The 53,446-nt window shown below is 41.0% G+C and overlaps 2 protein-coding genes across 2 annotated transcripts; one reads left to right on the top strand and one right to left on the bottom strand.

Annotated features, from left to right (window-relative positions):
- Positions 1 to 19,823: 19,823 nt before the first annotated feature.
- On the bottom strand, positions 19,824 to 32,176 carry LOC103370897 (G protein-activated inward rectifier potassium channel 1-like). The gene is made up of 3 exons (XM_008300086.1): positions 31,508 to 32,176; positions 20,917 to 21,133; positions 19,824 to 20,494 (listed from the first exon to the last, which is right to left on the bottom strand). Exons 1-3 carry the CDS (start codon positions 32,174 to 32,176, stop codon positions 19,824 to 19,826), a joined length of 1,557 nt encoding a protein of 518 aa, XP_008298308.1.
- A 6,591-nt stretch (positions 32,177 to 38,767) lies between these two features.
- On the top strand, positions 38,768 to 46,272 carry znf281b (zinc finger protein 281b). The gene is made up of 7 exons (XM_008300087.1): positions 38,768 to 38,892; positions 41,169 to 41,693; positions 41,833 to 41,946; positions 42,072 to 42,195; positions 43,012 to 43,095; positions 43,191 to 43,309; positions 43,678 to 46,272. The coding sequence occupies exons 2-7, from the start codon at positions 41,241 to 41,243 to the stop codon at positions 45,298 to 45,300; spliced, it is 2,517 nt and encodes an 838-aa protein (XP_008298309.1). The 5' UTR covers positions 38,768 to 38,892; positions 41,169 to 41,240; the 3' UTR covers positions 45,301 to 46,272.
- Positions 46,273 to 53,446: the final 7,174 nt, after the last annotated feature.

A 53,446-nucleotide genomic window follows, 5' to 3' on the forward strand; every position in this document is an offset into this window, starting at 1 on the left:
ATAGCTACAGATATTCCTGTCTGATGCAGTCATTAATGTTGAGTGAATCTGTTGTTGTCTCTTGCACTACATGTCATAACATGGTCCTGAAGACATGCAATTTCTTCCTAAAGTGTATTTCATACACGGCCGAGATGACCATAAAAAGAAAACGGCACCATAAAATGAAATCAGCACCTCTGTGACACTGTCAGGAACAATTGAACATCTTAATCTTGACAAACACAGGACTTATTGTTTTTACACCACATAAGAGAGCTCACCAGAATCACATACCAGGTGTGGTGACCCCTGGCTCTTGTAAATTCAATATAGACTTTTAAAATTACTTATTCTATCTATTTTAGCGTCTTCATATCTTATCCGGGTTTGCCCTGTCCCTGTCCATCAAACCGGCTTTTCTCAAGGATGTCACAAGGTCTGTGTGCTCACCGGTGTAGCGATTAAGATATTAGCATGCTGCAGCATATTGGTGTAACTCATGGGAAATGAATAGTGGACAGAAATCACCAACTGTCTACAGGCCTAGGGGAAGAATCACGACCTTTCATTCTTTTAGCTGAACCAGGGGATTTTTACCTTGAAACAATAACAGAGATATGCTATGTGAGCACCTCTAGAAGGTCAGCTGAGGCACAATTTCACTGCAGGCAAAAATCTGAAAATTTCCCCAGACAATCAGCACACTGTGGTTTTATTTAGAAGGGACTGTTTTAAAAAAAGAAAACAAAATTAGACAGCAAGGAAACACCTGGGGAAATCAGAAAAGATACCGATGAGGTTGGGCAGTATCTTCACATAATACATATACAAAAGGACGTTGCTAAGTTTAATGAATGTTACGTTGCTAAATATATGACACTGCATAACTTCCAGACATAAAAACAACAGAAGAAGGGCCACATAGATCTGGCTGTGATGAAACAAGAAGAAAGTGGTCCCTATTCACAGACAGGGAAAATTCTGTCAGCAGGAAAAGGAATGAATGAATTACCACAGTAAAAACAAAAGAAGTACAGACACCTTAAGGATTGTGGCTATGTCATTACAGTTGTGAGTGACTCGTTGATCATGTTCAACCTTGAAGTCCAGTGCTTGAATGAGTCACCCTGAAACAGTGTGCCTTTTATTTTTACAAAGAATGTATTCCTTTTCTTGTAAAAAATGACTTTTCAGACTGACCTTAGAGTCCGACATTATTGTACTGTATTTATTTGGTGTCTCCAACTCCCATTTTTCTTGGGTTGTGACTTGGTTTGACCTGTTCTCATGTCTCTGTTATACCAATAAACTGGTCAAAAGAATGTTACAGCAGAAAAAAAATATATCTGAACAAAAGGGGAAATTGCAAACAACTGTCCTCATTTGAACTGTTCAATTCTGTTAAAATTTCATTATCACTGAATGTAGTTTGTCCCTTTGTGGCTCTTGGGAGTGATGTTGGTCAGTCAGTGAACCACTTCGGCCGAAATTTAATAGCAATCAATCGAAAAGTTGTTGATAAATTTGTTGTTGTTATCAACAACTTTTCGATTGATTGCTATTAAATTTTGTACAAACATTCAGGGCAATCAGATAATCAACCCTTTTGTTTGCCTAGTACCAAGATGAGGTTATCGTTTTGAGTGAAATGTCTCGACAACTAGTCTGTGAAGATTCTCAGTCATCCAGGTCATGGTTGTTCTCGTACTTTAATCTTGAAAACGTTTCACCTCTCATTCAAGAGGCTTCATCAGTTCTGACTGACTAGTTGGGAGTTCCAGATACTTATATCTTTAAGGAGCCATTAACACCTGAGTTTCAGTTTCAGTTGGGGGTTGTTGCCCCCCCCCCCCTCGTTGTGTGCGTCGTTAGTGCTCCCCCTGCCACAATGGAGTTCGTTAGGGTCTTTTGTGGCTAGGTAAGTCTGGACAACTATTAAATAGATTGATGGGACTTTGGTAAAGCTTCTTCATACTAGCATTATAGTATGTCCAAATTGTCCGCATGCTGCATCTAGCAGTACGTACTTTAAGTGTAAAGAAGTATGTGATTTGGAACTCAGCCTCAAGGTGGATGATGGTTCCATGTTAGTGTCTGTTTGCGTTGCTCTCTGCGCTCAGCAGCACGTTGCCCCCCTCAGTGATGACGCTGTGCGCACAGCGAATGCTGATAGGTTAAAAAAGTTGAATGAAAACAGAAAGGGTAAAGGGTCTTTTCAGTATGATTAGCAGTGAATATACTTTATAGCACTACTTGTGGCTGGTGATGCAACAGTAATGCTGTCTGACATCGATTCAATATTTTTAGCGTTCGGTTTCCCTCCACTACACTCCACTGACTTTTGTCTTTTCTGTGGCGGCGGCTAAAGCGAAACAACCAACAACAGCACAGACATGAAGAAGAGTAGCTTACATTTCCGGTTGTCCCACATATTTCTGGTGCTGTCCCCAAGTGTTAGCAGACAGCTACAACAAGCAGATGTGAGTCTGTGAGTCAGTGGCGTATTGGAGCCTATAGATGAATCATTTTTCTCTTTTGACTTTGGACCTGAGAGATTTGTTTTTGATGTGCTTTCAGTATGTGCTTCTATATTAGAGTGGCATCGTTGCAGGCAATGTCTTCGTTCTGTACATGATTCCCATGTGGTCCTCGACTGATCTGATCTGATCTGATCAAATAAAGATGCCGTTTTCATGTCTTCTAAAGCTCACTGTGCACAATGTTGCAGAGTTAAAGTCATGATACTAACCATAAGGCTACTTGTGAGCGCACACTTTGCCTCCAGAAATAAAGATACAGAGTTGTGCTGATTATATCTGGGATCATTTCATGTTCTTTGCCAGTCACATACAAGAAATGATTCCTGGGAGTAAGCTGCACATGATGCACTCTTCTCTGACAAACACCAGATGTTACACACATGAGAACAAGAACAGGAAAACACATTACCACAGACCAACAGTGAATAAGTTATGGTTAAAGCTGCATTTGAAGGTTATATTCAGGTAGAAAACAAGTGTGTTTATACCTGTGTGTGTTACGTCCATGAACACTTTACGGTCCCCTCTAAAATCTCCTGAGGACAAAAAAATCAACAACAATCAAATTATCCCACTCATGAAAACATCCTTGAATCTTGTTGCTGCTTTTCAGTGTTTACGGGTATTTCACTGTCAGAGAATTTCATTGAAGTTCTTCTGATAAATATTTGATCATTCGTAGTTTAATCAAATATTAAACAAAAAAAAATCTATGTTTACAGATTTTAAGAATAAATATGAATTATGAAAAGGGAAAAGTCATGTAAGTTTTGTAGCTTTTGTGCTGCAAACATTTATAAATTTTTGATCACATTCATACGGATCTACTATTAATACGTTTTTTATCTGTTACCTGCCCAAATCAAGGACAGTCTCTACAAGCTGTGCCAGTTTCTTAGTAGTTACTTTGTTGATTAAATCACAATAATCAAATCAATCAAGTAATCAAATCTGAAAATTTCCCCAACTGATGGAGCACAAGGTTGTACAAGAAACCACAGGCCTCCGCAGAACACGCAATCCGATTAAGTCCCTCCCAAACGCAATTTGTCCGCTGTTAATGAAAATGAATGTAACCTGCCTCCACACACTGTTTCAGCAGGAGGAAAGTGAGGATCCACAGCAGCGTGGTTAGTCCAATCACTTTTACTTCAATGTAAACACATATCCCCGCTCTTAATGAAGTGTTTAAGTGTCAGTATCACCTCATTTGCGTGTTTGTCTTGTAGGCTCGTTTGGCACACACTGAGCTCGGCGCTTATGTACAGATCCGCTGGTTGTTGTAGGGATATATGAGGCTCTGTGGTATAATACCTTCAGACACTCATGCTTCACCTTAAAAATGTTGTCGTTCCTCTGACGTGTCTGTCACCAAAGGCATCAGCCCGACAGCAGCTGCAACAAGATTCATCCTAAAAAGCTGAAACGAGACGACGTGTGCGTGTCACTGACTGACGTACTTGTCATAATGTTGATGACACACTTGCCATTCACAGGTAATGACACCGCAGGAAGAAGTCAGCCAGCAAAACTCCCGGGTCTCGACTGTCACAGATTTTACTGACACTCTGCTGAGCTCTGAAGGAGCCTTTGACACGAGGGATTTACCTCACCGAGTTGTGAAAGATGCCCTGAAACACGAGGTGAGAACTCAGGCAAATAAGAAACATGATACTCATTGTACGGCTTTTAATACAACTACGACTCTCTGGGAAGCAACATTTTCACGTACTTATCAGTGTGAGAGGGTAGCTGCTGGCTTATTTAATGTATTTAGTGTGCACATTTCTGTAGTGGGTTTAAGCAAGCTATGGATTGTCATAAAAAGGGCAGTGAATCCATAATGGGGAAGGAATGATTTATTATTTTATTAGACCCCATGCCTCGTATAAAATCACCAGCATGCACCCAGTAAAACAACACAAAAACAGTCCTGTATTCTTCTCTAAATCTTATACACATTGCAGCATTTCTGGAATTCAACACTCACTCAAGGCCGTGTAAACTTTCACCAGTGTAATTAAAAACCTCATTTCTCTGTGCAGCCTTGAAGCCATTCAGTAGTTCTAACCGACTAGGTTTCACACCTTTTTGTTAACAACAGTTCAAAAGGTCACTAAAAAAAAGAATCGAACAACCAACTTTTTAGTGGAATATTGATTCGTCATGGGAATGATATTCTGAGGAGCAATTTCATCTGCCTGTTTCCCCTCTATGGTAAATTAGAGCGTGGCAAGTCTTATCAAGTGCATTTCAGGACAAGGGACTCTCTGTGAATACTGATGAGGCAGAAGGAGGTGCAACATCTCCACCCCAAAACTGGAGTTAAGTCCGTTAAAGGATAAATCCACTCAATAGAGGAAATCATTTCTAATGAAATGTAGTCAGAGCTCGCTCAGTGTGGTCGGTTATTGATGTTTATTGTATCCCGTCTGAGCCATCATAATGTCATATTTCTAGTTTTATTGCTTTGCATTTGTTAGCTCTATCCACAGCCAATTTAAAATTTTAACTAGATAATCATGCATTCATTCAATTCAAATAACTTTATTTATCCCCTCTGGGAAATAATAAAAATGCCCTTGCTATAAATATGTTCCCTTCAACAACCCGACATTACGGGGCGTGTTTGTCCACAGACTTGACTGCAGAAGTGAAAATCCAGGAGCTGCAAACATCTGCAATGCAGGCAGTAGGTAAAGAGCAAGAGCTCATTTCTGCCAATTAGAAGCCTATCTGAGTAAAACGCAAAAAACCTTTGACTGTTAAGAGGGATTTCCGTGTAAGTAAATCAGTTGGGTAGCTTTTCCTGTCACCCAACTAGTTTCTTAAACAAGCAGCACTACACTAAACTCAACTTTACCTTCGTGCCTCCTGGACGATGGCACTATCTGGGAAACAACTGATTTAGTTCATAGAATTTCATTGTGTTTTATAACTTGCGCCTCGAATATGTCCACAGTTCGAGTCATCCAAGCCCTTTTCTGCCTGTGCCTTATTACACAAACTGCCTCCTTGACATAATTACCTCACAGTCCAGTGGAGCCAGAAGGCGAAGAACCGCTCTCTGAGAAAGCGTTTAGCATAAGAAAGATCTGTTTTAGCCTAATAACATGACGACTGCCGTATTGTCTTGTTATAAACTCACATGACTATGTAGTATGCGTGCCGTGTTTTTTCCTAAAGGGCATTTTACCATATGAGAGACCCTTTTCCTCTGCTGATAATTACCTTGACACGCTGCTGCGCACAAGACACAAGAAAGAGGAAGACTTTTGTCAAATCCTGGTGTGAACAGATCACTTGACCCACTTTACTGCTGCAAGATATCAGGCATTGTATTAGAAGGTCACGAAACCTCCCTCTATCTTTAATGCCCTTTTAAGTTTTATTAAGTCCCCTGTAATAGACTTCAGCAGCAGATATGGGGTGAGTGCGAGGGCACACATAGTAGCAGTCCCATCAGTGTTCTGTGCTTTATAGCTGTTATGTGCACGAGTGCTCTGTGATTAGTTTGTTTGGCATATATTTACCAAAACCATTAATTTTTCTAGTAACCGAGGTCTCCTCTGTTCTACTTCAAGTTCCATAAAAATAATATGTGAAAGCAAAATTGTTCGAAAGGCAAAAGCAATGTGTGGATATTGTGCACACAAGCAGTTTTGTCACAGATGTTTCTTACCGCCACAGGACTAGGAGCACTAAAGTTTGCTTGGTAATCACAGATGGCCATCTCGCTCACTAACTGGACACTAATGGTATTCCCCGAAGTACAAGCCTTGTCACTGCATTAGCTGCTTTAGCGTGGCCTCCCTCCCCCAACTGCTGCCAGTGTAGTCACAGATGGTCAGTGTGCAAAGTGTACAGGAGGATTATGTGAACAACAGAAGACAGGAATTACAAATTAATACAAATTACAGTATAATATGTTTTTTTACTTATCGATATGAACATAAATGGTTATTTTTGTTGTAGAGAAAAGGATGCAACCGCTCAACTGGACAGAGCGAGCAATTATAAATTGCATGTACCAAACAGGAATCATGTATTAGCCTGCAATCAGTTATCCTGCCAGTGCCGGGGAGTAGACGGGCGATGCAGTAATTGCTGTTGTCTGAGTGATTCCCGAAGGGACTTGCTGGGTAAATAATGCAAAGCTAATTGATTGGAACTACTCCCAATTGATTGGGATACTGAAGCCAGTGTAATAAACTAGAGAAGTCAGTGCCATTGTTGTATGAGATTGAGACGTGTGAAATGTCTTACATGTTTTTCTCTTTTGTAGAGCAGCAGCTCCTTTTTCCCCACATCCCTAATGTCATCTGTTTCTCCTTGTTTAACTTTAACCTGCACTGCTGGCCACATAAATATGATTCCCCTCCCCACTCCCCCCTCCCCAAAACCGGCTGGCTTTGCAATGTCACTGCTGTGCTGCCAGCTATTACCCTGAAAAGCAAATAATCTGCTTGTCAAGTAAGACGAGGAGGGAGAGGTCAGCGTCCACGGTGCAAATGACTCACTTTCCTGCCTTACCAATTTGTCCCCAAACCGTGCAGTGATTAACCTCACCCAGAGGCTGTAAATCAGCTTGGCAGGCACTGCATAAGAAAAAAGGCTGCAGGGCACATCCGTATGCAGCTTCTACACAACTTATGCCCTGGCTAGCGCTGCATCATTTTCCCAAAAGACAGGCTGGCATTGTGGCCAGTTTGGGACATGTGCGCTCAACATTGTGTGTTTGCCAGATTGGAGAGCTTGTTTGCTCAGCTGCTTTTTCTTTTTTTTTTTCCTTGAAACTGGCGAATGTGCGAGACAGCATTTTATTGGTCACTATTATGCTGCACTGATAGCAAATCTGTTCCCAGTTTGGCAGTCAAACACTTGTACTTGTGACAAGTACTGTGTCCAACAACCCTCGGAGATAACTAAGTGACCCAAATACCACTTTGCTGCTTGTTTTCATTTTCCTTACTTTCATACTCCTTCTGACAATTGCAATCCATATCAGTGTTTTTTAATCTTTTTGAGAGGGAAAGATTGAGTACTCGTACGTAATCCGACAGAATATAATTTATGATTTGATTTTTAAAATATGTTGACATTCTGTCAATATTAATGGATGCGTTTTTTATTTGCTGGTAGGGTTAAAGCTTCTGGGTGCAATATTCAGAACTACTGGATGCTGTTTGAACACAAGTATCTCAGACCAAAACAAATGCACATGTTGGCCACTTTTCAGCTCTTTCTTCACTTTCATTTATAACCAGACAAGTTGTGTACACAAGAGACCCCAGAAAATGATCCATCTCCAACCATTAGCCCATGCTAGCATTGTAAAATGCATTGAATACCCATAGCAAGTTGCTCAGCAGTCTCTTCTTCTTTGCTCTTGTGACTGTCCCACTCCATGTGTGCCTGTTTCCACAATCTGTTGGACTGGAGTGAACTCACTGACCAACCAGGTCCATTTGTGGAGGAACTGGAGCAGATCAATATGTCGAAACAGACATAAACAGACTGGACTTTTGTGTGTAGGCACAGAAAGGGCCAACAGTTTCAAAGGGAGGGACTCACGTGCACCAACAGGTATGTGCTACCAGCTTGACTGCCAAAACATAGAATAAAGAAGTTCAGGACACACACAGAGACTTCAGTCTCTGCAAAAGACAAGCTTACTCCACTATATCTGTACATAGCAGATTGCTTGTTGCTTACGGTTATGTTTATGTTCATTTGTCTTACATATTGCACCTTTAAGTGATGGACAAATGGTTGAAATAAGTAAAAGTAATGGATAAAAAGCTGGCAGATGGCTTAAAGTATAAATACTTGAAACAGAAGTGATGAAAGTTGACTAAAATGTCCCAAAGTAACTGTTGAAATTAGCCAAAAAGAACAGATTAGTACATGAAAGGGCTCAAAGTAATGGACTAAGTTCTTATTAGCTTTAAGTAAATAATAGATGGTTGAAATACCGTAAACTAAGAGATAAAAATAGATGTTTCAAATGATTTAAAAAAAAAAAAAAGCAGCACCTAAGGGTTTGGACTGGATACTCCAACCAGCTGACAGTTCAACTGCTGTATCATTAATGGTTAAATACTGGGTTAAAAATTCACTCAAATAAACACATCCGGAACATGACGGATGTTGTTGAGGAAGCCATTCATCTGACAGGACTGTGGAGGCATCAAGTTGGAACCACTGACCTCTAACTATTTCTCTACATTACATGAATTTTGAATGAAAAGGTGCTATTCCTGCCTTTAAACAGAACTGGGGTCGAAACATACATGTTACTATTCACTTCCTTAAGGAAACGCTTAGTTGCAGCCTGCCCAGTTTGGAGACCAGCAGCCACCGTTCCCACTCTGGGAATTGCTTCCCAGCATCTGGATATAATAAAACCTTAAATTATTTATCAAATTTAATGTACATTAAACATCCACCACTTACTCAGCTGTCATATCACAGCGCCGAATAAGACTGTGTGCTCAGTTAATCTGATTTATTTGTATTGGCAGCAATTGAATTTGACAGGATACACCTGGATAAAGCTCGGAAATACTGCCTGGGTGGGGAGCATTAAAGCCAGCATGCTGTTTGCTGATAAAACTGAGGGGGATGGAAGTTTAGAGACAGAAGTTTGAAAAGAAAACAACAGTATTTCTCGTAGCATCTTCGTTATTTTAAATTCTTTTTAATTAGCAGACAGAGTTTGCACAGGAGTATTACACATTTAGCCTTTCAACTGAAAAACACAATGATTAGCTGACATCTCATGTGTCACAGTCTAGACAAAACTCCAAAAGTTGTGAGGATGATGGAAATCAAGAAGAGGAGCTGAGACATCTTGGTGTCCCAGAAAATATGTAAATTTTCTGAAAATATGTAAATTTTCTGGGACATGAACAAGTCTTCTTTCTCAAGCCTCGCTTTGAAGATTACTAAATTATCCCACATGGTATTTACTGAATGTGTTACTTAGGTAATCCAGTGGGGGGAGATCAATTAATATGATGAAGACTGCAAATTGTGTGAGCAATGGAAGGCCTTTTGGAAGATCAAAGGTTTTAGTGTTACTTGGCTAAGGAGCCGTTATTTCTTTCCACATATCAAAGACAAAGGCGACAGGGAAGGATGTCTTTGTCACTCACTCAAGGTCTCATCTGCATCGAGGCTCGTAGCAGGACCAGTGTGTGGGAGACGCACAGAAAAGAGTTCCGTTTATTTGAATAAAAGTAGAACAATATCCACCTTGAAATAAACTGTTTACAGCTTCGTAGGGATCAAAAACAGACATCTTTTCAGTAGCCAAATCCTTATGTTTGTCTCAGAAAACATAAAAACCTTTAATCTTTACATCTCTGCAACTTGTAATAACGTGGTGCTAAGCCAGAACATTCAACCTATAATATTTAGGTCATCTTTGTTGCCTTGGGTTCCTCATAGCCAGATGAAATCACACATTTACGCAGGAACGTCTTCCCCAAGCAGTGCTTCTCACTTATTAAAAGATCAATCAAATATTTATTAGACAAGCACGCTTTTCACAAGAGAGTCGAACATGTTCATAAATTTTCAGTCTTGTAGCAATTTGACTCAGACCATAAATGATTGTCTCTGCTTCACTAACTCTTCGCTAAAAGTCTTAAACAATTCAGTATTCCTTCCATTTAAGCAAAGAAAAACCCTGTGAAGAGAATTACTCATTCCAAGCAGCGTTTGCTCCCGAGGTGCATCATCTGCTAATGTGCGCTGAGTGATTTTGTATTCACAGTGGTAGGGTTGTAATTCGGGGGGTTCGAAAAAGTCTTGGTGGGAAAACCCAATTAGGATGCCAAGACGGGGCATGTAATCAGATTCTGTCACTCTGTAATGGAGTGACAGGGCTGGTAATAAGGTGGGCACATCATGGTGAGCTCTCACTCTGAACAGATTTCAATCAGGTTCACCCTGGGAGGCATGACTTGTTTCGAAGAGGTTGCAATGCCCTCCCCTACTGGTTTAGTAATTGTGAAACCCACACCACCTTTTTTTTTTTTTTTAACACATATGCCTCCACAACACATGGACAATATTTTCAGTAAGATGTCAATATATGATTGACTGAAATTCAGCTACATTCTTCTTGCACCCTTCGAGAGCTGCATTCTAAGACTGATTGCATCACAACGGCATAGTGAAGGCTGTCTTATTTAGTAGTCTCCTTCAAACACAGCCAGGAGAGGCATCCTTTCCCTGGCTATGAAGGATCACCCAGTGGAACCTTGTGATCCAACCTTTTCCATTTTTTTTTTCTGGATGTTGGTGATTGTCGGATTTTTCTGATAGACTCAGTAAGTGGATCTGTGGTGGCCGAAGATTACACTTTTAAATGGAAGTATTGGGTCATCTCCATTTCCTCCTATATATGATAAACAAACAAACAAACAAAAATCGATGTTTACAGCTGTCATGTTGACAAGATGGAGCTTTGGCTGTCAAGATGGTTGGCAACCTTTTGGGCTGTCAAGGTTGCTAGGTGCTAGGACACAAGGGTTAAGGTAGGAACAGCTGATGATGCAACTAGGAAGTCCTCCGCAGGTCGTCTCATTTAACAACCTATTTGCATCCTTTGAAAGTGTGATCTTTGTAGGCCACCTCCCTCGAATGTTTAGGCGTGCTGACATGTGATGGGTATGAAGTAGAGGGAGCTACCTGAGGGCTTACATCCTATAGAGATATTGCACTTGCAATAGGCGCTATAAATATTCTTTTTCCAAGTTGTGATGTCACTTCTCTGTGCACCAATCACAGTTTTGCAACACTTGAGTAAAAATCTGACATTTGTGGAGTTGTTCACTCATGTTGCCATTCAGCTGTCTACCAAATCTGATCAATCTACAACCACAAAGTCCAGATAAAGCAGATTCACTGGGCTTTTGACTGCTAGATAATTAATAATTACTAATGGGTTGAGTTTTTTTTTTATTTTTTTCAGTTCTTGAACTTGATGGTTGTTTGTTGTTTGTGTCTTTGTCTTAGCCCTCTGTTGGACCGGTGATCTGTCCATGTTGTACCCCAAAGTCAGCTGAATGAAGCTCCGGACCCCCCTGCATCCCAACGCAGGATAAAGCAGGTATAGCTAAACAGATGGATGAAACTTGATCGTTGCTTTAGACAGCCAGCGTGGGAACTTTTGTCTCCCCCTTGTGGCAGTGAACGTAATTACACAAACACTCCTTCCTGGTATTTGCCCCCAGTAGCTGCTGGAACTACTCCATTTTCATCAGTCTGGCTGTTTGCCTCTTTATTGCTGGTTGACATAAAACATTGCTGGGGAGAATTTCACATCAGACACCAGATTTAAGACTCTGATGTCCTGCCAGACACAGAGAAATTTACCTGGCACTGATAGGCTGAGTTACCATTGTGTGACCTTGTTTGGCTTGAATGTAACAAATGTCCTTTTATGTTAAAGTCCTGCATTCTGCCTGGGCTGAAAACCAAAATAATAAACTCTCCATTGACCTGGAAAACTTTAGAGTCAACATGTTTAGCTCTGAAAATATGAGCAGCCTCTTTCCTACATGCTGTAGTCATGTGATCTATTTATAGTATAATACTGACTGTAGCAGCTTTATTGTTGCCAACAAAGAAAAAAAACTTTGTGTGAAACCAAGTTTTATAGGCTTTTCAAAATAATAGAGTTGTTTCCGAGACAAACTTTTTATAAATATTAAAATTTCCATAAAGAAAATGGATTTAGCCACAACTTTCCAATCTCACTCTTTGGTTTCTCAGCAAAAAGCAATACTCTTATGATGTATTAACTCTATGCGGTATGATTCAGAACTAGATTTAAGTTTGCTGCGAGGCTGCAGCTTAGAAAAGATTTTATTTTGTTAATAACTTTTCCTCAAAGGTTTTCTCACAATACAAGTCAATGATGAAAAAGGATCCCTAAGCCTGCATTGTATTGCATTGTATTGTATTCTGTGCAATTTTTTGCAATGAAGGTGAAAAGCTGAGAGAAAAATGGTCGTCAAATAGCTATTTTTTCAGATGAAGAACGTTTTCCGTATCGAGTTACCGAAACGAATTCTTACAATCCTCAGTTTGGAATTTCATCTGAAAGAACACCACTGCAATAAAAAGCACTTGAATTGATGTATGGTGACTCATGGAGAAAGCAAAGAAAGGAAAGCAATTGAGATTCTGCAGGAGAGAGCTGAGCACTATTTACCTATGATGCCCAGAGCGAGCCTGTGGGCACGACGCACAGATGACACCACGAATAAATGATGCCTCATGGAAATGTTTTATAATCTGGTTGATTCTCTCATGACCATTTGGATGCTTTCTGTTGAATTAAACATCACGCAGGAGTGGAAAGTTTTTTATTTAGACATTTTAAATGCCCAAATTAAGAGATTCCTAAACTTTTTTAACCTCTGATATTCCTTTGTCTGTTTTGAAACAGTTTTTGAAGCGAGTGTATCTGTTGTCCCATATTGCAGGAAATCCTCACTTCACTGTGTTTCATAGTTTTCATGTTCTCTTCACCAGTAACAGAAAACTCACTTCACACTCCTAAAGTGGTCTGACCTCCGAGATACAGATTTATTCATGAATGCTGCAGACCTGTAAATGACTGTATCCGTGTCAAGAGGTCAAAATCCAACTGAGCCGAATCCACACATCCCGGATGATCTCTCAATTCATAGGCTCGTCCGGCTCACAAAGCTAACAGTGGAGCAAAGAAGCGACAATTTTTGTGCTCATTGACTATGCATGAGCATCTGGTCCATGTGGATGTGTGATGTGCTCCTCCGGAGAGCGTCTCGCTGTGTTTTCCTATTCACAAGATAAACATGCCGACATGCAGAGCCCACAGAGTCACGCTCTGCACCCACATCTGCCTCTACGGCGGCATATGAATGCAACTTTAGACTGACATGACGATGATCCAAGCTGTTGTAAAACATGCAAGAGTTTGGAAACAGGACTTTAAAATGTAAACAGGGATCACTGATTATTCATGATTTTAGACTGTTTGTGAATAACTCTGTTTTAAGTGTGTTAAAATGAACATGAGACCATTACCGGACCACACCTGATGCCGGTGTATCCGACAGCACAGTCCTGGGAGAATACAAGCCTTGTACTTATTGGGATACAGCTGCATGTTTTTACATAAACCTTGTTTTTCCATAAAATGGTAAAATCTAGCCTTGAATATGATCCCTTGGGTATTGTTTAAAATATTCAGTGCTGGACAGTTACTGAGTGTGCTTCCTCGATCCCTGTACCCAGGAACAAAGTAAAAACAAGATATTGTACTTTTATTCCACTACATTTACATGGTCGCCACAAGCTACTTGGCAGGCAATGATTTCATATTTATGTACATGTTAAACATTAAAGTCTCAAGCATATATGAATGATTTAAAAAAGCTGTACCTCAACCATGTAAAGCATTAAAAATAAAGCTTACATGATAATCAAATCATTAAATAACAATCTAATGATATACAAATATGAGTATTAAAATGATGTTTCCTTTAATGAGGGCTTTGATTCTTTAGTTAAATACTTGTGAGAAGAATATGTAATTACTGCTAGTTGTTACTTGAAATTCCATAAAACTATTATCAGAAAATGTAATCAAATTACCAAAAGTGAAACAGCTCATTAGGTAGGCGGGGCTCTGTTTGTGTTGTCATATTAAAAAATGGTCAAATGACTGTCAACCCCCTCCAAAATACATTTAAAGTAAAACATCCAAATTAAAAACAAATGCAAAACCAACCTTGTAGACATTTTCTTGATATGTTTTGCATAGAAACACTGTTATTTTATTTATTCTATTGAAAGCGCTTTCAATAAACCGATAGACTTAAAAGTTCTGCAGTGGAACAGTTTTATTTTGCAGTCTTGGACTAAATTATCACAATCACCTTCAATAAAGTGTTCGGGATTGTTAAATAACACTAAAGTACACATCTCTGTTGATTCCAAAACGTGAAATTTATTCAGGTGAAAATGTATCAGATCAACCAATTATTCACAGATAATTATGCAAAGCCCTGCAGGTGGAACTGAAAGACCCCTTACCCTGTTGTATGCTGAATACAATGACACTAAAGGCCTTTGGTTATATTTTATTCCAAAAGCAAAAAAATGTGTAATAAAGCAGCCATTTGAGAATCGTGAGCTCCAGCAGCAAGACTGTGGTGACAACATGAGAGTCTTTAAGCAGACCTTATAGTCACATCATCTCATAGTTACCACAGATTTAGCTCATGTACCACCCAGAAACTCTTCCACTGCCACTGCAGGGCCAGCGGAGTTCAGACGGGCAACATGGCTGAAAAATTCAACCTCAAGATCTTTGTAGTCTCAAAAAAAGTAATGTTTAAAAAAAAAAAAAAAAAAAAAAAATCCACACAGTTTAAATGTGAAAGTAGGCACAAATATAAAACTAGGAAGATTTACCTTAAATGTACAAGGAAAGTCATTAACTTAGGAATATGGCAATAAACTTTTATATAAAGAGTTTTTCAATTATAGATAGTTATTGTCATTTTTCATACATTTGTCTTTAATTATCATTAAGAAGGCAGAAAAAATGCTGAATACATTGTAACATTTTTGTAAAACAAAGAAATGAAATAAATATGACATTATTGGCATTGTGTTGGGTTGTTAATTCATAGATAATGTCAGCAAATTTACAGGCGTTTATACAATTTAAGCAAACTACTTTATTTACGTGAGCTTTTTTTTAAACTCAGTACTTTTGGGTAGTTCAATTTACAATAAGCCATCATGTTTCGTACATTGGAGATTTAAAAAAAAAAAAAAGCATTAAAAAAACACTCCCTAAATGTTTCTCCACCCGTCATATGTTTATAAAAGCCGTCGCCACCACCATCCTCATCTGCCAGATGCTCCTCAAACGTTTCGTTTTCAATAAACAAATCATTTGCATCTCATTTGATGGTGTGGTTGAATTACCATTTGTACGATCTGAAAAGTAAGCCGTGGCAGTGAAATAAACGGGGGACACTAAAAGCTCTGTAGTGGTGTGAAAACGGAGAGCTGTGGATGTTTGAAGTAGCATAAAGAGGAAGTACTCAAGCAAGTTCCTCACAGTGCTTTAGTAAGTGGACTTGTCACTGCTAGAATTGTAGAGTCTCAGTTCTTGTGGTTGCGTAAGAAATTTACAAGCATAAAGTTCATTTAGAACTTCCAGGTCAGTTTGTGTCGGGGTGTTTGTCAGGTAGATTCATCACAGTTATTTTTATGTTGTCTCGACCTTCCACTCAGATGTTGAATGCAGCTTCGTACGACGTTCAAGGACGTTGAGCTCGTCTTCAGTCTGTAACATAGCATACATATTTACATTTCAATTACTTCCAAGGACTTTCTGCACTGATTGAATGTAATTCATCTATTATAGCAAAAATTCCGACGTGAAATGAGTCCATGCTTACAAATGCTGTATGCAGTTTTTATAGATGTAGCGACCTTCACTTCACCAAGGAAGTGCCATTGAATGTAAATTAGACTAATCCATTTAGCAAGAACAATTTAATGATAGAGGAACGAGCAAAGCAAGTCTCCTTTACAGTTGAATTCATCATTATACAACATTGCATCTGCATGAGGAATGGTTTGTGATTTATCCCCCCCCCCCTCCATCGTTTATCTGAGTTAATTTTATCTTAAGCTGGACGGAGGTCATTTGGTACCGTCAACGAGTTATATAATCAAATTAAATTTTTCTGCTGTTCTTTGCAGTATGACTAATTAGCTGAGGACGTCCTCGTATATGTAATGTCTGGAAAATCGTCTTCCTCCGCAGTACTTTGGTCTCGATGGCCTCGATTACAGCAGTGAGCCGCTGAACAGAGCTGGTAAACACTGTGACTTGTGTCAGCCTGAAGACAACTGACATGATTTGCTGAAGCTGCAGCCAGACGAAAAGGTTAAGAGCTTTGATTTCAAGTAAACAGAGGACGGAGTAAAGTCAGTTACCCTTCCAGCCAGGGGTTAGTTGCTGCTGGAGTTTACCCTGAACTCCTGCCCTTCCAAAATTTGTTCCAAAACAGATTCACACTCACACTTTAGCCTTTAATATTTGATGAATGTTGGTTCAACCATCGCAGCAGGTGACACATGAGCTACTGGTGCTCTCTGCAGGCTGGAATAGCTGTGGATGTTGAACGCAGTCAGCAAATACACAGAAAATACGATGCAGCATTTTCTACAAGGAAACAAAGAAACCCCATCAGTGCTCGCAGAAACTATTGTGTTTTCAAAGAATTTATTGTTTAGCAGTTGCAATATGAAGTTTAATCTTACCTTTATATTGGCAATAATACACATATCCCCTGATGTCAGCATCCCTGCATTCCCAGTTATTTGTTTTACATTTTAGTAAATCAGTTCGTGATGAAACACAGTCCGTAGTCCAAAATTGACCTGTGATTGCATGTGGTGTCCCATGCGCGACGGGCCGATGCAAACACTGCACCAAGAGGTAAAAAGAGTTAAAATCCGACAGTAGTAAACATACAACTCAGATGAGCATTCAAAGAAACAAATATTCAGTACAAGTGATAAATAAATATAGAATATCAACCTGAATAGTGTTTTGGAGATTTTATAATTTTTTTTTTTTTTTTTTTAACATTTTTTTGTGTTTCTTTTGTTGTTGTTGTTTTTTTTTTTAACAATTCAGGTTGATTGACCATGCACTAAACCCCGCCCTCCTTAGTTACTGCCTGCCAAGCTTCCATTGTCCTACGTTATATATGCAGTTCCTATAGACAGTGGTGGCACATTTACAACCCAAAATTCTTGATAATTTTCAGACTAACATGTCCTTGATTTCACAGTCAGAGGTAGACAAAAGCGGGTTTCTCATTTCTAGCTGATTTTCTTCATTGTACTTTAGCCAGCTAATTAAGCTAATGTTAGTGAGTTTCCTGAAAACTCAATCTGTGGTTGATTTGGCATATTTCCAGCTTTTTCTAATGATCTTTAAAAAAGGGTCTAAGTTTGCACACGGTGGCCACATAAAAGATACTGTGGTAAAAAGCTGAGGCTAAAAAGGATGAAAGGATGAAGTAGTTCATGCTTTTCATGCCTGAGTGTCCCCAAGACTGCACACATGGCTAACGCATGTGCCAGGAAAACGAATGGTGCTCAGAACAAATGCCTGTAGGAGATTCTCTGTCATCCACACCTTTATATTTCATCATTAAAAGAGTTGTAATTGAAGCAGTCACTGCTGGAATTTGGATGTGCTTTGAGTTGTAGCAACATGCTTTCCATTGACAGTGCCCAAACACAGTGGGACGTTCCAGATTGTCCATAAATCCAGTGCTATGTCCGCCCACTGGGCTTGGCACACTTCAGGAATAATCACTGATACAGTGCTACAGCTCAATCTGTAAGTAGCTGCTGTACCCTGTAGAAAGTGTGAAGTAATTGGTTTTATCATATTGCGTTGGTATCCAGTGCACCATAACCATATTGCTTCCAGTCATTTCTTTTCATTCCAATATATACATTTTTCTTTGTAAGTAATTCAGTTACTTATAATTTTCTTCTCTTTTCTAGCACATGGTAATTTTGTTTTTTCAAGTATTGTTTTCTTGTTCTTCCTCAACTAAAACCACATTTATTGTTTGTTTTTTGTTGTTGTTTTTTTTTTTTACACTTTTTTGACTTACGCTTTTGCTTATGACGCCTTCTGAAACACACACAGGAGCCATGTGTGTTCTTCTGTTTGATATGAGGATCAACGCAACATGCAAGCATCGTTGTAGGAATAGTACCACGTGTGTGTTTAACGTCAGCATCGGTCAGCCCACAGGGATGCAGTAACCATGAACTGGCCTTAAAGCTGATACGTTATATGTAGAAAGTCATCAACAAATGATGACGCAGGTAGAAAACATGGAAATAAATAAACAGGTTCTTGTTTTTGTGTGGCAGAGCAGAGCTAGTGAGTGTGCTAAAGAAAGATGTTCAATGCGAATATTATTTTGTTCCCCATCTGGCTGCTTATTGTGTAGTATTTTTTGTGACGTGAAGTGAGCGATTCTGGGGAAAGATTGTCGATAATTATAGCGCATGTCAGATTTTATGTAGAGCTTAAACGTGCATATAATGCCTCAGTAGTGATGTACTGATCGGTCTGAGCCACTTTATTTGTTTTCCATTTACTGAGCCAGTGCTTTGAACGAACACGAGCGAAAAGGTGTCAGATCATGAAGAATTATTTGCTGAATTTGACCAAAACTATACTGTATTAGAATCTCATTCTCCACCTTTGCCATTATAAGAAAATTTACTTGCAGGATGTGGTCGAGCCATTTTACTGCCAAATCTAACACTGTCTCAGGTGGCTTGGGCTGAAGCCAAAACAAACAACGAGCCAGATAGAGATGCTAACATTAGATAGATAGATAGATAGATAGATAGATAGATAGATAGATAGATAGATAGATAGATAGATAGATAGATAGATAGATAGATAGATAGATAGATAGACGGGGACGGACGGGGCTGTAAAACTAGTTTGTGATGTTCTCCTTTGCATTGGCCGAAGTAATGTTGGGCTCTTGCTGTAGGTAGTTAGTTAGCTGCACCTGCTACTGATTGTGACTTACATATACACAAACTTCTCCATCATTTTCTTACACTTTTGATCCTGTTTTTCATTTTGAAATGGCTAAAGAAAGTCACCACCTTGCACACTCTTTGCTGCACTTCAGCATGTGGACAAGTCCAAAGCTAGACAGGCTTGCCATGCATGGTTATCTTTGCTAAAGCGCTGACTGGACACTCACTGTTCTTGGGCGGGGGCGGGAGGGGGGCAGTTTAGCAGACGGTCAACGCAGGTCAGTCTTATTTATAACTGCCACTTTGGTGCTTGTTCAACTGAGAAACTTGTACAGTAGTTGGAGACAATTAGAAAGTCTTTGATGTGACTCTGAACAGAAATGAAAGAAACAAGCACAAGGACAGAAGTGTTCGAAGTCAGTGGGGGGGCACAGATGGTGATCTATCAAAACTGACTCACAGTATGAGCGGATGGATGGCTTATTGGTGTTGTCCTTCTATTTGTGGCAATGGACAACATAGTAGAGAGCCCATAAGTAAAAGTAAAATACTGGACAAAACCTGCAGAAAAAAAATAAAACTTATATCACAGTTGTCTTTATTTATATGCAATGCCCATCAAGCCTGATTGAGTTTTCAAAGTGTTTTTAGTCTTAAAGGTGGCTTCGACTGCAGAATTCAGCGGTCAGCATTCATTCTGCGCAGCTTGGGCGGCAGGTTGTCCTCCGGCCGACTCCCGACCAACGGGATCTGCACTGTTGGAGCTGGAGCAGCCATGGTGCTTATGGCTGCTGGCTGTCTATGTTTTTCCAGCTCGCTCTCCTCTGCTTCTCCATCCAGGGACAACAGCTGGACCTGCTCCTCCGGCTGTCCATGCCTCACAGCTGGGATGGAGCTGGACCTCAGCCTCTGAATACTAAGTGGCAGGTCCCCCGTGCTGGAGGCTTTCCCTCCAGGCAACGCTGGCCCGGTCTTCAGCCCCTTCCAGAGGTGCTCCTCCTTGGTGGAGCTCATGCGCTGGAGTTTGCTGGGCAGCCTGGAGGCTTGGTCCTCCACATGGTCTGCATAGTCGGCTGACAGGAGTCTTTCCCTGCGGCCTCCTCGACCACCGTTGCCCAGCAGAGGGGAGGAAGGAGTGGGTGCAACAGGTAGCGGGTTGGGCGATGTCAGTGAGGACTTCTCCTCTTGCTCTTTGACACTGTACGGAGGCGTAGGGACCTCGAAGGTGTTGTGGAACTGGGAGTAGTCGACTCTGAAAAAGCCCTCCTCCAGCGACATGACAGGCAGGAAACGATGGCCCCACAAGACTTCATCCTCGGTGTAAGATGTCCTGGCCTGGCATGTCATACCTATGATGGAAAGAAGAAAGAAAGTAGAGGAACATTTCCCATGCAGACAAGATAAAGATTTTTTTTTTAAAAAAAAGGAAATGACTAAAATCACTGTAAGGTTACTAAGAAAATTGTAGAAAGTGGACTATTAATTAAAGATGGACGTAGAGCCAGTCAGGAGGCAGAAATAAAAAGTGCTTCAGGGAAAAGAGAGACAGAGACATGAAAAAATACAACAGCGATGGATACAGCCGTACGCTGTTGAATAATTAAATACCATGAAATTAAACATTCTGTTAAATATTTTATTTCATATTACCGAGAAAGGCTGTATGCCACAGGCTGTACGATGATGAAACAAATGATTTAGGACAAGAACCCTTATCCAAAGTTATTTATAAAATAAATAAATACATTCAGATATAAGAATTTGCTCCAACCTGTGGTCTCTACGATGCCCTCCAGAATAACAACAATCTCAAACTGCTCGTTCATGAGCGAGCGCTGCGACAGATCGAAGAACGGGCTGTTGGTGTTGATCTCGTGGCAGATGGTTAGAGGCGACACCAAGAAGAGCTGGTCCGCCCCCGTCCCAAAACCTACGTCCAGCTCACACTGGTCCAGGGGCAGGAACTCTCCCTCTGGGGTCTGCCGGGACTGAAAACACGGATAATCAGAGCACATTACATTTACCTATTTACTGAAAAAAAGCAATGTTTCTAAATAATCTTTTAACTTTCTTTCTCCATGAGGTCAGTGCACGGGTTATGGAAGAAAGCAAGAATTATTTAAGTTTACTTCATCATGAAATGTAGCCAGTATTTGACTTTAAAAACCATCCATTATCTCCATTATCTATACACCGCTTAATCCTCTTTAAGGTCACGGAGGGGCTGGAGCCTCCCAGCTGACTCAGGGTGAAGGCAGGGGACACCCTGGACAAGTCACCAGTCTATCACAGGGCTACTTTGAAAACCTTTTGCGTAAATGTATGCAAAATCTTAAATTGAAAATCTTAACTTGTATTTTAAAGCTGAGCAGTTAAAAAAAAAAATTTAAAAATAAAAAAAGACCCTTTTTAGGATCCACAAATTCAGATTGAAACTGAAAGTTCTCAGAATTTAACAGAACCTAAGCAAAATTTTAAATATGTAAACTATTATGGGAAACTTTCAGTTTCTGATCGTTGGAAACATCCAGATTTAGAGAAATAAAAACACTGACACAGGTTACTGAAATGGGCATTTAACGTTATAAATTAAGATATCTGGTTAAATATTTCCATCTTGTGTTATTCAAACTTTTTTTTTTGTTTAAATTTTAGATTTTGAGGAATATTCTTATTTCTTTCAGAGAATTACATAAAAACATGAATACCTCTTTCATCTGTATGCTACAGAGGAAGTTACAGCCAGCAGCCAGCTAGCTTACAGCAACAAGACTGGAAACTTTCTTTGTCCAAAACCAACAAAATCTGCCTACTAGCATCGCTAAAGCCCATTGATTACATGGTAATTCTTGTTGGTTTAAACCAAACAAAACCGCAGTGTAAAAAAAACCTGCTGCCAATTCACAGTTTTATGACGATTTATGGTTTGGACTATTTCTTGGCTTGGACCAGTTGCCAGGCAACCAACAGAGACTTCAGGAAGTTGCTGGTCCCGGCTATGGCAACCGTCTCCAGCTTCATATTTACCGAGATGAGAGCGGTACCCATCTTCTCATCTTACTCCAGCTAAGAAAGCAAATAAGAGCATTTGAAACGCTCCCTTTAAGGACACAGTCAGTACAGCTGGACTAGCAGGGAACAAACCTGATGTACAAGAGAGTAGAAGTCCAGAATCCAATGCACTGCCTCACTGTTGTGCAGAAAATGCAAATGCCTTCATTCACAACATTATGGAGTTTTATGACCTTTTGGGTGGCTGGTGATCAGGATGCAAGACTCCTTTGCCAGGCAGCCAGACTTCCTGTTATCTCTGCTGGACAATTGGTACCACTTTGGTGGACATTTTTCACCCAGTATCCTTTACAACTACTGTAGGTGTGCATGGTATCCTATGAGATGGGGTGTTTGGGAGGATGTTGAAGTATTAAGGGAGTTGTTTCAGTGTTGAAAAGCAGGTTTGCCGAAGCCTGTAAACTAACGGTGATCGTAGCTGTTGAGGTAATGCTTCCATCATCCCTATTTTTAGAGGAAGGGGATGATAATAAAGAACATTATCTCTGATCTCAGGCTCAGTCATACTGGTGCTGCCTTGAAATGATGCCACTTGAATATACACCTCTGACACAGCTCCTAGTGCTCGTTTGCCTGAGAGACCTACATCTTTGTAAAGTGGGAAGAAGTGTAGCTTAATCCTCCTGATAATCTATGATGACAGTTTGTTGGATTAAGTTTTTATTTGTCTCAGAGTAGGAAGAGTGAACAAAAGATTTTTTTTTTTGGCAGATAAATTGATGGATTTTGACATATAAATACACAAAAAGGACTAGTTTGACATTGATACATCCACAAGAGGCCACACCGCTACTGTGATGTTGCAGTTTAAGTTAAATATAAAGGGGTTCTCTCATTTTCTCAAAATCTCTGTCAGACAACATTGGCAATGTTTATTTTGTAAGACACCTTGTACACACTTCCTCCTTGCCAGCACTTTAGAGTGCACTGAAACTCTGCAGCAGCCTGGCCCCAAAGACAAGTATCATTGGATTATGGAGAAGACACTCGTGCTTGCTCTTAATAAACCAAAGCTAATCAAAGTACTCTTTTAGGTGTTAAATTAATACATTTGACTAAGGAGGAAGCACAAGAAACCGAAGGAAAAGAAGCACAAAAGAAAAAGCCAAGGATGAAAACCGATAAAAGCCATCAACTCACATGAATTTAAAAAAAAATAATCCCAAAACTCAAATTAAACCTTCTATTTGCATAGATAAAATGTGTTACCTAAACTAAGTTGTATTCCGCTATGGCTCGATCCAAGAAGTTCTCCCAGTCGCCCTGTGCTAACTTGCATGCAGAAGAGTCTCCCTGGGCCTTTGAGTGAGGAGCCACTTGGTCCGCAGATGGCAAACAGACTGTCATTTGTATTCACAGTGATGTGGAGGACAGAGGGGTGTGACATTTCACAGGAAGATGTCTGTGCCCACAGATCCCTGGCTCGCCTTCGTGAGGGAAAAGTGTCACCCATCATGCTGCATCAGTGATGGGTGCTCCCGCAATACGCAGACAGGAAGCCTATGTTACATGTCCGCTGAATTTATATCAAAAAAGCAAGAAAGGCGGATGTTTCACATCACATTGTTTGGATGTCCAAACAGAAAAAAAAAAAATGAAGAGAAGAAACGCTGTTAAAAAGCTGTCGGTTCCTCCTATCTGTCAGTCCACGGGGTGTGTTCTTGGAATCAGTGAAATGATATAACTTGTCTTTGGTGTTTCTAAAAGGAAAAGATGTAAAACTGCAACAGTCGCTGTCTGGATTAGGCTTTGGATGGAGGTACAGCTGGGTTTCCAGCTGACACAGACTCAACTTTAGCTGCAACACAATGTCCTTCTCAATGATGCTGCGTTAATCGATCACATACAAGCACATATTGTGATAATTCTCCTGTTTTCCTTGTGTGATGCTTTCCAGAGTCATGATCTGTGAGTCAAACCAATGTGAAGTGTTTTGGCTACTGACAAGCTTTAAATGCATTAATCTGTTTACTCCCACTGGACTTCCTGGATAATATTTCTTTGACTGCAAACAACATGACCCCTTTTCTGTCTGAATCCCAGTTTATATATTACGTTGTTTGATATTTTGGGAAACTCTATTCAGTTTCTTGGTGAGAGTTGAATTTAATATCACTTTAAGTATAAATTTACATTCACAAACTGTATATTAAAAAGTAAGTAATAAAATAAAAACAACTGAAAAAATTTGAAAAAAAATCGAAATAAAAGAGTGTAAGGGACAGGACATCTCATACTGTGGCCATTTGCAACAGATAATATCAGACATGTTTTTTTCAGATACAGTCATGCTCAGGATGTCATATCCAGTTTGCAATTGTCAACGTGTGAGATGAGTAGCTGCCAGAACTTGTCAGTATAGATCCCACCAGAGTGGATCTGACTTTCTCTAGTTGTAAAAACTTCATTAGATCTCTAATCCAGTGAGTGTATGGTGTTTTTAATCTTTCCACTGACGAAAAAGTAGCCGTCTAGCAGTCAGAGATGTAGATGCACGAGTATTTAATGTATATTTTGATGTGCTAGCTTCTTTAGCAACCACCCCAAATACTGCTGTCAGTGGTGACGGATTGGTTGAAAGGAATCCTAGATACCTTTGAGAGAGTTTAGAATACATCTTGCCCCTACTTATAAAGTCCATCCAATAGTGTGGAGAGGAGTTCCTGTTTGATTTTTGCATCAAGGGCACAGACAGTTCACATCAGGGTGAAACGTCAATCAGATTTCTCTTCAGTATAGTGTTGGGTAAGGACGAACTGTCGGAATCCATGTCACTCGCATATTGATGAGGAATGAACCCTGTTATGAACTGAATTCCATGTTTACTTATCCAGTCGTAAATTTATATCCTCTTCCTGCAAGCCCTTAATTATAGATAAAAAGGGGCAATTCAGACGAGAAACTTCTTCATTTAACTGAGAAACTACATCGTTTCCAAGGAGTGGATTTTTGCCCAGAATGTTGTCTGACATAATTTTAATTGGAGGAATATCTTGGTATTTGGAAATCCGACATGACGAATGACCAGTGGATTTGAGCGAGAGGTCGAGGACACAATACACTGTGATACGGTAGCGACCTGTAAATTACAAAGGCAGCCGCGCCTTCAAAGATACACGACATTAGTATCTGTTTTTAACTAAGTGGGACCAACATTTACAAAGTGAACATCAAGCTGTATTCAAAAGTCTCTAACCTACTAATTTAGCGCATACACTCATGAAATGTTTAGTGAAGTCGCAAATCAAGTGAGAAGTAGTGAGTCATTTTCTCATATACTTCTATAGAATCTGACTTCTTTTTTCAACCACAGGAGTCGCCTGCTGCTTAGAAAGACTGCAGGTTTAAGACCCTAACCTGGCTGAGTCTAATGCCAACTAAATCCACCTACCAACACCTTTAAAGCTCACACCATAGCTTGTTTAAGAGATCCAAAAATGTATTTCCATCTTCAGATGGAGCCTGGCTAGCTGTTTCCAGTCTTTATGCTATGCTAAGCTAACAGGCAGCTGGTTGTAGCCTTATGTTTAACAAAACAGATAACAACGTGGTATCAACCTCCTGATCTGACGTCAAACAAATATTTCCTGAAATCTTCCCAAACAATTCCTTTAAATGCGCAATAAAGTCACTGTTTTTATTATGTCTTATGTGCATATGGGATAATATTGTTTTTATGAATAGATTAGCATATTGATGGTCCTTCAGGTAAATTTCCATTTGAAATTCACCAGTGCAGTGTTTCTACTTAAATCAGAATTAATCAGCTCCCTGCCTCCATCCCTCAGCAGCTTCTCTTAGGCATAAAGGTGTCAAAAACAGGCAAAACTTGTGATTTCATTACATTTAAATACAGGTCTAATACAATGATGGTGGCAATGCAATTAATTTTCCCATCTTACTGTTGAACTCTTCACTCCTGGAAATGCTTCCTCCATCTCCTATAGAGAAAGGAGGAGCATGTCAAAGCCCCTTCTAAAAGCCTGTCATATTTACAAGATGCTTTAGTTTATTTTTGTTCCCCCAATCATTGAGAAATAAATTGTAGGCTAAGTAAATTGTCTTTGACATAGTGCAGCCAGGTGTCCCATTTGTCAGCAAGGCTCGCACAAGTCAATAAGATTGGAAACCAATTTCCTGAGAAGTCACATCTGAAACGTTCTAGTTATGAAAGTGAAGCTGCTGATTTTAAGATACTGTTCACAGCTCCATTTACTAGCACCAAAGTGTGGCAGGAAAATTATAGCTCTACCAAGGAAGGGGAAACCTGCCTAACACTGAAAGGTTTTAACAAGGTGAAAGCCTTGTGTGTTCTCTTACTTCAGCTAAACAGTCAGGGCCACAAGGGGGGAATTAATGGCCCTTAGAAGAGGTCCTGATATAGCGGCGGTGCTTAATTTACCACCTGAGATCCAGGTTGAGTGAAAGCAGACCCTTTTCCTCGGTGACTCACTTCTTCCTCAGTGTGTGTGAGCGAGTGTGTATGTGTGTGTGTGTGTGGGAAAAATGCAAAGAAACCCAAACAGTGACAACGAAGGAGAACATGTACATGCATTTCTCTTTGTGTGTTTGCGTCATTCAAGTGTGTCAGCGCATATGTCCGGCCTGAACCTTTGAGCTTTGGCATCAAACGTAACACTCGCACAGATGTCACACCGGAGCTGCCATTTCCGATCTCCCCACAGCAGCATTAAAGCTAATTCAGCTGTCTCTCTTTCAGTCTCTTCTTTCTCCTGCTTTTTCTGTTCGGCCCCTCTGAGTTAAGCAGTGGGAGATACTGGGATGTCATGTTGACATCCACGCTGCATCCATGCCTGTCTATCTGCTGCGAGCTCTTATCGTTTATCTCCTGCTATAGACCAACCTAGTGAGACGAGCTTCTGTTGACACTGACGAGCACCGCCCAGCTGTCACTCTCTTCCGTCTGTATCACTGCTGCTGTTTACTGCTTCTGTTTCTTCGCAGTTTTTTTTCATGCTAGCATGAGCGCGTTACTTCCATGCACTGCTGGCAAACCACATGCAAACATGCTTTTCTTTTTTTTCAAAAATCATATTCCACTTGTGCTGCAAGGGTCAGTGCACCTCTGCATTCTATTGATTTATTAATGAACGCTGCATTAATATTTATGGAAATTCAAGGACTTTTATCTTTTTAGGTTAATATGCATTATGGATATAGAGTATGTCGTCCTGCCAGGGAATAGTTTTTCTGCTGATAATAACATTTGTTTCATGTGGGCGTAAGTTTAGTATCTCGTTAGATGAAAAACAATATCTAATGAAAAAAAATCACACTCAGACGACACGATTGTCCCGGTTCTTTGGGCTGTGGCTACATCTGAGTCAATTTTCCCTACAAGGGCCTTTAAATATTTCTCAATATTTCCTAGCGAGGACTTACAGAGTTGCAAAGTGAGAGGAGCTATTTGGGGCGTCCTCAATTCTGGACATTCATTTTCCCATAAAAAAAATCTGTAGGACAACTCCCAGCGTGCACTTTGGCGAAGGAACACTGAATAACAAATGTTATTAATAAAGGTCAAAGCTTTGCTATGTGTGCCACGGAACATGGGGGAAAACTGAAAATGATGCTGTTGAAATCAGTTGAGTTTTAGATTCATACGGATCCATTTTTTTGTGGCATAGCATGTTTGAATTTGCCAAGAACATGGCTTTGTACATTGCCTTTAATTACCACATCTATGTCTGAAGTGTGACAAGTCTGTCTTCCTTTTTTTTTTTTAGGTTGCTTTGCAGGGTAGTTACCCAATGCTGGAATAACAACTTTTACTGCCATTGAATCAGGCTGTCCACCATTTAAAGAGATGTGCTCGTGCATCTGCATTCTCTGAATAGACCTGTGCTTGGTTGAAGTCTCCTGTATTGGTTGAACTTTGTACAGCCTCAAAACAGAACCAAGAGGAGGTGCAGAAGTCTGGTTTCCTCTCAGAGCGCTTGAATCACAATATGCTGAAAGATTATTATGGAGTTTTTGCCCCCCAAAAAGTTGCCTAGCACAGCTTTAAGCAACACTGAGGACGTTTAAAAATGTGGAAACACCATGCACCGCCTGCCACTTCACAACTCTTTTTATGTTGTTTTAGTCGTCAAACCTTCAACTGGTAAAATGAATGTAGGCAAACTAACCCTCTCTCATATATACCTACTCAAACATATCACAGGAAAGTCCCACCAATTAGACTGCAGCAGCAGCATCTATTCGGATGCTGCAAGGTGATAAACTGATTACCAGCAGTCATCCATTGTGCTGAGTGCCTAGTTTTTTACTAAATATTTCCTAAAATGTTATTTAGGAGAACTTGAGCAGATCAAGGCCGACTCCAACGTTGATAGCCAGAAGACAGATGCAGGCAACGGGAATATTCTATCACTGTTTCCTGCATCATTATGTAAAACTGTGAGCAAAATAAAGTTGAAGAGTTCATATCCTGCACCAAAATGTGCGTCATCATAATGTGCTTACGTGAGGTACTTACTACATACAAACCAACTTCACCTTTTAACTGCAATCCAGAGTATCTAGGTCCCATTAGAATTTACAGCCCAGGCCAATCCCCGACTCTCCCAGTAATTGACTGCTACTGCCGTGTCACAGCGCGTTTACACAGTTCCATCATTAGGATTTACTGCAGCATGCCTCATTTCTCCAGTCAGCTTTGTGGGCAACCCGTCCGACAGTGACCTTGAGCTGTGTGTTACCTGAACACAAGCCAGGGCATTGTTTCCTCAGTGCAGGTGTAGTACTACGGGGTGATGTACAGTCAATTTAGTCCACAATACGCCACTGTGCAGTCTGACACCACAATGACGTAGCTTTATGGGCGCTTAAACAACAATGCAGCAACCCTGCACACAGTTTAAACAGCCCAGTTAGTCCAGAATCTCAAGAAAACAGAAGCTCCATCGTAAAATGTTACGATTTCCTGCATCTGTTTCGAGATGTTGTCCGCGAAGCTGCAGTGGATAAAAGCGAACGCAAAAAACACGTTGTGGCTGTTTACTGTTTGTCCTCTGGGCATAACTAATTGCACTGAGCATGATGCTTTTTAGCAGATGATGAAGATGTCCTGGATGTCTGACCTTCCACCAACATATAAATAGTTGTGGCTTGAAAAGATAATGTAGTGATCATTTAAAAAAATAAATAAATAAAAAATCATTATTTCCTGGCAGAATTCCCAGATCAGTATCATCACTGAAATCTAATTAACAGAAAGCCAAGAACTGATTAAAAGAAAATTACAGAAAAACAGATGGGTCAGAGCAAATCATATGACAAATGTTCGGAGTTTGTTTTGCAGTAATTATGTTGCACAAGTTCATCCCTTAAACCTGAGAGGTAAAGGCTGAGTAAGCTATCTGTGCTGTGAAAACACTGGATCTCAATCTGCAACAGAGCTGCAGCAGTTCCTGCGCTGCTTTACATGCTACAAATCAGAGCTGATGGTGTGATACATTTCAGCCCAGACTAGTTATACTCTGTGTTATGGTATCATGAACACACCATTATTCAAACTGCCAAAAGTTCCTCTTTAATAATAAACCTATAGAGGCTCCAGATGCCATTAGAGAGGCAATTCTAGCACTGCGTTATGTGTAATATCGGCATACTGGTTGCGGAGACGAATCTGACAGAGGTCAAACCATTACAGTATGCCCCAGGGGTGTTTATTACTGCTTTCATTCTCTTATTTCATACAGAGCTGAATGCATTAGAGACAACTATCACAGAGCTGTCTGAGTTTAACTACTGTCCTCTGTGGAAGGAAAAAAAACTTGATGATGCTGCCTTTCTTTATGACTGTTCCTCTGTGATGCTTTGTTGATTAAGTGCAATCAAGACACCATATTTCTCTTTGCCTCGCTTGCCTGTTAATTAAAGAACAAAAGATAACGTAATGAAATTTAAAAGCATCCTGAACAGAGCTGAACAGCGGCCATAATAAGTTATTTAATCGTGGCTTTTAATGTGTTGAGTGACTTTTAGTTCTCTAATGGATACCATTTCAGGTTTTCTTTTTTTGTTAACTGTGGTTTGAGCATAAAACATTAAATGATATGCCTGGTTAGGATTTGAGTGCAAATTAAAGCATTAAGCGCGCGCACTGATGCACTACGGGTAATAGTAACATACTGGTGGCTCTCCCTCAAGGTTCAGAAAGTAAACTGTCACTTGAGATCATCACGCTACTCCACACAGATGACAAAACCACGACTAACTCTGCCTGTCACAACAAAGCAGCGCTGCCCTTTAGACATCCAGGGTTTGAGCTGACTGGAGATCAGTCCTTTGTTGAACTAGTGCAAGACTCAAACAAAGTCCACACAATGTCGTGAATTGTAGGGACCTGAAAAACTTCACACATGTGCTGTCTAACTATCGCACATAAATCCTGCAGAGAACAAATAAAATATTGTTCAGAAGACTTGTGACAAACACATTTCCCTCACAAAGTGCAACCTAGAAAAAAAAAAGCTGTTTGACACTGCAGTTTTACATTCATTTGCAAAGTTGCACGACACAAAAATTTAGTTTTTTTCTCTTTTATCATAGCTGCCAGCAGCTGCCTCGGCTCTGCTTTCATCCTCGGGATGTTTTCGGCTCTGAAACCAGCATGTGCCCCATAAAAAGCAGCATCACTGTCAGCGCTCAGGGCTTCAGATTAGTAGCATTTTTATCTTCAGGAAAGAGTGGCCTTGGGAATTATTCAACTCATTGTGGCCCACTAACTATAAGAATTGGCTCAATTGATCTTTTAATCAATAGGTATAGTTCCCCACTTATACTGTCCCCCGGGGGCCCATTTATCTCATCCGTGGACAGCTGGAGCAGAGGGAGAACTTAGATATACAGCCCATTGACAGCCGTTCTGCTGACTGAGGGGGGACAGTCTGTGATGACCCTGACTGTATCAGACAACACACTCAGCAGCTGAGAAATGAAGAGGGAGGGGAGCACAAACACACAAGGTGAATCCAGCACTAAAAGTAGAGGCTTCAGGGGCTCAATGCAAAAATGGTCACTCATTAAAATACATGTTATGATGGAGTTACTAAAACCTCAGGGAATGCAGTCAATTCTGGAGATGAATGGAAACTGAATGCATGGCTTGAAACGCTCTCAGAAAACATAATGAGCAATTTCAGAGCAAATTAAGTGGCTGACAATTAGCCTTGATAATGACATTTTAACAGTTGGAATGGCGCAGTGGGTTCTTTTGGATAGCCCTTTGCGCTCCACAGCTGGGTGTCTAACCTGTAGCCTACCTTGATGAGTTTGCACCTGATCTGCGCGGACACCATGTGGCTGTTGCGCAGGTTCCCCACTCGGAACATGAGGCACAACTTTCCGTCCCGCTGCGAAATGACCGCGTCCTGGCTGAACATGAGCGTCTCGGCGCGCTTCTTGGGCTGCGACATCTTGATGAACATGCAGCCGATGAGAAAGGCGTCCACGATGGAGCCCAGCAGCGACTGGAACAGGAACAGGATGATGCCCTCCGGACACTTCTCCGTGATGTAGCGGTAGCCGTAGCCGATGGTCGCCTCCGTCTCGATGAAAAACAGGAACGCGGAGGGAAAGTTGTACACATTGGCGACGCACGGGGTGTAGGACGAGTCGTGGCCGCCGTGGCTCAGGTCGCCGCGAATGTAGGCGATCACCCACCACATGGAAGCCATGACCAGCCACGCAACTGTGTAAGTGAGGATGAAGATGAGCAGGTTCCATCGCCACTTGAGGTCCACCAGCGTGGTGAACAGATCGGAGATGTACCTGCTCGTCTCCCCGCCAAGGTTACCGTGCTGGACGTTGCAGCGACCGTTCTTCTCCACAAAGCGCTGCCTCTTCCTCTTCACCGGTGCGGAAAAAGTCATGCTCCGGTTGGTGTTCACCACCTGATAGTCCTCGCCAAATTTCCTCCGTAGTGCTGCCATTGTGTCAAATCACTCACTCGCCACCGACAATCGACACTTGTGCAGAATCAGGCTCTTTGCGCAAGTTTGGTACCCAAAACCACGCAACAACAATTCAGCGCGCCACTCGCATCCTGTGAGGTGGAGATGCTTCTCTCTCCTGTAAATTAGTCGTAAGTGAGCAGAGATTCTGCGCAATACATGATTCAGTCCCTTTACGCACGGAGTCTCCGCCAAGTGCCAACTTTTTCTGCAGGTCTCATTCATGCAGGTAAAAAACAATATCCCAAAAATAGAATTTAGAGCAAAATCTGTGTTTTGAAAGCTGGATTCAAAGCCTGTGTCCTTGATAGATCCGCTGTTGTGTTCGGTAAAGCAGCGTGTGAAGATCAGGACGCGGCGCGCACTCTTTCCTGAGGGAACACACTGTGGTAGGAGTGACTCCAGATTAAAGACTGTGGAGAAACTGCAGCACAGGGGGGCAAATTTCACTTCCACGGGAGGGGTGGAGCAGCTGATGTGAGGATACAGAAGGGGGGAAATGTTTCTTGGCTTAGACCCAATCAGGTGAAAGCATCAGCCAAGGAACACAGCAAAATCCCCCTTCATCTGCTTTTAAGTTTGTCATTTAGTTTTTTTCCTACAAATTTCTCACAGAGCAGTTTCTCATTACCCAATTACCAATCAGCCTATCAAGAGGGAAACACTTTCCTGTGAAACTGGGTTGTTATAAGGACTTCTGGCTGCCTATTGAAGGCTATTTAGTTCCCCCTAGTGTCACTGCAGTGGAAGTAAACCTGAGGCATTGCCAAAAAATGTGTGGAGTTTTGAAGAAATGGGGCTACAAATGTCCACTTGAAAATAGTCATTTATAGAGATAGTTGACTATATGATACCAAGTGGTTGTTAATTATTGGTTGTCAAAGCTACAACATTACTGGAGGTTGAAATCAGTCCTGTGGAGAGGAGATCTGATGTGATTTTTTTAGAGTACATCAGATGATAGATAGCACCTCTGGGAAAGCTGATAAAAGCACTTTAGTTTCAAGAGGAATATCAAGCTGGAGTGCTTTATTATTGTTAATTTATCATCTCTCACTCCTCAAACAGCCAACTTAGCTCACTATTTTAATTATCACAGAATAAAGCAGTGTGAGTCTGACAGAGAAAAATAAGGAAACATCCAGGCCAGCAGAAGATAAAGCACAACGCGTTAAAATCAGTAATTTAAACACTTTTACTGGCCAAAGGTTTAGTATTTGGACATAATAAAACTGTGATTTTTGCATGAAGACAGGAAATTGTCACTTTATTGCTAAATTCCTTACAAAAGATTACACCTTTTCATTACTGCTCTGTGATTCACACATCTCTCAACTGTCATTTCTTCAAATGCTAATCCACTTCCGGACATCGCTTTCATTTTTAACCCCCGTCCGTCCATGTCCCTGAAGAGCGAGGAGAGTCAGTGTCCGCACATAAAGATTTTTTCCAAGGCAACTGTATTTTATTGCATTCAATACAAGTATGAACTCAGTGTATATTTAACGACAGAAAATGACTCTTCAGGTGCAGACTTTTTTAACCTTTGCATGGTTAAGGGGACATGAAGAGGCTTTTCATTGCCATCAAAACAACTTGATTTATTTAATACAGACACACATAAAACAAGTCTGTATCTAGGAACATCAGACAGCAGGGAGGGATTTGGAAAGTCAGCCTAAATGGAGCAAACTAAGTAATTTGGCTGATAAATCATATTTTTATTGCGTTAAGCTCTTTAATATGCTGATACCAGACTGTTACAATTGAAAACCATCATTTATTCAGTGAACGATTAAAGATTTGTTAGCAGGTGTTTGCTCTTGACGGAAAAACACCTTAAGTATACAGTTGAACTGCAAACAACCCAAACAGTCTCTTGATTAATTTTTTTATACTTCAGAGACATCTACAAAGTTCTTCTCAGTTAGAAGAACCTGAACCAGTGGCGTAGAGATGATCCGTCGTGTCCCTTTACCCAAACACCAGCAACCCTACAGCGCCATTCACAGACCAGCCTCACCCAAAGGCACCACACCTGGAAGCACAACCAGGTCGTCCAGCAGCAGACTTTCTCTCCTGGTTTCTCAAATACCAGCATGAAATGTACCAAAAAGGGTCAAATGCAAGAAAAGAATCAAGCCTTCTGGGTGCAGTCTGGGAGAGGAAGATGAAGGTCAACACAGCTGATCATAACCTTACAACAGGCCCTGTTGGTCGTAGAGCTGGTGGTGCCGTAGTAGGATTCAGTCGTGTGAACACCAGAATTTGATCCAGGAACTAAAACGGAACAAATTGGCTGGAGAAGTTCCTTGTGTAGGGTGGTTGCAGCAGTTCTGTGGCCATGTACTTTGAAACAAGATGCCGCTGGTGAGGTCGGCTGCCGTCTACCTGCTCCAACCTTTTGTTTGTATATAGTTGTTTTACTTTTGTTGTTTAAATACATTTCACTGCACATTGTACCGTGTATGAATGTGTGTGTGACAAATAAAGCTCATCTTATCTTATTTTATCTTATCTTATCTTATGCGAACCACCAGGCCGCTGGACAGGATGGAAGTCCGGAACTGACTAAGGATACTGGCTGTTGTCGAAACAAAAAGGATAAGAACTGGGCGCCAAGTGGACCATCTGCCAGCATTAGTGGAAAAAGCAGCAGTGGGTTCACCTGGGATGCCACTGAGTCCTCGGGAGGTGTTCTGGGCCCATTAGCCAAACATCAAGGTAGGAGGATGCTCACCCAGTGCACTGAAAACCAACCATAGTCAGGTAAGGTTTGTTGTTTCTTACTGCTCATCTTTTCTCTCCCAACACTCTCCTCACTGTAACTGGTCCAGGCAGACATCAGCCCTCCCAGAGCCCCGTTCTGCTGGAGCTCCCTGTTAAAAGAGGCTTTTCCTTGGTCAAAGGGAATCATTTGTCAGCCTGTCTGTGATATTATAAGGTCATGACTTTAACATTTAAAGTGACCAACAGAAGTAAATGTACTATTTGCACTTTTCTACTTCTGTTAGTCGTGTAAATTTGTCATGTTGGTGTCTTATATCAAACAGAAAGCGCTTCGTGTGTTGTTTTAAATGTGCTACATGAACAATGGTTAAGCTTAAGGTGAAGCCTTCCTCTATGACTCCAGGGGTGATTGCTGATTTGTAATAGAGGATTGTAAAAACAAGCCCTTTGAGCTCAGCTATACTCTCAGATATTAAATGTCAAATGAAAAATGCATCAGTGGAAAAAGAAAAGCTCTCAAGAATCATTGTGCAATCAATCAAAATATCTAATTCTAACCAACCACAAATGTAGTGCTTCATAAAGGACACTCTCATTACGGTGATTCCATCACGCATCAACGCTTTTTGTTTGTTTGTTTAATATACGGAACATGATTTCAACATTCCACCAAGAGAGACTCACCGCCTTGTGCTGCAATAAAACTTAAACAGGTTATAAAAGGGTAAGAGTCACAGTCTGTACTTCATGTCTGGATTGTGTCACGGCTGGATCAACCACCACCTTTTATTTGGGAATGTGCACAATGTCAGGACAATACACTTTAAATAATTAAATGCAGCAATAAGTTCACATTACTGTCTTATTTCTTACAGCAGGTCCATCAGTCAAACCAAACATTCACTGCAACAATCAATGTGAATATTCAAGGACATTTCAAACTATGCTTCATCTATAAATAAATACCATTCCATCAGTTGCACCCATCCTCACAAGAAACATCAGCAAAGCAAGTGCGTCAACAAATTGCAACTCGAGAAAAAGAAATATTGTCTGACGCTATTAGAACGGTTTATTAGGTGGCCTTATGTTGCCTAACTTGGTAAACTTTTTCTTGAAGAGTTTACAGTCTGTGGAAGAGCCCCACTAAATGACAGAGTGTGACTGGCAGAAAACATCAATGATATAACATCCAATCTTGCTGTATACAACAGCAGGGAGTACACCCCTTCAAAATATAACCTAAGTCACGTGATTCAGCATTATATAACCTCAGAGTAATTGCATTACTTCTGCATTTGCTATTGTGTATAATAATATATATATGTATAATCAAAATACAGATTGTACAGTAGGAACTCAATGCAACAAAAGCCTGAACACCTTTTGTTACCGAGATTTAAATACTTTATTTTTTCTATCTCTCATATGCCCCTCCTTATTTTTGATGACAGACTCAGTCCTCCTCGGCGTGAAGGATTCCACATTTATAGAGAGTTTTTTTTTTTTGTTGGACATCATCCACAGAGGTTGATGATATGCCATGTCCTTCGCTTTATCTGAGCTGTCACAGAAACTCTGGTTCCTATTGATAACTGCTGTGCCAAGTCAGAAGCTCCTGCCCATGTGGGTTTTTTTTAGCTAGATTGCGGAATTAGTGCACTGATTGTTTCATCGTTTCAGGAGGATGGCTACTGCAGCTCAGATTAATGATACTATGGCTCATTCTATAACTCCTGATTAGTGTTACAACTGTGTTTCAGCTCATTTATAGTTTGTCGCTAATCTTTCTGTGTCCTTTAATCGTTGTGAGGCCTAACAGACACTTTTTTTTTCAGTTCTTCTTGCAATTCTTTTCCATGTGGAGCCAAGATGCAGACATGCTGATGGCACAGATCTTCAAAACTTAGGAAGTCCTGGTATTTACGAATGATTTTAGAACCGTGCTGATGCAGTTAGGCTGATTGGAAATTGCAGGTGTACTCAAAGTTTTTTCAGTGATTACAAAATGTCTAACTTGTGTGACAGTGACCACGAATGTATCACTTTAGTTGCTTTGGCTTTTGACTTTGGGGCCTCCATTTTCAATCTAGTTTTTTAGTATTTGTTATGAATTGGTTATAAGAGAGAAACGTGATCCCATAACACCAATGTCCCTCTACCGGCTTCCAAACTATTTCAGGACTGATTTCAACATTTTTTTGTTTTGTTTGTTTGTTTTTAAGGTTTTAAATGGATTGAGGCCATCTTATTTAGCATAACGCTTACATCATCGTACCCCAGTTAGAGCACTGAGGTCAACCAACCAGAGGTTCTCTGACGTTTGAGATCTCGGCATAAAAATAGAGACGAAGGAGCCTCTACAGAACTACTGAGACTTTTCAGTTGCTGCTGATCGCCCACCTCTTCTCTCCGGCATTTGATCCAAGTAGAGCTGGACATTAATCTTTTATTGTGTTGTATCTTTCACTTTTTAAAAATGTATTTGTTTTTTACGCAGTTTATGTTTTAGTATTAGGTTTTGCTATGTCTTATGGGTTGCTGTTTTAATTACACAACACATGCTTTAAGTGTGGCTCATTCCATCTCAGATCAGATTCTTAGTTCAGTTTCTGCTTGACCACCTCTGATTTGCCTGACATTTTTAAGCATAAACTATGGATATTTAAAACAGTATCTGTGAAATTTTAGATAGCTATATCAAGTACTTCTCAAGGATTAAAAAAAAAACAAAAACAGCCCATCCACACATTTTTAGCTTATTTTACACATTTTGAAATTTGGGGCTGTGTTTGAAAGACTCTCTGGACGCATCGAGGATACAAACCTCATAATATTTGAAAATGTGATCAAATACTCTGTGATGATGGGTGAACTGAAATATGAAATGTAAGTCATCATGAGAAGTCCCAGCTTTGAGCACTCATTAAAAAAAAATAATAATGCACAAGTCAACTGACCAACATTTTCTGAATCACATAAAGTTACATGTCACAATAATACAAACCAAAACATACAAAACACTTCTTAATATGAATACTACACAAAATGAAAGGTATTTTCTTTCATAACTGATTGAGCAGGTATGACCAGTTGCATCACAAATACAACAATACTGCTCGGTCCAAATAGAATAGAGTTTGAAAATGGTTTAGAAAATGTATTATACTGTAGTTTTTGTTCATATTTCCATTTCACTATAATCAGAGACTATTTAATGAACATGTCCAGTGTGGTGTATCTGAAATCAATGGCACGGTGAGAAACAGCAGTGAAAATTTAAAGTTTGTATCTTTAATAGTTCCTGAGATGTTGCCAACAAAACATAGCCTCGAAAGAAAAATGAGCTGAAAGTGGGTCGACCGGCTTTTATTTTTATTATTTTTAAAAGTATTTTATATACCAATCAAAAAATTCACAGATACTGTTTCAAAAATAACATTTTTGTAGAGAAAGTTTAGAGCAGAAGGCCGCTGCAATGTGAGCTGGAATAATCCATGTGCTTTATAAATAAATGTGACTTAATTTGAGTTTCAAAACTTTTGACATCGAAGTCATATTGCACAGGGGTCTGATCAGTTGTTTTGTATAGTTTATGTAGAAAATGCAGCCTAAATAATCAGCAGTGTTCAGTGTTTCTGATACCTGTCTGACAGTCTTAAAAGAAACAGAGAAGAGGAAAACTTTGTGGCAGGGCCCTGCTTCAATAGCCACGTTAATCTATCTATGTCCCTGAAGTGTATTTACTTTTGTGTGCCTGTGCAGTCCAGTAGGACCTCTCACACCTCTGCAGCCTTCGCCTGTCTCCTCTCACGACCCGTCCGCTACACCCACAATTCCCCGCGCCAGGACAAGATGGAAGAAAGCAGCGACCGCCGGAGAACAATGTTTTGGCAATAAAACCCCAAAGCGGCGAATACAGAGAGAATATAGGCACGTTTGAAACCTACTGCGGTCATGTGTAGGTGAGTGGAAAACTAAACAGACTTTTATTCGTGTCGAGTGCTCGGTCTTTGTCGAGATTTACGCGAACGATTGTGTGGCTCGGCGCAGACGGGAGATGCACTGAGAGGCAGCATCATTGTTTCTGTTGCACGGGCCGTAATGCGGGTTTTCAGTCGGGGCAGCTAGCAGCTAACTAGCTAGCTCGTGGCAGCCTGATTGTTATAAACACAGCTGCTTCAAAGCGTGCAGTTTTATTTAGCTCGGTCATTAGATATGAAGTCCGCGTGTGCCGCATTCGCCGAGGAATGTTTTGCTAGCTACATATCCCGGTAAGCATTATGCGGTAGTAATTACAGCTAAAGTTAGCTATCAATAAATAGAGCGCCAGCGTCGCTCGCAGCCAGACAGATTTGATTTCACGAGCGTCATCAAAGCCTGGGAACTGGAGAATGAGCAATTCGTGCTGCTGACCTCACTTCAAAGCAAATGTGCTGTTTAATTTCACCCTTTTGGCCGTTCTTGTATTTTTTCTTTGGCTAATACCTGCTACTCGATTATAGAATGCCCCCTTAAAGTATTGCCGTGTAAACCGTAAATATATGCCATCAAATCATGGGTCCTGTTTTAGCGTTAGCTAGCTTGATAGCATCTCAAGGTAACATGCGATTGCTTATAACGAATAGTTGGAAATAATTTACTACAAATGTGGTTATTTCAGGCATCTTAACGTCGAGTGTTGTTGTGACTGTGTTTGTGTGCCCGATTATGGTTTCTGTAGCCTCTTAAACGATTGTTTTGATTGAGGACGCAAAGATGCGTTGATTGTTTCATTGTGGCTAGCCAGTTAGCTAACTGTGCTAACTAGCTGGCTAACTATTATGCATCACAAAAGCTCATCCGCTCTGTGTTGAATGCAGCGTCGCGTAGCCAAATGGTCAGCTGGTCTAGACTAAACAATAAATTCTCACTCCGGTCGTCCTTCCCTCCGTACGTGTTTAGACACACGTCCCATTTAGTCACCCGACTGCGCCTGCTTAAAATCACTGAAATGTCTGGCTGGATTTGACCTAAATATCGTTTGTTTTAGGCAAGTGAACTGAACCGATTAATTTGCCAATATTGCATCCAATGCTCCCAGCTTTTGCGTTCACGCTGTGTTATTAGTCAAAGATGGCAAGTAGTGCGATCCAGCATGCATCAAAGTGAGAAAACAATGGGGATGTCTGTCTAAAAAGCTATCCAGCTACTACACAGATTTTTATTTTGGCTACAATCCAAGTCACATGTGGTGCTAAATGTAGAACAATGCGTGAGATGGATTAAATATTGCAGATGAAATCTTAGATGTTTTTTTTTTCTTCTTATATGGAAGATAATCTATTGAAACCTTTCAGTGCTAAAACTTGTACTTTGTTAGAGTGCAAAGCTTCACAATTTTTACTTTAAAGCCACTTCATTAAACCCTCATACAGCACTGAGCTTTGATGGTGTTCACCTTTAATCTATGTTTTCTGGTGCTTTTTATCAGATTTACCTAGACACACAATAAGTGCATTAATTTATCTTCTGTAATTTTATATTTGATGAATGTTGGATACTTTTATAATCATTCTCAGATGCCTATCTTAACTTTGTTCATTTTAGTTTGATGTGGGATTCACTCCATTGTAATGATTAGACCTTTTTTTTAGTATTTAAATCGTAGCTCACTGGCTAAGCTGTTATAATAAAGACTTAAAATGACCTGCACCTGATTTTGTTAGTAACATGCACAGTATATAGAGTATTATCACTTCTAAGGTACTCTTAAAGTTATGATACGGGAATACTATATATTAATAGGTAAACTTGCTGCACAACCGTTTGACTTTAATTTCACATAAAAGTGTTTTGCAATGTATTCATTAAGATACACAATAACTTGCTGTAGCCAGTTCAGTCGTCATTGTAGTGCACACAAGACAGTGAGAAGACTATGTTGTTGAAATGTGGGTGTTTTATTTATTTATTTAGTCCTCGATGACGCTAAACTTAATATTAGTTTGGATTGTGGGTCAGTGTATTTTCCGCACCTTTTTTGTCATTTTGTGGAAATAATCAAGAGATTAATGGAAATGATTGTCAGTTGGAGCCCTACTTTCTAGCTGTGATAGAGTTTACTTAACTGGGAAGGCTGATCACCGATGAGATGTTATAATGAAGACTCAGAACAAAATGTGGAAGTTTGATTTGTATGCTTTTTCATGTCTGTAATCATCAATGCATAACACAGCTTTCTGTCTGTCCTCTCTTTTAGGATATTCTGCTCCTGCATTCCTCTGTAGATTATTTACCCTCCTTCTCCCCTGCACAAAGCAAAATCACCACCATGAGTATTATCCAAGACAAGTTAGGCAATGAATTTTTGCGTAACGGAGGCATGGACCCCAATTTTGCACCAGGTATGCTTATGTTCAGCCACTTGCCCCCAGTCACCAGCTTTACACGGCTGGCCTCCCAGTCTGTTATGGGCGAGCTTCCCCAGGAGATGATCCTGAAGAAAGAGCGAGACTCGCCTCCAGAACACCAGGGCACTGCCGCTGCGAACACAGGGGGCTTCCTCCACAGCATGGGCATTAAGCAAGAGCGACTAAGTGAGCTGGATTACCGTATGCCCCTCTATGGCGGGGGTGGAGGAGTAGGGGTGAACTGTGCTGGAGGGGGCGCGGGGAAGAGTGGTACCGACATGACAGATATGTCTTTCGGCAACCACCACCAAAATCACCAGAACATGCTCCTGCATGACCTCAGCCTCAGCAATGTTCGTTCCCTCGGAGAACCGGTGAGAAGGGGCAGGCTTTTTTTTCTGATGAATTCATTTGCAGATTTACACCTATAGACCCTTTTATTTACACTTCTGTAAGTGATTGTTCCCTGTAAGTGCCATTTATTCATTGTGGCGTACTTATTTTTACCCTTAGATGCCTGTAAGACCAGGTAAAGAGCCAAAAGAGTCCTCAGGTAGAAGAGGCCGGAGGAGCAACGGCGATGGACAGGGAGGCAAAGCTCGAAGGAAACGCAATGATGCTGCAAAGGTAGATCCTTTACCATGTCCTCATCTCCTTCACTACACCAAGAATCAGTGTTTTGCACGTTAAGAATGGTCTTACACCGTCAGAATTGTACTTGTACTCTTGTACTCATGATTTTCTCCTTGTAGGCCATGATGTTGGATGCTGATGGGGCCTGCCTGTCCCCCAACTCGAAACCACATATCTGTGAGCACTGTAATGCTGCCTTCCGTAGCTCCTACCACCTGCGTAGACACGTGCTCATACACACAGGTAAAAGACTTTCACTGCTATGTTTTTCCCTCATAACTTCCTAAACTATTACATGTATGCCTCGCAGTTAAAACTTAATGCTCACTTTGATGAGATTAATTGTAAATGATAAAAATCAGGCCACATGAGATGCAGAGAGGGCATGTTTAATCAGCACAGGGAAAGCTAAATCAGGCAGTGTCTGTTTCTCTTTGCTTTGTAACATAATTGTGCTGACAAGTTTGAATGAAGTATGCAGACTCATATTCATTTCCAGAGAATCAATGTGCAGCTGGGTGTAAAGCTATGTTATCAAAGTTTGACAAAGCAATAGCAAAATAAGGTTTCTGTTGATGAACATTGCATTCTTATCCTCACTGAGTTCTCAGGATCTTATTTAAAACCAGACAATCACTGAAGCCAGGGATGACTCAATGGTTACTCATGTATTTCTGGATGTCTTAGTCATTCCCTTTGCTGGGAATTCCTCATTGGACTCTTTGAACCTGAACTCGTAAATGATTTAAAGGAAAATTCAGCTTTTTTTATAACCTCATCTTATTTTAAGTCATTTCCCTTGTTTTGTGCTCATTTTGTTTTCTGAATTAGAGCCTCTGCTGTTCTAAATGTAGAACGCAGAACAGTTTCTCCAGCATGCCTTTTAATATGGTTTAACTGGTTAGCAAGCCAGTTTAATGGGTGGGATTGTGACACATATTCATGCCCTCGGCAATATGCCACAGGCTCAGTGTCATTGTGACCATATCGTCATAGTTGGGGGACAGGCTGGGCTTTTATTAATGTGGTGAGCGGATGGTTGTACTCTTGATTGCACAGGTGAGAGGCCTTTCCGGTGCAGTCAGTGTAACATGAGCTTCATTCAGAAGTACCTGCTACAGCGGCATGAAAAGATCCACAGTGGTGAGTTTCTGCACTTGAAAGTATAGTATAGAGAAGTATTAGTCTGTAAATGTGTGTGACAGAAGCCCTGACGCTGTCACTGCTGTCTTTTGCAGGAGAGAAGCCTTTCAGCTGTGACCAGTGTAACATGCGCTTTATCCAGAAGTACCATATGGAGCGGCACAAAAGGACACACAGTGGCGAGAAGCCATATCGCTGCGACACCTGCCAACAAGTAGGCACTTTGTAATCTGTTTACTAAGTTGTTTGCAACTGTTTCTTTTATATGTCATTTGCTCTTTTTCTTTGTATATATTTTCGTCGATCCTGTATTGAATACTAGGCATGAGTTACCAACATCATCAGTAGCATGTGGGCAATTCTAAATTTTGTCTGTACTTTCCACACTTAAGCCCCTTAAACTGCTCTGCCTCAATGGGATTAGTTGTGTCAGAAGAGGATAGGGAATAAAATGTCTTGTGAATTTCAGTGGCCATATAGAGTAGCAATATATCTTCTCTTTAAAAAAATGAAATATGATTTTGATTTTAAAACTGCTTCTGTCCATCCAGAGGATACTGAGCCCATTTTGTTCTGTTTTAGTTTTTCTCAAGAACAGACCGGTTACTGAAGCACAAACGGACTTGTGGAGAAGCCATAAAGAAGGGCCTAGACCCAAGCATGCTGGAGCTCAGCGAAGCGGAGCTAGGCCAGGGCAGCTATTCACTCACTCAGGGAAACTCTACCACCTCCGGACGCAAGAGGGCAAAGTCCAAAAACAGCGAAGGCAGTGAGCGCAAGAGGAAGAAGAATGCCTCTGGGGCAGCAACCTCATCTTCTGGGGGGATGGCCCGTGACCTGGGCCTGCAGGACTATGGCATGGAGCACCCCTCAGGCTCTGACCCCACCATGCAGGGACGTACCCCCAAATTGGTCTTTAAAAAAGCTGGCCGCAAGGGACTTGACAAGGGTCTTCTCTCTCTGGAAGATGGTGCCGATGGACAGAAGCTGTTGGGCCAGAAGCCTGGCTCCATGGATCATGTGGAGGCTTCTGGCCTTGATAATATGGCTCTACTCCAGGGACCAGGGGGCAACAAGCCGGGGCCCACCACCAGCAGCAACTATGACGATGCAATGCAGTTTGTCAAAAAGCGGCGCTACCTCCATGCGGTTAACAATGACTATGGAGCCAGCTCGCTGCACATGGCACCCCAGGGCAGCAGTGTAATCCAGGGCTCCCTGGGGCCTGAACCCACGCTGGCCATGCTGGACTCCTCGCCGCTGGAACTCAAGCACGATAAGTCGGGCATTCCAGATGAGGTACTGCAAAGCCTGTTAGATCATTATAGCCATAAGCCAGAGGGAACACACCACCATGATGTGACTTTCGACTTGTCAGACCACCCACACCACGTAGACCTCCAGCCAGCAGCTCCTGTTACCCCAGAGTTGGAGGATGACTCGCCCAATGGTGGTGACAAAACAGCAGTGATGAGCGAGTACTCAAAGTTCCTCCTGCAGGCCCTGGAACGCACCAGCCATAGTGGACCCTTCCCCAGTCTTGGCCCCACAGGTCCTTTCCCACTCCTGTCCAGCAGCTCCAGTCCCACAGGGCCCCTGTTCTCTGACAAACACGTGTACGCCGCGTCCCCCCTGGATTGTGGCTACCCTCCTGCGGTCTCCTCCCCGCTGCCCATTGTTGCCCCTTCATCAACCTCCTCTTCATCGTCCTCCAAGTCCCACTATGGCATGCTTGTTGGCTCCCCCTCCCAGACAGGCTACCACCTCAGCTTGGAATCTACTAGCCACCAGCAGCTGACTCCATCTCAGGAGCTGACTGAACAGTTGGAGAAGCAGCATTCCCCCGGCACCTTCAACCTACCTCCCCAGGAACTTACTGCCTCGGCAGAGGGCTCCAAGGGGCAGCAGCCCAAAGCTGGAGGGAGCGCTGCACCCACCAATGGCTCCACCTACCCCGACCTGTCCCCACTGAATCCCCCTAAAGAAACCACATACCAGATTGAGAACTTCGCCCAAGCCTTTGGCTCCCAGTTCAAGTCAGGTCGGCGGACCCCTCTGAGCTATGGCAATGATCCTGGGACAGAGGTCGACCACCGAATACGGACTCCAGTGTCAGAATTCTCAGGGTATACCAGTTTGTTAGCTGACGTCAGTGAGCCAGTGAGTACAGGATCAAAAACCCCGACAAGCCAAAGTTTCAGATAAGGGTCAAACGAGGTGAATCCAGTAGGGAGCTGTTCTGTTACTGTCCATACGGTCCCTATACCCATCCTAATTTTGTTCTTGTAGCAAAGTTTGTTTTTTAAACACTGCCATTAAATGTTAATACAAAAATGACCAGGGAGGGTCTTCCATGGCCTCAAATGCAATTTTTTAAAATATTCTCATTTTTATTATGTAGTCGCTTAATTTTTGTTTAAGAGTAGTGGTTTTGATATGAACGTACCGTAGATTTAAATGTAATTTAAAACATTTAGAGGGTAGCTATAAACTTGCTTGTTTTTTTTTTCATCTTTTTCTGTACCCTTGTGTTTTACCAATCATCATACCATTGTAAAGTAATAATGAATAATGTTGATGATTTCAATAATAACATTTGTGGCAGGGAAAGGCCCAGAATTCAAATGGCAAAAAAAAGTATATATTGTCTGTTACAAGAAACGTATTAACTCAGGAAAATAGGCAAAATTGTGTAATAAGACTTTGTATTATGAGATGCAATTAGCACAGTTTTTACAGGTGTACTTTGAGACTACAAAGCTTTGATTTTGTTTTTGTGTTTTTTTTTACTTGTCAGAACAACAAATTACAATACATGGTGTTTGGTTTCTACTGCGTGTAGCTTTGTCGAGATTATGGTACTGTTGTGTCAATGTGAAGACATCCACATTTCTTTTGAGAGCCACATGTACACGAGTTCGTGTGAATTGTAGCAGAGTTCAGCCCGTGGTGCTCGCACTGTACGCTCTTAAGTGAAGAGGAAGTTTAAGCGTTGCTGACCGTCGTTTTGTCAGTTGAGAAAATCTACATAACCGTGACCTCCTCTGCTTGTGTGCGCCAGTTTGGCCGTAGAAAAGACGCAGCTTAGACAAAATTCTACCCAGAAGTAACTGCGCATCGCTGTTGCGGCTGTCTGTTTCAGAATGCAATGAACGCCAGTCGGTGATCTTTTCATCACGCTGTTGCTGAAGTGATTTTTCATTTAAAGAAAAACAAAAAAAACAAGTCACCACTCTTCTACTCCACTCCTTGCTGTTCCTTTTTGTGTCAATGGAATCAAACAAGCACTTTTTTCAACAAATCATCATTGGAAACAACAATAACCCATTCAATTTGCATATGTGATACGTGATTATTATGCTAATGATTATTAATATTATTTTAAGAGGAGAAAACTGTGAACGGGGGGTCGGTTGGGAGGGAGGGAGGGTTGAATGGGTGAGTGGGAGGGGGGAGCGGGCTGGGTCATTTGATGGGCTTTGATAGGGGTTGACTAGGCATGACCATGGGCATTTAAATGTATTTTGTTGCTTATTCTCGAGGGTAGAAGATAGGGGTGGGCTNCTTACCTTTGTACCATTTCAAGCTATTCATTGGACTTGCACAACTTGAATTGCAATAAATAACTGGAAAAATTAGGGTGTTCTAAAACTTTTGACCGGTAGTGTATATTCTGACAAGTACCTCCATATTATAATAAAATGAACTAAAATGAATACTGAAGTGACAAAAACTGAACCTAATCTGTTTTTTGTTTTTTTTTGTACATTTTTAAACTATTAAAACTAATCAGTACTGAGCAAACTCCTTCTGAAACCTGAATGGAATCCCTTTGCTTTACCCCTCACCCTGTTTGCTTTCTGTATTCAAGTTCAAGGGTCTTCAGGTGAAGCACTTTCATCCTTCGCTCAGCTCGTATTAGTCGCCCTCCCCCTCGTGAACATCATGTTCTCACACTCATAGCAATCATTGTGCCTCATTGCCAGGAAGAGCGAGCTGGGCGTGGATAGGGACGGGCATGACTCTAAGCGACTTTGGACTTGCAGCTGGATGGGGGGGGGCAGTTATTGCTCTGTGATCGCACCTCTGTTGACACATCTCACAACAACATGTTCATAAAACTTGCTGGTGACGAATGGAGACGGTAATTTCTCCATCTCCAGGAGCCTTACAACACGGAAAATAAGGCCAACCCCAGATCGAGGGTTAAAAATTAACTTCAGTGCTGTTTCATTACAATGTGGTTGCTAAGGGACGACCTGTTGAGCCACAGCAGACATTTTGCTTTGTCATTGCAGAAAGTGTGTTAAAAATGGCTCCATTTTGTTTGAGCATGAAGCAGCTACATAATATCTCTGACGTGACCAATATGATTATTTACACCAAAGCTTTTGCCACCCAGAGCTCTTAAAATGTCATTTACACTAATCAGCCACAACGTTAAAATGCTTTGTTAAGTGTTGCTCCCCCTTTGGCCGCTAATACAGCTCTAAAGCCAGTCGTCTTCTCCTGGAGGTGTCCTGGGCCATCTGGCACCACCATGTTGGCCGTGGATCCTTTGGGTTGTGAGTTGGGGTCTCATCAGGATCAGACTGTATCCCACGAATGGTCAATGAGATTTGGATCTGATTTGGGGAGTTTTGAGGGATGCCTTGGGCTCTTTGCTGTGTTAATCAAGCGGTTCCTGAACAGTGTCTAGTTGGGTGCTGCGTGGTAAAGTAGTTCCAATAAATAGCAGGGCCCAGGGTTCCTTATTTCACTTTCATATACAGTGGTGCCCACTTAGCGTCCTGTTTATAATCATAAAATATCCCAAATCATTTCCTATATAATATTTAATAATGTCATAAGCCCTGTTTTTGTCATAACGAAATTCCCCTGAAATTGATTCCAGGGATAATTTTTGCCAGTTTATAAGTCACGGTCGGCCGATTGTTACAGCTCACGGGCCGAGCGTCGGTCATGTGTGGCAGATTATCACACCCGTGTAAGGCAATTTGTTTAGTTGCTGATCAATTATCTGCTCACCTGAGATCTGCTTCACTGAGTTATTCACACACTGTCTGACATTAATTATCAGAAAGCTGATCAAAGAGAGTCGTGTTGTTGCAGAACATGTCGTCACTCATAACCAAATGGCTCAGCTAGTTAATCGTGATAAGTAAATCCTCTGTTTACCCTCTGATTAAAGGAAATAACTTCTATTGACGGGGTGACTTTTCGTACCGACAAAGGTGAAATTTCACTGAAGCAAAACCATAAAACGCCGTTTGAATAAACATTGTTTGATCTTCAAAGAAATTGTCAATTTGATCTTGTGAAAACGTTCCCATTTTGGCTTTACATATAAACCCCCGTTTGTCATCACACAGATACAGCTTTCTCAGTGCTCTATTGTTGGGGGCACTTCGATACGCTAATGTTGAAGCCCGCTTATTGGAATATCCCGAATATAGTCATGATTCCATCCTGGACCGAGGGTATGATGATAAACGGGCAGCACTGTACCATTTTATTTCTGTGCTCGTGGACATGGAATATGGTGTGATTGGTTTAACACTGGCCTCTTTCTATAAAACCAGAAACATCAAGCATTGTAAGGGAAATGTGTCATTTTATTTATATAATGTAATATCACTGTCACGGGGATGCAAGGTGGACCGGTGGTTAGCACTGTTGCCTCGCAGCATGAAGGTCGCCGGTTTGCATCCCGGTGAGGACACCCGGGATCCTTCTGTGTGGAGTTTGCATGTTCTCCCCGTGCAGCGTGGGTTCTNCGGTTTTTCGGGTGATGTTGTATAAAGATGATTTGCCATAATTTTGTTATACAATATTTTGAGAGTACCTCTTTGTATTTAAGTGTTTTGAGAGATGGGCTGACATGCTGGAACCCTTATATCTTTAAACCCACGGTTACGTTGGATGCATACCCTTTTATTTATTCTCCACTAGCCACAAAAGAACTCAGATATTTTTAGGCAAGTAATCACCGGACCTACACCCTGTCCCTACTCATTTTTTCTTTTTTCTTTTTTTAAGATGATTTTCTTAAACCCCACCATTTTAACTAATTGCAAGAAACTGCTCCGGTAATACAGTTCAGACACAGAAAAGTTTCGTTATATCCACCTCCCCTCCTCAAAATGCAGCCCTGCACTCACAAGAATAAACAATGGCCTTCTTTGTCTTCCGTGGCTAAAGCCATTCTTTCCCGGCAGCCAGGGTTGATATTTAATTTAGTTGATTTCCTGTGAGCCGTACCCCCCCCCCTTTCCTTTCCTTTTCCTATGTCTGTGAGCTCCACAGCCAAGAGACTTTGAAGCTGCTCAGATCACAGGGAACAAAGACTGACTGACCAGCCACTTCACTCCAAACACACTATGCTTTTAACGGAGAGAAAAAGAGTGGGTGAGACGGAGAGAAAAAAAAAAGACAAAAAGATTGACCTAAATATACCTCATATCACTAAAGCGTAAGAAAGCAGGGACACGCGTTTCATGTATGTAGTGGAAATATTTGTAGTATAGGTTCGACATATTGTATAATCATTTAACACTGCCTGTGTTTACAATTATAGAGCAAGTGACTCATCAAAATGCAAATGTATTTCTTTTTTTTTCTGTAAAAAAAAAAAAAAACATCCACACCAAGCAGTGTTGCATTATAGATGCCTCATAGAACATTCATTTTTCTCGTTATATCCCTTATTTTTGTTACTTGCCATAATGTGTTTTGATATGATCTCTAGAAGGATATTGTTTACAAAAATGTACAAAAACACTAAAAATGTGTGTTCTCGAAATTTCTTTTCTTTCTTTTTTTTGTTGAGTTTTTCTCCAGTATGCATGATAAAGACATTTTTGTACGGCTTTTTTTTTTTCAGTCACCTCAATACCAAATTTTGTAGCAGAAGCCTCCCCATTCCTTTGTCTTATTTGTTCTAGACCCCTTGTGATATGATTTCCCAGGCTGTACCTGTTATTGAGATGATGAACGGATTAGAGAAGCCAATAAAAACTTTTTGTTACAAAAAAAAAGCACACGTGTGTTTTTGTTGCTCAGAAGCACTGAAAGTCCCTGAGATTTCCAAATACTGTGCTGAATATTCAATATGGCCTAGAAACATATACAGTCGTGACACTAAATGTAAAACCTTCTTCTATGTCGGATAGCAAAGCTTTTGGATTGTCAAGTCGGAGGTCAAGATACAAGGAGGGCTTGATGCTGGAAGGCTCATTTATTGTTAATATTTATTGTTTGTAGTTGTCATAATAACTAGTGTGTTGTTAGAACACTACACATCTCTGGATTTCCCGCCTAATTGACAGGTGTGATTGTGCACGTTCCGGCCACTTTCACCCGGGGGAGCGCTCCAACGGGTTGGTCCTATAGTCTGAACGTAGCCAATCTGTTGGATTGTTCAGTCAGATAATACGCCGTTGTCCTTATTTGTGACATAAAATGTCATGTCGGAGTCGGAATCCAAGGCTGTCGGTACGTTAAGGCTGTTTTTCATGGGTTCCTTCTGTTTTCTCTGAACACCTGTCGGATAGCAAGGTTTTTGGATAGTTAAGGGTCAGATTATCAAGTCACGACTGTAATTACATTTCAGTATTGGCAAATACAAGGTAACCTTATTTGTTTTGTTTTTTTTAGGGGTGTTGTTTTTTACTGGTTGTGAGATATTTTTTAAAATTAAATGTTGGTAAGATATTTTTAATCGCCTTGTCGTTCCAACATGGTTTCAGTAAACATTGCATTGATAGCAGATGGTAGGACTTTCTGATTGGGTATTTTATCATTTGTTCTGGGTGCTTTTCCACATGATGTTAGAAACAGGAGGTAGAATTGTTCTTATTGCATGCTTCTGTACAATTATGTTGAGAGACTTTCTCTTTACCTCACAGCACTCATATTTTGAGTGTAAGTCATTAAAAAAAACAGACAGAACACACAATAACATTAACTTGAGCAATAGCATAATTTACAGAAGGTCCTGTGTAGATATTGTATTATTATAATTATTATGGTTTGTTTTTTTGGCTGTAATAATCATGTAGTGTAACGCTAATAATGATGCAGCCCTACTGGGATTATTTGACAAGGAATAAGCATTGTACTAAACATCTCTTTAGTTTCCAAGTGAAGACAACAGCAGCAACAGAGCGTCATACATGTAAGGCAGAGTAGGGGTATGGTGGGTTTTTTTTAGGGCAAATAACACTGATCATTTGGAAAGAATAGATTGATCGCTGATATTTGGAACTGATAACTATTAGCAGTAAAAGTCTTGTCTGTGTGTAGAAGCGTACCAGTGTGGTGTCGACACATTAGAAAAACTTCAAGCCGGTACCACAGTGGACTGCAGGACTCAGGTAAATGTAACCAATCATTTTCCACCTGTTTGTGAATGTGGTGATAGAATACTGAAACAACATAATGCCAACAGTATGAGGAGACTTAACACGTGTGATCTCACGAACTAACTGCTGTCTTTATTTTCACAGGTCTGTTCCTTAGTGCAAGGTGTCTTGGTGGTTAGCACTGTTGCCTCGCATCAAGAAGGTCGCCGGTTCACATCCCGGTGAGGACACCTGGGATCTTTCTGCGTGGAGTTTGCATGTTCTCCCTGTGCAGCGTGGGTTCTCTCCGGGTTCTCCGGCTTCCTCCCACANTATATATATATATATATATATATATATGTATGTATGTATCTGTATTAACTGGTTACGCAAACACCTTGTGAAGTCTTCAAATCAAAGGTCACATTATCCTTTGTGTCAACCTGTTTTACTGGCCATCTAGTTTCCGATAACACTGTTGTAAAGTAGGTTGAAGCACTTCATGAAGCAACGTTTTTAGACTTTTTGTTTGTTTTGTTTGTTGTTACAATAATTATAGTTATAATTATAATTAGACTAAAGGGACACAGGTCCTTTTGTGGTTCTGTGTGGATGCTTCAACTGGGCCTGTGAAGCATTTGTGTTTGAATAAGATGCCTCAGGGTTAAATGGCGAATGCTGGAACTGTCATAAAATCATAAAAATGTCTGACAAGGAATGTGATCTTTGTTCCTCCTGTTCATTGTTGCTCCTACCTGTAACTTATAAAGTCTGAGGTTGAGAGACGTGTAAGAAGAGGAATGGAACATTCAAATGCTTTGCACGAATTTGAAACTAAGCAAGTTTCTCATGTGTATTTGCTCATTGCTTTGGTTGTACACATTCTCCAACATTTTCCAAGCCATGGAGTTAAGTTCAGTGAGGACAAATGCTTCTGTAAAATCTCTCAGCTCCAGTCTGATGTGTTCTCTATTGCACCAGAGATAACAATCTGTGTCAGTAAACTCTCTTCTCTGCTGAAAAGCTTCCTCTTCACTGAACAAACTGATAGCTTGCCAACTATGTTCAAAAAACACGTCCTTGATTTGAGGCATCATGTCACGTGTCACTTCCAATGCAGAACACTGACTCCTTCCTTGTTTCCATTTCCCAGCAGCTTGCTTTTAGCCCTATCCTTTCACGAACCATTCTACGAATCCTGGTACTCACACGCTGTAAAAAGAATTAAAGAAAACACCATAAAATCACGTTATGTATTCATCTATTAATTAAACAAGTGTATTATTTACAGTGCCATGTGAGAGATCATGAACTCAAAATTGAGCTTTCTGACCTTGAATCAAGATGCTACCATCACAAACACACCATTCTCATTGCGAAGCATGGTGGTGGCAGCATCATGATGTGGGGATGCTTTTTGGCAGCAGGTCCAGAAAGGCTTGTCAAGGTAAAGGGGAATGTAGGAAAGTATGGTGAAATCCTTCGGGACAACCTGAAGCATACAGCCAAAGCTACGCAGAAATTGCTTATACACAACAATGTGAATGTTCTGCAGTGGCTGAGTCAGAGGCCAGACCTCAATCAGGTTGAAAATTTGAGGCTGGACTCAAAAAGGTCCAGATGTGCCAGGGTGATGGAGACATATTCAAAGGGTCAATGCTGTAAATGCAGCCAAAAATACTGACTTACCTTCTATATTTTTAATTAATTGACATTACTTTGGGGCTGCAAGGTTGGTTAGCACTGTTGCCTCGTAGCAAGAAGGTCACCGGTTCGCGTCCCAGTGGGGGCACCTGGGATCGTTCTGCGTGGAGTTTACATGTTCTCCTCGTGCAGTGTGGGTTCTCTCTGGGTTCTCCAGCTTCCTCCCACACAGTCCAAAAACATGTTGAGGTTACTTGGTGATTCTAAATTGTCCGTAGGTGTGAATGTGAGTGTGCTTGGTTGTCTGTCTCTAAGTGTGGCCCTGCGATGGACTGGTGACCTGTCCAGGGACAGGATCATCTAGT

This window comes from Stegastes partitus, unplaced genomic scaffold, assembly GCF_000690725.1.
Source record: "Stegastes partitus isolate 25-593 unplaced genomic scaffold, Stegastes_partitus-1.0.2 Scaffold1497, whole genome shotgun sequence".
Lineage (NCBI taxonomy): Eukaryota > Metazoa > Chordata > Actinopteri > Pomacentridae > Stegastes > Stegastes partitus.

Excerpts from the sequence above, each read along its gene's own strand:
- LOC103370897 (XM_008300086.1), bottom strand. The coding sequence starts at position 32,176 with ATGGCAGCACTACGGAGGAAATTTGGCGAGGACTATCAGGTGGTGAAC. Across the intron at positions 21,134-31,507 it reads TCAGGTGCAAACTCATCAAG|TCCCGGCAGACCCCAGAGGG; the intron begins GTAGGCTACAGG and ends CCGTGTTTTCAG. Across the intron at positions 20,495-20,916 it reads GGGCATCGTAGAGACCACAG|GTATGACATGCCAGGCCAGG; the intron begins GTTGGAGCAAAT and ends TTTCCATCATAG.
- znf281b (XM_008300087.1), top strand. The coding sequence starts at position 41,241 with ATGAGTATTATCCAAGACAAGTTAGGCAATGAATTTTTGCGTAACGGA. Across the intron at positions 42,196-43,011 it reads ACACGTGCTCATACACACAG|GTGAGAGGCCTTTCCGGTGC; the intron begins GTAAAAGACTTT and ends TTGATTGCACAG. Across the intron at positions 43,096-43,190 it reads GCATGAAAAGATCCACAGTG|GAGAGAAGCCTTTCAGCTGT; the intron begins GTGAGTTTCTGC and ends TGTCTTTTGCAG.